At 46.5% G+C, this 72,089-nt stretch overlaps 1 protein-coding gene across 1 annotated transcript; it reads right to left on the bottom strand.

Annotated features, from left to right (window-relative positions):
* Window positions 1–51,351: 51,351 nt before the first annotated feature.
* LOC138370752 (fap1 adhesin-like) lies at window positions 51,352–53,119 on the bottom strand. Its single transcript, XM_069335350.1, has 2 exons — window positions 52,286–53,119; window positions 51,352–52,236 (listed from the first exon to the last, which is right to left on the bottom strand). The coding sequence occupies exons 1-2, from the start codon at window positions 53,117–53,119 to the stop codon at window positions 51,352–51,354; spliced, it is 1,719 nt and encodes a 572-aa protein (XP_069191451.1).
* Window positions 53,120–72,089: the final 18,970 nt, after the last annotated feature.

Here is a 72,089-nt window from a genome sequence, read left to right as displayed (position 1 = left end):
CTCTCTCTCTCTCTCTCTCTCTCTCCCTCTCTCCCTATCTCTCTCTCTCCCACCCAACTCTGCCCTTCTGACAAATCCTATCATGGCACAACTAGGAACAGGGTCAAGCATGACAGCCAGAAGCAACAGGGGAACAGGAAAAAGTTCATGCGATGAAATGAAGGAAATGTTCACCCAGTTTCTGGAGGACATCAAGAGTGAGATGCAGGAAATGATGCAGGAAATGAAGAATGAAATCTCTCTCTCTCTCTCTCACTTTATCTCTCTTTATCTCTCTCTTTCTCTCTCTTTATCTCTCTCTCTCTCCCTCCCTCTCTCCTTAACTCTCTCTTTATCTCTCTCTCTCTCTCCCTCCCTCTCTCTTTATCTCTCTCTCTCCCTCCCTCTCTCTTTATCTCTCTCTCTCTTTATCTCTCTCTCTCCGTCCCTCCCTCCCTCTCTCTCTCTATCTCTATCTCTCTCTTTATCTCTCTCTCTCTCTCTCTCCCTCTCTCCCTATCTCTCTCTCTCCCACCCAACTCTGCCCTTCTGACAAATCCTATCATGGCACAACTAGGAACAGGGTCAAGCATGACAGCCAGAAGCAACAGGGGAACAGGAAAAAGTTCATGCGACAAAATGAAGGAAATGTTCACCCAGTTTCTGGAGGACATCAAGAGTGAGATGCAGGAAATGATGCAGGAAATGAAGAATGAAATAAGCAACCTAAAAAGAGAGCTGACAGCAGCAAAGGAGGAGATTAGAGACATCAAAGAGAACAGTATCGATGCTGAAACTCAGATAACCACCCAGGGAGAAGGTGGTAATAGTACTTTGGAAGAGAATGCCACATTAAAAGCAACATTTGCAGAAATGCTAAAAAACGACAACTCTGAAGTAATGTCTGCAGTGATGGAGGTAGCCATGAAAGCAGCCACCTCACAGGAAGCGGCATGCTCCACTAGCCAGCTGCTGGAAAGGAAAAGAGCAGTGGTAGCTGTAGGTATTAACGAGCAGGAAGGCTCTAATAGGAAAGAGTGGAATGATAAGGACAAAGCGGCAGTGAATGAAATACTGAAGGCACTGGACATGGAAGGGGCTGAGCATAGCATTGAGAAGGTTTTCAGGTTAGGCTGGTACAAAAAAGACCGAGACCATGTGTTAAAGATAGTGTTTGCAAATGTGAACACAAAGGACACGATTCTAACAAAGAAAAGCCACCTGCAACATGTGGGAGAATTCAAAAAAGTATTCCTCCAGTGGGACATGACGAGGGAGGAGAGGGCCATAGCGGCAGAAGCAAGGAAGAAGCGCAGGGCGAGAGGGGGAATCCAGGAAACCACAGCTCCCACCACATCACCCCCAGAGGCGAGGGGGGAACCCACAACCAGCTACCCAGTAACACCAGCAGGGAGGGTAACCCCACCACCCTCCTCTGCATAGAAAACCCCCCTTTCCTTCCTGTCCTCCCGCCCCATTCACCCCATACCTTCCCTGTCCTTCCCCCATCACTTGACCCCCCACCCCTCATCCCAGTATCCTCTGCAACCCTGGTATCCACCTCACAAATCCTCACACCCATGGCACAGCTTCCTCCACCAGCAGAACATTCACCAAGGAGGAGATTTGAGAAGGGATAGAAGAAAGTGAGCCTCAAGGCAATGTACACTAACATAGATGGTATTACAAATAAAGCAAATGAACTTGGAGAATGGGTACTAGAGGAAAACCCAGACATAATAGCTCTCACAGAAACAAAGCTGACGAAAACAATAACAAATGCAGTGTTCCCACAGGACTATTATGTTATGAAGAAAGAGAGAGAAGGAAGAGGTGGGGGTGGTGTAGCTCTGCTGGTAAGAAAAGGCTGGGGTTTTGAGGAGTTAGTTGTTCAGGGATGTGAAGGTTTCAGTGACTACATAATAGGAACAATAACAACTGGAGGGCAAAAAATTATAGTCGTAGTCTTATATAATCCGCCACCAAATGACAGAAGACCCAGGCAGTAATATGATAGAAACAATATGGCCAACATTAACATAATAGAGAGAGCAGCTTCTGTTGCTAGCAGGAATGGATCTGGACTACTAACCATGGGAGACTTCAACCATGGGAAGATAGATTGGGAGAACAGAGACCCGCATGAAGGACCAGAAACATGGAGAGCTAAGCTGCTGGACGTGGCAACAAGAAACTTTCTAAGCCAGCACATCAAGGATCCAACAAGAATGAGAGGAGAGGATGAACCAGCAATGCTTGATCTGATATTTACCCTAAATGAGTGGGATATAAGGGAAGTCAAGATGGAAGCGCCCTTGGGAATGAGTGATCAGAGTGTATTGAACTTTGAGTACCTGGAAGAGCTAGGAATTATCCTCCCCCCCCCCCACCCGAAAAAGAACTAGGAAACAAAAGGCTTGCATACCGAAAGGGAAATAATGAGGAGATGAGAAGCTTCCTCAGGGAAATACCTTGGGATACAGACCTCAGAGCTAAGTCTGTACAAGATATGATGGACTATGTCACCCAAAAGTGTCAGGAGGCAGTAAGCAGATACATCCTGGCCCAAAAGGAAAAATCCGAAGAAGCAAAAGAAGAATCCATGGTATAATAGGGAATGTATGGAAGCAAAGAAACTGAACAAAAGGGCGTGGAGGAACTTCCGGAATAACAGAACACCAGAAAGCTGAGAGAGATACAAGAGAACCAGGAATGAGTATGTCAGGGTGAGAAGAGAAGCAGAGAAAAATTATGAAAATGATATAGCAAACAAAGCCAAGACCGAACCAAAGCTACTCCACAGTCACGTCAGAAGGAAAACAACAGTGAAAGAACAGGTAGTGAAACTTAGAACAGGCGAGGATAGGTATACAGAGAATGACAAAGAGGTGTGTGATGAACTCAACAAGAGGTTCCAAGAGGTCTTCACAACAGAACAGGGTGAGGTCACTGTGCTAGGAGAAAGGGAAGTAAACCAGGCGGCCTTGGAAGAGTTTGAAATTACGAGAGAAGAGGTCAAGAGACACCTGCTGGACCTGGATGTTGGAAAGGCTGTTGGTCCAGACGGGATCTCGCCATGGGTACTGAAAGAGTGTGCAGAGGCCCTTTGCTTGCCACTCTCCATAGTGTATAGTAGGTCACTGAAGACGGGAGACCTGCCAGAAATATGGAAGACGGCGAATGTGGTCCCAATATACAAAAAGGGCGACAGGCAAGAGGCACTGAACTACAGGCCAGTATCCTTGACTTGTATACCATGCAAGGTGATGGAGAAGATCGTGAGAAAAAACCTGGTAGCACATCTGGAGAGAAGGGACTTCGTGACAAATCGACAACATGGGTTCAGGGAGGGTAAATCTTGCCTGACTGGCTTAATAGAATTCTATGACCATGTAACACAGATTAAGCAAGAAAGAGAGGGCTGGGCAGACTGCATTTTCTTAGATTGTCGGAAAGCCTTTGACACAGTACCGCATAAGAGGCTAGTACAAAAGCTGAAGAGACAGGCAAGTGTAGCTGGTAAGGTTCTCCAGTGGATAAGGGAGTACCTAAGCAATAGGAAGCAGAGAGTTACGGTGAGGGGTGAGACCTCCGATTGGCGTGAAGTCACCAGTGGAGTCCCACTGGGCTCTGTTCTCGGTCCTATCTTGTTTCTGATATATGTAAATGATCTCCCGGAGGGTATAGATTAATTTCTCTCAATGTTTGCGGACGATGCCAAAATTATGAGAAGGATAAAGACAGAAGAGGACTGTTTGAGGCTTCAAGATGACCTAGACAAACTGCAGGAATGGTCGAACAAGTGGTTGTTAGAGTTTAACCCAACCAAATGTAATATAATGAAGATAGGTGTAGGGAGCAGGAGGCCAAATACAAGGTATCATCTGGGAGAGGAAATTCTTTCAGGAGTCAGAGAAAGAAAAAGTCTTGGGAGTTGATATCACGCCAGACCTGTCTCCTGCAGCACATATCAAGAGGATAACATCAGCGGCATATGCCAGGCTGGCCCACATACGAACGGCATTCAGAAATTTGTGTAAAAAATCATTCAGAACTTTGTATACCACATATGTCAGGCCAATCCTGGAATATGCAGCCCCAGCATGGAGTCCATATCTAGTCAAGGATAAGACTAAACTGGAAAAGGTTCAAAGATTTGCCACCAGACTAGTACCCGAGCTGAGAGGTATGAGCTACGAGGAGAGACTACGGGAATTAATCCTCACTTCGCTGGAAGACAGAAGAGTTAGGGGGGACATGATCACAACATTCAAGATTCTCAAGGGAATTGATAGGGTAGATAAAGACAGGCTATTTAACACAAGGGGCACACGCACAGGGGGACACAGGTGGAAACTGAGCGCCCAAATGAGCCACAGAGATATTAGAAAGAACTTTTTTAGTGTCAGAGTGGTTGACAAATGGAATGCATTAGGAAGTGATGTGGTGGAGGCTGACTCCATACACAGTTTCAAGTGTAGATATGATAGAGCCCAATAGGCTCAGGAATCTGTACACCTGTTAATTGACGGTTGAGAGGCGGGACCAATGAGCCAGAGCTCAGCCCCCGCAAGCACAACTAGGTGAGTACACACACACACACACACACACACACACACACACACACACACACACACACACACACACACACACACACACACACACACACACACACACACACACACAGAAGTTCAACGCGAGTAAATGCAAAGTAATGCAACTAGGCAGTGGAAACAGGAGGCCAGACACAGGGTACAGAATAGGAGATGAAGTACTTAATGAAACAGACAGAGAGAAAGATCTAGGAGTTGATATCACACCAAACCTGTCTCCTGAAGCCCACATAAAGAGAATAACGTCAGCGGCATATGCGAGGCTGGCTAACATCAGAACGGCATTCAGGAACCTGTGTAAGGAATCATTCAGAATCTTGTACACCACATATGTAAGACCAATCCTGGAGTATGCGGCCCCATTATGGAGCCCGTACCTTGTCAAGCCCAAGACGAAGCTGGAAAAAGTCCAAAGGTATGCTACTAGACTAGTCCCAGAACTAAGTGGCATGAGTTATGAGGAAAGGCTGCGGGAAATGTACCTTACGACACTGGAAGACAGAAGAGTAAGGGGGGGACATGATCACAACCTTCAAAATCCTCAGGGGAATCGACCGGGTAAACAAGGATGAACTATTCAACACTGGAGGGACGCGAACAAGGGGACACAGGTGGAAGCTGAGTACCCAAATGAGCCACAGAGACATTAGAAAGAACTTTTTCAGTGTCAGAGTAGTTAGTAAATGGAATGCACCAGGAAGTGATGTGGTGGAGATTGACTCCATACACAGTTTCAAATGTAGATATGATAGAGCCCAGTAGGCTCAGGAATCTGTACATCAGTTGATTGACAGTTGAGAGGCGGGACCAAAGAGCCAGAGCTCAACCCCCGCAAACACAACTAGGTGAGTACAACTAGGTGAGTACACACACACACACACACACACACTCAAAAAAAAAAAAAAAAACCTTGGGGTTCGAGCAATAAAATGGTGAATATCTTATAATTACCTTGTTAAAGCGTGAGTTTGACCCGCTCATTAAAGTATCTGGCAGATGCACGGGTCTATCTGGTGTGATCTTTTTTAATATACAAATGTATTTACGTAGAGGTATTAGTAATTATGAACTGAACTAATTACATGTTTTGAATTTCTGCAGAGCGTAGTGAGAAGTGAACCGGAAAGGTGGTACTCTTAAGTGTAGGAGGTACTCTCAGGTGTAGGTGGTACTTTCAGGTGTAGGTGGTACTCTTAAGTGTAGGTGGTACTCAGGTGTAGGTGGTACTCTCTAGTGTAGGTGGTACTCTCAAGTGTAGGTGGTACTCTCAAGTGTAGGTGGTACTCTCAAGTGTAGGAGGTACTCTCAAGTGTAGGAGGTACTCTCATGTGTACCTTGCCTCTTTTCCTACAATCTTCCTTCTGTTAAGAAAAGTGTCCTCGTCTCTCTCTTCCTCCGCGCTCTACGCATCAGCGACCCTCAGTTTCTTGATTCTGAAATTGCCTTTATCTACAAATCATTGTCTCGCCTTTGATACCCCTTGCATTTTATCAATTGTGTCTACTCTCAAGCTAAACGAAATTTCTTTCATCCTAAACCTGCTTCCAACACTAGTAGCACTGTACTATGCCTACCCTTCATATCTGAACTTAAAACTTTTACTAATACCTTTCGTCCTCTTGACATAATGCTCGCCTTTCGACAAACTAACACACTTCGTAGAAATCTAGTTCACACTGCTCCTCCTGCTTCTAATGCTGCTGGTGTCTACTCTATTTCCTGTTCGTCTTGTCCTCTCCAATATATCTCCAAATGCCAATGGGCCTTCTGCAGTTCTTATTCCTATTACTATCCCCTTCTCATTCGGTGGTTATAATAGGAGCTGCCTCGTATGGGCCAATGGGCCTTCTGCAGTTCTTATTCCTACAACTATCCCCTCTACTACAGCTTACCGTTCGTACCTTTTGCCTTGTTCCTCACATCTCTCTTGTCTATTTTTTTCCTATATCACCTCCCTCATTGAATACACACAGCACCGCTCCTGTGCCAGGTAAGTCCACTTCGGGCTCCCCATAGCCCGTGCTACTGGCCCCGCTCCTGTGTCAGGTAAGCTACGGTCTCACCATAGCCCGTGTTACTTGGAATTTGTTCCGAGTAGCTGAATCTATACAACACAACAACACCCTCATCACAATCGACTTGAGAATGGTCCAGGACGGACCGAAGCGTCGTCGTCCCTTCACCTTCTAGTGTGTGGTCTGGTCAAACTCTCAAGAGTAGGTGGTGCTCTCAAGTGTAGGTGGTACTCTCAAGTGTAGGTGGTACTCTCAAGTGTAGGTGGTACTCTCAAGTGTAGGTGGTACTCTCAAGTGTAGGTGGTACTCTCAAGAGTAGGTGGTGCTCTCAAGTGTAGGTGGTACTCTCAAGTGTAGGTGGTACTCTCAAGTGTAGGTGGTACTCTCAAGTGTAGATGGTACTCTCGAGTGTAGGTGGTACTCTCAAGTGTAGGTGGTACTCTCAAGTGTAGGTGGTACTCTCAAGTGTAGGTGGTACTCTCAAGTGTAGGTGGTACTCTCAAGTGTAGGTGGTACTCTCAAGAGTAGGTGGTGCTCTCAAGTGTAGGTGGTACTCTCAAGTGTAGGTGGTACTCTCAAGTGTAGGTGGTACTCTCAAGTGTAGGTGGTACTCTCAAGTGTAGGTGGTACTCTCAAGTGTAGGTGGTACTCTCAAGAGTAGGTGGTGCTCTCAAGTGTAGGTGGTACTCTCAAGTGTAGGTGGTACTCTCAAGTGTAGGTGGTACTCTCAAGTGTAGGTGGTACTCTCAAGTGTAGGTGGTACTCTCAAGTGTAGGTAGTACTCTCAAGAGTAGGTGGTGCTCTCAAGTGTAGGAGGTACTCTCAAGAGTAGGAGGTACTCTCAAGTGTAGCTGGTACTCTCAAGTGTAGATGGTACTCTCAAGTGTAGATGGTACTCTCAGGTGTAGATGGTACTCTCAGGTGTAGGAGGTACTCTCAAGTGTAGATGGTACTCTCTAGTGTAGGTGGTACTCTCAAGTGTAGGAGGTACCCTCAAGAGTAGGTGGTGCTCTCAAGTGTAGGTGGTACTCTCAAGTGTAGGTGGTACTCTCAAGTGTAGATGGTACTCTCAAGTGTAGGAGGTACTCTCAAGTGTAGCTGGTACTCTCAAGTGTAACTGGTACTCTCAAGTGTAGGAGGTACTCTCAAGTGTAGGTGGTACTCTCAAGTGTAGGAGGTACCCTCAAGAGTAGGTGGTACTCTCAAGTGTAGGTGGTACTCTCAAGTGTAGATGGTACTCTCAAGTGTGGGTGGTACTCTCAAGTGTAGCTGGTACTCTCAAGTGTAGCTGGTACTTTCAAGTGTAGGAGGTACTCTCAAGTGTAGGTGGTACTCTCAAATGTAGGTGGTACTCTCAATTGTAGGTGGTACTCTCAAGTGTAGGTGGTACTCTCAAGTGTAGGTGGTACTCTCAAGTGTAGCTGGTACTCTTAAGTGTAGCTGGTACTTTCAAGTGTAGGAGGTACTCTAAAGTGTAGGTGGTACTCTCAAGTGTAGCTGGTACTCTCAAGTGTAGCTGGTACTTTCAAGTGTAGGAGGTACTCTCAAGTGTAGGAGGTACTCTAAAGTGTAGGTGGTACTCTCAAGTGTAGCTGGTACTCTCAAGTGTAGGAGGAACTCTAAAGTGTAGGTGGTACTCTCAAGTGTAGCTGGTACTCTCAAGTGTAGCTGGTACTCTCAAGTGTAGGAGGTACTCTCAAGTGTAGGTGGTACTCTCAAGTGTAGGTGGTACTCTCAAGTGTAGGTGGTACTCTCAAGTGTAGCTGGTACTCTCAAGTGTAGCTGGTACTTTCAAGTGTAGGAGGTACTCTCAAGTGTAGCTGGTACTCTCAAGTGTAGGTGGTACTCTCAAGTGTAGGTGGTACTCTCAAGTGTAGCTGGTACTCTCAAGTGTAGCTGGTACTTTCAAGTGTAGGAGGTACTCTCAAGTGTAGGTGGTACTCTCAAGTGTAGGTGATACTCTTAGGTGTAGGTGGTACTCTAAAGTGTAGATGGTACTCTAAAGTGTAGATGGTACTCTCAAGTGTAGGTGGTACTCTCAAGTGTAGGAGGTACTCTCAAGTGTAGGTGGTACTCTCAAGTGTAGGTGGTACTCTCAAGTGTAGGTGATACTCTTAGGTGTAGGTGGTACTCTCAAGTGTAGGTGGTACTCTAAAGTGTAGATGGTACTCTAAAGTGTAGATGGTACTCTAAAGTGTAGGTGGTACTCTCAAGTGTAAGTGGTACTCTAAAGTGTAGGTGGTACTCTTATGTGTAGGTGGTACTCATAACTGAAGGAGATAGTCCCTAGTAAAGATTGATCTCCCAAACTGTTATATCATGACCACCATGCAAGACTCGTGGAATAGACTTTTCCCCACTCTATGATACGCTTGGCCTCAAGAAAATCCTAACTTTACTGGTCTAGGGATAATGAAAGTCTAGCATAAAAGCCACCAGTTTACTGGGGTGAACTGAGTCTACATCACAACAGCTATTTACAAGATATACACCAAAACAAAGTTAATAATCAAATAATAACTTTATATCCAAGGTACTTGTCACAACATCTAATTGTTAACTAGTTAACCAGGTAACAAAACTTAATTAGATTTTGTACAACAAAACTGTTGCTCAAAATGTTGTACACTTGATGTCTAGTGTACAACAAAACTGTTATATACTAGACATCAAGTGAAGTGCATCTAAGTTGTGGTCAAAGGGGATTAATGTTGGCGTTATTGAAAATCAAATTCACTAAGGATTAATAAAAATCTAAAGAGACTCAACAACACTCAAGTAACCTGTATGGGGCAACTTATCCTTAACATCAACAAAAGCAACATGTTGCTGAAAGTAAACACTTCGCCCTCAAAAAACTAAGTCCCAATTGTACTGGCAAATGGTAAAATAAAATCTCCTTCCAAAAACTAGAGCCCCAAAGGACTTGAACAAATGACTAAGTCCCCACAAAGGAAAATATGAAATACGTCCTTAACCACGAGATTAAAAATTAAAAATATATAAAAATTCACTGATAACTTAATAGATCATCCGAGACTAATGAAGTCTTACCTTACCAGACATTTAATACAACTGTTCATTACATTTTGTTTTATACAAGAGTTCCTACATTCGTGTTAAGCCACTATAGCACGCATAGCATTTCGGCAGGTCCTTAATCTTAATTTTCAAAGGAATACGACCCGCAAAATAGGTTAACAACCAGGTATTCATTCACTGCTGGGTGAACAGAGGCTACAGTTAAGAATTGGCGCCCAGTCAATCTTCCCCGGCCAAGATACGAACTCCGGCCAGAATACGCGGGGCGAGTGTGTTACCACTGCGCCAACGGCGACAATTGGCTATTGCCTCATCAAAGCACCAAACGTTCCTACTATATCCTACCACAACCCCCCCCACCCCCCAGACCATTGCGGCAGGCGGCTAGGACACCCCCAGACCATTGCGGCAGGCGGCTAGGACACCCCCAGACCATTGCGGCAGGCGGCTAGGACACCCCCAGACCATTGCGGCAGGCGGCTAGGACACCCCCCAGACCATTGCGGCAGGCGCCTAGGACACCCCAAGACCATTGCGGCAGGCGGCTAGGACACCCCCCAGACCATTGCGGCAGGCGGCTAGGACACCCCCAGACCATTGCGGCAGGCGGCTAGGACACCCCCCAGACCATTGCGGCAGGCGGCTAGGACACCCCAAGACCATTGCGGCAGGCGGCTAGGACACCCCCCAGACCATTGCGGCAGGCGGCTAGGACACCCCCCAGACCATTGCGGCAGGCGGCTAGGACACCCCCCAGACCATTGCGGCAGGCGGCTAGGACACCCCCCAGACCATTGAGGCAGGCAGCTAGGACACCCCAGACCATTGAGGCAGGCAGCTAGGACACCCCAAGACCATTGAGGCAGGCGGACACCCCCCAGACCATTGAGGCAGGCGGCTAGGACACCCCCCAGACCATTGAGGCAGGCGGCTAGGACACCCCCCAGACCATTGAGGCAGGCGGCTAGGACACCCCCCAGACCATTGAGGCAGGCGGCTAGGACACCCCCCAGACCATTGCGGCAGGCGGCTAGGACACCCCCAGACCATTGCGGCAGGCGGCTAGGACACCCCCAGACCATTGAGGCAGGCGGCTAGGACACCCCACGACCATTGAGGCAGGCGGACACCCCCCAGACCATTGAGGCAGGCGGCTAGGACACCCCCCAGACCATTGAGGCAGGCGGCTAGGACACCCCCAGACCATTGAGGCAGGCGGCTAGGACACCCCAAGACCATTGAGGCAGGCGGACACCCCCCAGACCATTGCGGCAGGCGGCTAGGACACCCCCAGACCATTGCGCCAGGCGGCTAGGACACCCCCAGACCATTGAGGCAGGCGGCTAGGACACCCCAAGACCATTGAGGTAGGCGGAAGTAGTGGAGAGTTTGCCTACGATGCAACATTTTCCTTTTTTCGGAGTTGCATCGTAGGCATAGTCATTTTTCGTTGCCCCGGTGAGATACCGTTCCCATCCGGGTACCGTTTTGAGAGTTGCATCGTAGGCATAGTCATTTTTCGTTGCCCCGGTGAGATTCCGTTCCCATCCGGGTCCCGTTTTCGGAGTTTCATCGTAGGCATAGTCATTTTTCGTTGCCCCGGTGAGATACCGTTCCCGTCCGGGTACCGTTTTCAGAGTTGCATCGTAGGCATAGTCATTTTTCGTTACCCCCGGGCTCGTTTTCAGAGTTGCATCGTAGGCATAGTCATTTTTCGTTACCCCGGTGACCCATGCACAGGTATAGCCAATGGCCAATGACGTCACCAGCTAGCCGCTCAGAGTTCCTGCACAGGCACCATCAAGGGGATTAAAAAGCTGGTCTATGAGTCGTGTGTTTTGTGATACAACAGTGTCCTGAAACCTAATGTAAAATACCATCAATCCTAGTCTATTTTAAATTTCCTATTTACTTCCAACTATCCTCCATTGCAAAAGGGGGAGCAACACAGAGCATGAACTACCATGTATCTCAGCGTTCATCCCTGTAACTGAACCAGTATTTACCCAGGTCTTTTTTCCTAAATCTAAAACCTACCCAATTTATTCCTGTTTCATGTTGATGCTTTTAATTGGTTATTAATATTCCCTTTACTATGACCATTCAGTCACACCTCTATCATGTCACCCCTATTTCTTCTTCTTCGTCTTTCTAGAGAATGTAATTTAAGCTTTAACAATCTTCCTTGAAGGATAGTTTATTTCTCATAAGGCTAAATAAAAATGAAAACCCACTATCATCCATTTGTATGAAAACAGTCCCCTGCCAGGCGTGGTGATTTCAATGCGATTTCAGTACTAATCGAATATTGCTGTATAAACTATCAGTCCCCTGCCAGGCATGGTGATTTCAATGCAATTTCAGTAGTAATCCAATATTACTGCATAAACCCATAAATATATATATATATGCGCATCTCACATTCGCTCAAAACATACCTCCCACACCTTGCTGTAGCACATAACAGATCAAAAATACTCATTCAGTAAAAGCAAGGCCTTCTGCAAAGTACCTTCTTTTGTGACGTCATCATCCCTAATGGGTGCGAGGCGCCAACGCGGTAAATGCGGAACCCAGGAGGTTCACACATAAGTGTGAACTCTTAATCAGGCTTAATACCTCAACTGTACTCTGTGCTTCATCAGAGTTGATATTCAGCTACAATAGCTCGTATTTTCGCTCATTGCTCATATTTTCTGTTATTCATAATCCCTATCAAACCCTCCTAACCTAACCTAACCTAACTTATTATATATAACAAACAAATACATGCTACAGTCCAGTTATTGTTGTTGTTTAGTGACATCGTGAAAAGCGACCTCAGGTATAGGGACAATGTATTGATGGTCATTAGCATATAGGTGTGAAGGTATTACAGTACCTTACTGGTCAACTATGTATGACGTCACCAGACAACCAATGTGACCTTTGGCGTCCTACTGGCATGAGTATTTGATGTTATTATTCAAAAATGACTTGACTATCCATCCCCACCTAACCTAATCAGAGGTTTAAGAATATACATTTTAGTCATCTGGAACTGTAATCATTCATTATGCAGTAATAATTTCAAAACTAGAATAGATGCACAAATGTCGTACCGCAATTTTTAGAAGCATCGTACGTCTGGCAGCACAGCTGGTGAGCTGACCTGGCCGCCATTCGCCAGTCAAATAGGTCAGTACATCTCTAGCTCTCCCAGCCAGCACAAGCAGTCAACATCGCTCCTGGACATTTCACCAGACCTCTGTAGTATTCAACAACAATACGCAACCATGGAAACTTGTCCTTTCTGCAATAAGCCAAAGCAGGGGAAATTGCACTTGTGCGAAGTAAAGTGCATAGAATGTCGTATTTCATATACAGCCAACTCGCGTCGTGAGTGTGTGTTATGCTGTCCCCAGTGCGTTAATATCCCTCGTGGACATTATGATGCAGTCTGCACCTCGTGCTCCAAAATCTTCTGCACCAGTCGTGAGTAATATTAATATCAGCAACACTTGCTTCGTTTATGATCAAATAATTTTATATAGAATTACACCAGCAGCATGTGATATTTTATAAAAAAAAAATATTGCCTACCAGCTTCAGTAATATTGTTCTTATTCACATATGTAATATTACTGTGATCCACAGGTCGCGACCCCGAAACCTGTCCATTTTGTATGAATCTGGATGTTGATGACGATACGGAGTCGAACACCAGATCCGATTCTGAAACCTCAGAAGCTTCAGCACCTCAAAGTGAAAGTGAGTTTATAACCATCAACAGTATTCATTATTAATTTTATTTATCTGAGATAATATTGCACTATTCCCATCATTAATCAGTCATTTAACAATATGTTATGAATTCTAACTAACATCTACAAAATAATTAATGTTTTTGTTTTTTCAGGATCATCTGTTGAACAGTTGGAAGAGGAATATTCTCGTGGAGGAGGGAATGAGGCTGGAGAACCTAGCACTAGTCAAGCTCGTACACCGCCATTAGAAGATAGCAACAATAGCAGGCCCAGTCTAGATCGTAAGTATCGTCCTCAGTGATTATTCCCATAACCTTGCGTTATTTATTTGTAAACATTCCTATATTAAATTTATATTTTGTATTATAAATCCAAAATTCTTTTGATACTAGGTGACCATCTAGAGCATGAGGACTCCCTGCATTTGGTTTGGGAAGCTGATTCTGATATGGATGCCAGCCAGCCTATCGCTAATTCTCCACCACCACCTCAGGAACAGCAGCAGCAGGTAGATGTTTTGCTTCCTCCTCAACCCCAAGTGCTTGAAGTGATAAATAATTTCAATGGGGGGTACATACGCCATTCATATAGCATCCCAGATCATGCCCAAGGAGATCCTGCCCATTATTTGACTATATATCGTGATTATTTTATCCAGCAAATAGAATCCTTATTTGATGCCGTTCATCCCAATTTCCCTCCTGCCCTCATGATATACCCCGATTTTACTTTTAATTTACAACTGCTTAATCAAGAAAATGAACCTGATTTTGAGGGAGAGTTACCTATAAGGGCCGAGCAGCGCACTGTATCTAGGCGTGAGGCTAGTGTTGTCGTAGATCAATGGATCGCTGAATTGGATAATAAGTTAGAAGAGTTCTTTGCCGAGACAGAAGGTTCTAGTCTAGGTATACAGAGCATTTCTGGTTTTTATATCAATTCTATAGCTGTTCAGCATCCCATCCGTCTAGGAGAATACGTGCCTTATCCAGATAGATTGCGTGGCAAAAATTATGTTTTCAATCCTAAAGGCGAGCAAAATATATGTTTGATCCAATGTTTAGCTGCATACATATGCCTTGCTCGGGGAATGGACTTACGCAACATTGGCAGGCGTTCCAAATCTGCCAGGTGGTGTCTTAGATTTGTCCGTTGGAGTGAGGATATTGAAATTCCCATAACGTATGACAATATTAATAAAATAGAAAGTATAAATAAATTAAGTATTTTTATCTATGTGCTTACGCGTGAAGATAATAGATACTACATTAGCTTAGCTAGAAAAGGGAGAGAACATTCTGCCCGTAAAGTACCATTGCTCATGCTAGAGGATCAGCATCTTGTGCTCATTAAAGATTTCAATCAGTATGTTCGCAACATACGCAGCCATTCATACGAGATCCCTAACAATCATATTTACTGTCATTCCTGTTTAATTCATTTGTCACCTGATGCGATGCGGGATCACGAAGAGTCATGTGAAGTTAAACAAACATTGAAATTTTACCCTGAAGGTCATAAAATCAAGTTCAAAAATTACGGTCGTGCCTATGGTCCCTCTCACACGGCATATTATGATTTCGAGTGCTTGTTGGACCCCTCCAATCCTCAAGGTATGATTGAGAAGCGTCACAAAGCCGTGGCATATGCTTTCATTATCATCAACAGGGAATTGGAGGTGGTAGATAAATTAACGTATATGGGGGATGACCCTGTGAATCATTTCATAGATACTTTGGAGAAAGCATGGAAGAGAATCAAATCTGCCATGCCTACATACAAAATATCTATGACACGTGCACATTGGCAAGCCTATAGACGTCAGACCACATGTGAAATGTGTTATAGGCCATTTAAATCGGCTATGGACAAGCACCGTCATCATGATCATGCTATTGAATTTAATAATTATCTTGCAGCCTATTGCCAAAGGTGCAACATGCTGTGTAGAAATTCTTATAAATATTTATACACATTCTCTCACAATGCTGCTTATGACCTCGGGGTAATTTTAAATGAATTGTCTAACGTCCTTAACCGTAAAATTGACATTGCCTCCAAAGATGGATTTAAGTTCATGAAAGTAGATATCGGTAAACTTCGGCACGCAATCTATCTGGATAAGGCACGTAATCTCCTAGACGGATAGGATGCTGAACTGCTATGGAATTGATATAAAATCCTGAAATGCTCTGTATACCTAGACTCGAGCCTTCTGTCTCGGCAAAGAACTCTTCTAACTTATTATCCAATTCAGCAATCCATTGATCTACGACAACACTAGCCTCACGCCTAGATACAGTGCGCTGCTCGGCCCTTATAGGTAACTCTCCCTCAAAATCAGGTTCATTTTCTTGATTAAGCCGTTGTAAATTAAAAGTAAAATCCGGGTATATCAAGAGGGCAGGAGGGAAATTGGGGTGAACGGCATCAAACAAGGATTCTATTTGTCGAATAAAATAATCACGATATATAGTCAAATAATGGGCAGGATCTCCTTGGGCATGATCTGGGATGCTATATGAATGGCGTATGTACCCCCCATTGAAATTATTTATCACTTCAAGCACTTGGGGTTGAGGAGGAAGCAAAACATCTACCTGCTGCTGCTGTTCCTGAGGTGGTGGTGGAGAATTAGCGATAGGCTGGCTGGCATCCATATCAGAATCAGCTTCCCAAGCCAAATGCAGGGAGTCCTCATGCTCTAGATGGTCACCTAGTATCAAAAGAATTTTGGATTTATAATACAAAATATAAATTTAATATAGGAATGTTTACAAATAAATAACGCAAGGTTATGGGAATAATCACTGAGGACGATACTTACGATCTAGACTGGGCCTGCTATTGTTGCTATCTTCTAATGGCGGTGTACGAGCTTGACTAGTGCTAGGTTCTCCAGCCTCATTCCCTCCTCCACGAGGATATTCCTCTTCCAACTGTTCAACAGATGATCCTGAAAAAACAAAAACATTAATTATTTTGTAGATGTTAGTTAGAATTCATAACATATTGTTAAATGACTGATTAATGATGGGAATAGTGCAATATTATCTCAGATAAATAAAATTAATAATGAATACTGATGATGGATATAAACTTACTTTCGCTTTGAGGTGATGAAGCTTCTGAGGTTTCAGAATCGAATCTGGTGTTCGACTCCGTATCGTCATCAACATCCAGATTCATACAAAATGGACAGGTTTCGGGATCGCGACCTGTGGATCACAGTAATATTACTTATGCGAATAAGAACAATATTACTGAAGCTGGTAGGCAATATTTTTTTTTTTATAAAATATCACATGCTGCTGGTGTAATTCTATATAAAATTATTTGATCATAAACGAAGCAAGTGTTGCTGATATTAATATTACTCACGACTGGTGCAGAAGATTTTGGAGCACGAGGTGCAGACTGCATCATAATGTCCACGAGGGATATTAACGCACTGGGGACAGCATAACACACACTCACGACGCGAGTTGGCTGTATATGAAATACGACATTCTATGCACTTTACTTCGCACAAGTGCAATTTCCCCTGCTTTGGCTTATTGCAGAAAGGACAAGTTTCCATGGTTGCGTATTGTTGTTGAATACTACAGAGGTCTGGTGAAATGTCCAGGAGCGATGTTGACTGCTTGTGCTGGCTGGGAGAGCTAGAGATGTACTGACCTATTTGACTGGCGAATGGCGGCCAGGTCAGCTCACCAGCTGTGCTGCCAGACGTACGATGCTTCTAAAAATTGCGGTACGACATTTGTGCATCTATTCTAGTTTAGAAATTATTACTGCATAATGAATGATTACAGTTCCAGATGACTAAAATGTATATTCTTAAACCTCTGATTTGGTTAGGTGGGGATGGATAGTCAAGTCATTTTTGAATAATAACATCAAATACTCATGCCAGTAGGACGCCAAAGGTCACATTGGTTGTCTGGTGACGTCATACATAGTTGACCAGTAAGGTACTGTAATACCTTCACACCTATATGCTAATGACCATCAATACATTGTCCCTATACCTGAGGTCGCTTTTCACGATGTCACTAAACAACAACAATAACTGGACTGTAGCATGTATTTGTTTGTTATATATAATAAGTTAGGTTAGGTTAGGTTAGGAGGGTTTGATAGGGATTATGAATAACAGAAAATATGAGCAATGAGCGAAAATACGAGCTATTGTAGCTGAATATCAACTCTGATGAAGCACAGAGTACAGTTGAGGTATTAAGCCTGATTAAGAGTTCACACTTATGTGTGAACCTCCTGGGTTCCGCATTTACCGCGTTGGCGCCTCGCACCCATTAGGGATGATGACGTCACAAAAGAAGGTACTTTGCAGAAGGCCTTGCTTTTACTGAATGAGTATTTTTGATCTGTTATGTGCTACAGCAAGGTGTGGGAGGTATGTTTTGAGCGAATGTGAGATGCGCATATATATATATATTTATGGGTTTATGCAGTAATATTGGATTACTACTGAAATTGCATTGAAATCACCATGCCTGGCAGGGGACTGATAGTTTATACAGCAATATTCGATTAGTACTGAAATCGCATTGAAATCACCACGCCTGGCAGGGGACTGTTTTCATACAAATGGATGATAGTGGGTTTTCATTTTTATTTAGCCTTATGAGAAATAAACTATCCTTCAAGGAAGATTGTTAAAGCTTAAATTACATTCTCTAGAAAGACGAAGAAGAAGAAATAGGGGTGACATGATAGAGGTGTGACTGAATGGTCATAGTAAAGGGAATATTAATAACCTATTAAAAGCATCAACATGAAACAGGAATAAATTGGGTAGGTTTTAGATTTAGGAAAAAAGACCTGGGTAAATACTGGTTCAGTTACAGGGATGAACGCTGAGATACATGGTAGTTCATGCTCTGTGTTGCTCCCCCTTTTGCAATGGAGGATAGTTGGAAGTAAATAGGAAATTTAAAATAGACTAGGATTGATGGTATTTTACATTAGGTTTCAGGACACTGTTGTATCACAAAACACACGACTCATAGACCAGCTTTTTAATCCCCTTGATGGTGCCTGTGCAGGAACGCTGAGCGGCTAGCTGGTGACGTCATTGGCCATTGGCTATACCTGTGCATGGGTCACCGGGGTAACGAAAAATGACTATGCCTACGATGCAACTCTGAAAACGAGCCCGGGGGTAACGAAAAATGACTATGCCTACGATGCAACTCCGAAAACGGGACCCGGACGGGAACGGTATCTCACCGGGGCAACGAAAAATAACTATGCCTACGATGCAACTTTCAAAACGGGACCCGGACGGGAACGGAATCTCACCGAGGCAACGAAAAATGACTATGCCTACGATGCAACTCCGAAAACGGGACCCGGATGGGAACGGAATCTCACCGGGGCAACGAAAAATGACTATGCCTACGATGCAACTCTCAAAACGGTACCCGGATGGGAACGGTATCTCACCGGGGCAACGAAAAATGACTATGCCTACGATGCAACTCCGAAAAAAGGAAAATGTTGCTTCGTAGGCATACTCTCCACTACTGGCGGACACCCCCCCAGACCATTGAGGCCGGCGGCTAGGACACCCCCAGACCATTGAGGCAGGCGGCTAGGACACCCCAAGACCATTGAGGCAGGCGGCTAGGACACCCCAAGACCATTGAGGCAGGCGGCTAGGACACCCCCAGACCATTGAGGCAGGCGGCTAGGACACCCCCAGACCATTGAAGCAGGCGGCTAAGACACCCCCAGACCATTGAGGCAGGCGGCTAGGACACCCCCAGACCATTGAAGCAGGCGGCTAAGACACCCCCAGACCATTGAGGCAGACGGCTAGGACACCCCCAGACCATTGAGGCAGACGGCTAGGACACCCCCAGACCATTAAGGCAGACGGCTAGGACACCCCCAGACCATTGAGGCAGACGGCTAGGACACCCCCAGACCATTGAGGCAGGCGGCTAGTTCCCCCTCCCCAGAGATCAAATAAAAATACCAACTTACTATGCAGACAAAGAGACACAATAACTTGGTTAAAAATATGATGACCAGGCCACACATCAGGAGATGAACAAACGACGACGTGTCGGTCCGTCCTACATCATTATCGTCTTAATAATGATCCAGAAAGGACCGAAACGTCTTCGTTCCTCCATCTCCTGATGTGTGGCCTGGTCATCACCAGCCAAATATAATGCAACATACCCTCTAAGGGTACTAAAAGTACAATTTAAATATACCTGAGAACACCATCTTAGAAAGTAGAACATACGCAGATGTTCTGAGTAAACAATAATAATAGTATACAACAGTAGTTTAATAAACATTGTCAGTCCCCCTCCCGACAAGGGTTGGTGGTCATGAAGCAAGAAACACAAACACACACACACATACATAAACTGGCCAGCTCGCACGTCATTCAGACAAGCAATTCAAAACACTCAAAACAATATATTGAAATATTAACTATAAACACAATACACCTGAAAATAGATATAACACTACAGTGATTACTCTACCGGATAAATGAGTTAATTGGTGTCATATGTACAATTAGTCAATATAGTAATGTCAGAGTATACGGTATATGCTGGGTCATAACACAAGTACAGGTGGTACTCACAGGCAAATATATAACTCACAAGCAATTGAGATACTGTCAGGTAAAGGTGGTAGTCTCAGGTAAAGGTGGTAGTCTTAGGTAACGGTGGTAGTCTTAGGTAAAGGTGGTAGTCTCAGGTAACGGTGGTAGTCTTAGGTAAAGGTGGTAGTCTTAGGTAAAGGTGGTAGTCTCAGGTAACGGTGGTAGTCTTAGGTAAAGGTGGTAGTCTTAGGTAAAGGTGGTAGTCTCAGGTAACGGTGGTAGTCTTAGGTAAAGGTGGTAGTCTTAGGTAAAGGTGGTAGTCTTAGGTAACGGTGGTAGTCTTAGGTAAAGGTGGTAGTCTCAGGTAGCGGTGGTAGTCTTAGGTAAAGGTGGTAGTCTCAGGTAACGGTGGTAGTCTTAGGTAAAGGTGGTAGTCTTAGGTAAAGGTGGTAGTCTTAGGTAAAGGTGGTAGTCTCAGGTAACGGTGGTAATCTTAGGTAAAGGTGGTAGTCTCAGGTAACGACGGTAGTCTTAGGTAAAGGTGGTAGTCTTAGGTAAAGGTGGTAGTCTTAGGTAAAGGTGGTAGTCTCAGGTAACGGTGGTAGTCTCAGGTAACGGTGGTAGTCTCAGGTAACGGTGGTAGTCTTAGGTAAAGGTGGTAGTCTCAGGTAAAGGTGGTAGTCTTAGGTAAAGGTGGTAGTCTCAGGTAACGGTGGTAGTCTTAGGTAAAGGTGGTAGTCTTAGGTAAAGGGGGTAGTCTTAGGTAACGGTGGTAGTCTTAGGTAAAGGTGGTAGTCTTAGGTAACGGTGGTAGTCTTAGGTAAAGGTGGTAGTCTTAGGTAAAGGTGGTAGTCTTAGGTAACGGTGGTAGTCTTAGGTAAAGGTGGTAGTCTTAGGTAACGGTGGTAGTCTTAGGTAAAGGTGGTACTCAAAGGTTAAGGTGGAAAAACCAGGAAAAGTCGGAACTGTTTGGTAAAGGCAATACTCTCAGATTAAGGGAGTACTCTCAGTAAAGGTGGTACTCTCGGGTAATTATGGTACTCTTAACTAAAGAAATTCTCAGTCAGAAAAATATGGTACTCTCTGGCAAAGGTTGTACACTAAAGGAAAGATAGAATTCACAAGCAAATGGGGTTCTCTCAAGCAAAGTTACCTTCAACTGAAGTTGTTACTCCCAGCTAAAGGTGGGACCCCCAACTAAAGGTGGGACTCCAAACTAAAGGTGGGACTCCAAACTAAAGGTGGGACTCCCAGCTAAAGGTGGGACTCCAAACTAAAGGTGGGACTCCAAACTAAAGGTGGGACTCTCAACTAAAGGTGGGACTCTCAACTAAAGGTGGGACTCCCAGCTAAAGGTGGGACTCCAAACTAAAGGTGGGACTCCAAACTAAAGGTGGGACTCCAAACTAAAGGTGGGACTCTCAACTAAAGGTGGGACCCCCAACTAAAGGTGGGACTCCCAGCTAAAGGTGGGACTCCAAACTAAAGGTGGGACTCCAAACTAAAGGTGGGACTCTCAACTAAAGGTGGGACTCTCAACTAAAGGTGGGACCCCCAGCTAAAGGTGGGACTCCAAACTAAAGGTGGGACTCTCAACTAAAGGTGGGACTCTCAACTAAAGGTGGGACTCTCAACTAAAGGTGGGACTCTCAACTAAAGGTGGGACTCTCAACTAAAGGTGGGACTCCCAGCTAAAGGTGGGACTCCCAGCTAAAGGTGGAACTCCCAGCTAAAGGTGGGACTCCCAGCTAAAGGTGGGACTCCCAACTATAGGTGGGACTCCCAACTATAGGTGGGACTCCCAACTAAAGGTGGGACTCCCAACTGAAGGTGGGACTCCCAACTAAAGGTGGGACTCCCAGCTAAAGGTGGGACTCCCAGCTAAAGGTGGGACTCCCAACTATCTTGAGGTTATCTTGAGATGATTTCGGGGCTTTTTAGTGTCCCCGCGGCCCGGTCCTCGACCAGGCCTCCACCCCCAGGAAGCAGCCCGTGACAGCTGACTAACTCCTAGGTACCTATTTACTGCTAGGTAACAGGGGCATTCAGGGTGAAAGAAACTCTGCCCATTTGTTTCTGCCTCGTGCGAGAATCGAACCCGCGCCACAGAATTACGAGTCCTGCGCGCTATCCACCAGGCTACGAGGCCCCTATAAAGAGAGAGTCCCACTAAAAGTGGGACTCTCAACGAAAGATGGTACGCCCATGCAAATTTGACTCTGAAGAAAAGGTGTTACCCTCAGACAGAAGTGGTACTCTCAGGTAAAGGTGACAATCTCAGGAGGAGAGGGAGACCATCTTGCACACAATAAATACAAAGTGTCATTATTTCCTATTCAAGCTCCACTGGGTTTGCTGTTGCCAGCTCGAGGCCACTGTTTCCTACACGGCAGACAACAGACGAACAAGAAGCACCCACTACACCTCTGTAAACGCCAACCCAAACTACTAACAATTGAGGAAAATTAGCTTATTGCCAGTAATAGTTATTAAATAATATGAACTTAGTCACTCGCAATACGTAACGTAAAGGGGGAATGGAAAAAGGTTAGTCAGGGAGTGACTCACAATTATGCTTCTCACTTACATATACTTCCAGTTCACAAAAGATACAGCTGGTCAGTAGTCAGTGGTCAGAGTAGACACCCCAGACAGTGTTTGGGGTGTTTGGGGGTGTTGGTGAGGCATAGTACCTCTGACCGGGAATAGTCACACATGTGGGTGGTTTAATCAGGTTTGGTCCCCCACCTGCTCTCATTTCTCCTAGTAGTGGTTTGAAGGCAGCAGTGGCCACATTCCGGTAAACCGCTTCGACTGGCCGGCAAAACCAGGTGAGGGTAGCCGAAGGTCTACCTACGGATGGGAAGACTGGACCCTGAGGACTGTGCGGAGGAAACCACCAGAATGGGTCAACGGGCTAGAAGGCGGACCCCACAAAGTGTTGTGGAGCGCAACATGTCACGTAGGTAAGACACACAGGACACTGCTGGTCGTCAACTGCAGCCTAACCTATCTCCTGCAGTCTCGACTTGTCCTGACGCTGGGCCCAGATAGGCCGGAACGAGAGAGTGAGGCTGAGAATTTGGGCAACTCTCCCTCACTTTAATCCAAATCAAGCACAATTCATGACTTCAACCCATACGGTGCAACCTCAAGTATTATGGTGATGGGCGAGTGGCGAAGCAGCAGGTGAGAATACCCTGGAAGCTGTAGTCACAGACCTGCACACAGACGGCTCAGGGCATAGGGTTTCTCTCAACTGGATCGAAGCAACAGCAAAAGGCGGCAGCCCCCTGGGTGTCTGAGCAGCCTCTTCAGAACACACTTTGCTCACCTCCATCGAGGAAGGGGCTAGTAAAGGTGCCTTAAACATAGCCTGCTTCACTTCACCCTAACTAACCAGCCGTGGCTGGCACGGATCCCCCTCAGTGGTCAAACAAATGCAAAGAAAAAAAGTGAGGGTGCTCAATCTCGGTACTTGGAACGTTCGAACTCTGCTGGATCTGCTGCTTGGAACGTTCGAACCCAAGGCAGACAGACCTGAAAGACGAACTGCACTAGTTGCAAATGAACTAATGCACTATAATGTGGACATTGCAGCACTCAGTGAAACACGCTTTGCTGACAAAGGTCAGCTTACAGAATGTTGTGATGGGTACCCTTTTTTCTGGGGTGGTTGCAGTAGCGTCGAACTGATGGCAAATCTGATGGATTTGATATCAGATCCCTCCTCGCCCAAAATCATGCCAAGCTCCCATAGGGCATCAATGATCGCCTAATGATGCTCCAGCTACCGCTTGGAAGCATGAGGAGAGCAACGCTGATCAGTGTGTATGTCCCCAACCATGACCAACCCAGATGACATATAGGAAAAGTTATATGTGGAACTCGACAACCTCATTTCAGCAGTCCCAACTTCAGAGAAGATAATTATTCTCATAGATTTTAACGCAAGTGTATGGGCAAACTACCAGACCTGGGAAGGCATCATTGGGAGAGTTGGCACCGGCTAGTGCAACAGCAACGGCTTTCTGCTCCTCACGTTGTATGCTACGTGCGACCTCATTATCCCCAAGGTACGGAGCCCGTACCTTGTCAAGCACAAGACGAAGCTGGAAAAGGTTCAGAGGTATACCACTAGACTAGTCCCAGAACTAAGAGACATGAGTTACGAGAAAAGGCTGCGGGAAATGCACCTCACGACACTGAAAGACAGAAGAGTAAGGGGAGACATGATCACTACCTACAAAATATTCAGTGGAATTGACAGGGTAGACAAGGATAAACTGTTTAATACTTGTGGTATGCGAACAAGGGGACACAGGTAGAAACTGAGTACCCAAATGAGCCACAGGGACGTTAGAAAGAACTTTTTCAGTGTCAGAGTAGTTAACAGGTGGAATGCATTAGGCAGTGATGAGGTGAAGGCTGACTCCATACACAGTTTTAAATGTAGATATGATAGAGCCCAGTAGGCTCAGGAATCTGTACACCAGTAGAGAGGCAGGACCAAAGAGCCAAAGCTCAATCCCCGCAAGCACAAATTGGTGAGTACAAATAGCTAGGTGAGTACTGTTACGCCTTCCTACCCACAACAAGACATCATCGATGTACCCATACTCAATGCATTGGCAATCTGATTGATTGTCATCACTAGGAAGAGAAACTGGCAGGACGTGACTGACTAAGGCCATGTGTGGGGCCGACTGCTTGACTGATTATCGCCTCATTGTGTCCGAGTGGAAACTTCGTATCCTGCCCATGAGAAGACCCCTTCCCCCAAGTTCCGAAGACTGTAAAGAGATTCGACGTTTCTTAAGCTGAAGAGCAGCAAAGTTGCTGAAGGATTCTTCTACGACCTAGAAGGTAGGACGCCAGACACCCCAGAATGGCCAGGACAGCATCGAGGTGAGGTGGGCAGCCTTCACTGTCTACTCTACTGCCCTTGAGCACCTCGGACCAGAATCCTGCAGAAACCAGGACTAGATGGACGAAAACAATGAGGAGATACAGGTATTGCTGTCAAAAAACATCAAATGTTTCGTTCACACCAGGATGACCCTACATCATAAGGGAAGAAAATGTCTTTGCTAGTGCCCGAAGAATGGTGTAATGGAAACTCTGTGAGATGCAGGATGCATGGTTTTGCAAGAAGGCCAATGAAATTCAAGGTTATGCAGACAGTCACGACACTAAGCGTTTCTATGATTCTCTGAAGGCTATATATGGACCACAGCTCTCTGGCTCTGCTTTCCTCCTCAGTGCAGAAAGGACTCAACTGCAGACAAGAGACAGATCTTGGACAGATGTGTTAAATACTATGAACAGGTCCTTAACGGCCCTGCCTCAATCAAGAACGAGGCCATAGCTCGCCAACCTCAAGTGGAGATCAACCAGGACCTTGATAAACCTCCCACAGAAGAAGTCAGGAAGGCCATCAGGCAGCTTTCCTGTGGCAAAGCGCCAGAATCAGATGCAATCCGTGCTGAAGTGTACACAACAGGAGACCCAGCCAAGATGCAGAAATTGACAAAGCTCTTGCAGTCCATGTGGAATGAAGACAATTCCCCGCGACAGTTAAACGACAGCAGCATAGTTCACGTCTACAAGAGGAAAGGCTTGTCTTGTTGTAGGTTACAAGAAAGGTCAGTTTTGCGATAATCACCGGGGGTATTTCACTTTTGTCCATTGCTGGGATGATCGTATCCTGCTCAACTGCCTCCTTCAATACCTTGAGCGAGGTCTCCTCTCAGAAAGTCAATGCAGCTTCCAGGTAGAACGCAGAACTGTCGATATAATATTTGCTGCACACCAGCTCCAAGAAAAATGCCAGCAGCAACATAGCGACCTCTTTATGACGTTCGTCGACCTGACCAAGGCTTTCGATACTGTCAGCAGAGATGGCTTGTGGAAGATAATGGAGAAGTTCGGCTGTCCCGGTAAATTCATTGCGATTATCCAGCAGTTCCATGATACCATGATAGCGAAAGTACTGGACGATGGAAACGAGTCAAAAGCCATCCCACTGACGAACGGTGTAAAGCAGGGCTGCGTTCTCGCACAACACTCTTCAGCATGGTATTCTCGGCCATACTCACTGATGCCTTTCGTGATTACCAGGATGGAATATGTTATGATCTCAGCCTGCAGGAGAAACGAGTCTCCCTCTTTGAGAGTTATTCATCAAGCCTGACCTGATTAGAAGGTCTAGCAAATATTGAGGTGATAACACATATGTAAAATAGTTGCTTGGATATGTATAACAATTTGAGAATATGGGCAATGAAGAAGAAAACAGATAAATGACTGGCTAGGAGATGTGGACATTTTGCTGGAGGCGTGAGGCTCGCTTCTGGAGGGGCTTTGACCTCACTTGAGTGCCAGACATCGCAGGGGAAAGCCGCGCTCCATTGAGCTCCCGTCAGAAGGGAACCCCTAGTGATATATCTCCAAGAGAAGAGAAGTGTGTAGACGTGCCAGCTGTGGAACTGAGCTGGGAACGTTGTGGTCTCAAGTCCTGGTCGAAGAGGATAGTATTAAACCGCCCAGAGGCACTATCGTGGGCCGAGGCAGCGCCCTGACCAAGCTTCGTCAGAGGGAGGAGCGCCCTCGACTAGACAATCTGTGGTAAGCAGGTCCTGACGGCGAAGGACCCTCCCAGTGTGACTCACACCCGCCAGGCGAGGTGGAGTATGGACCCGCCCAAAACGGGGGAGTTCACTCTCACAGTATGTAGAGGACAGATAGAGGTTTGAGGCAAACATATTGTGTGATTATTTTTGTTTTTGTGTTAAAGGGGAAACATTTTTATTGGAGTGTCGATGGGTTGCAGGTTTGTCTTTGGGGAAGAAGTTGCTGAGAACTTCGAGGCCAGCACAGATGAAGTAGTTGATGAGACTCCAAGGTAGTGGAGCCGAGGACCTCGAGCTGTGAGGAGAAGCAGTGAAGAGGAGTATCACGTGCTTCTGTAGAGGTGGTGAAGCACCATAGTTGCTCGAGGAAACTTCGTGGTGTAGCAGCCAAGAGAGCTGTGGAGGACCCTAGCAGAAGGGTGAAGCACCGTAGTTGCTCAAAGAAACTTCATGGTAGCAGCCTGGAGGAGCTGCAGAGGATCCTGGTAGTTAAGCCCAGAAGAACCTGAAGATATCAGGGTAGTGAACTTCCAGAGGTGGAAGGGAAGTTCTGGTGGATTACTTGTAGGGAGTTGATAGTGTTTGGTTGTCATTAGCGTGCAAGACGCAGTGAGAGGTGAGTGATTGTTTGCATTATGTCAAGGAGCGTTTTATACTGAAGTTTAGAGTTACAGTCGTAGGCTGGATTACCTACAGATGTATGTGTTCTAGGACTGATAGGGTGATCGATTGATCATTGCGGTGTATCAAGGAACATTTATGCTGATATATGTTATCGCATTCACATGCTGATTTTCATTGTACACATTTATATATATATATATATATATATATATATATATATATATATATATATATATATATATATATATATATATATATCTTGTTGATAGTGCAACAGTGTATGTAGACTTGATCAACTTGAGGAGGTTGATAGTATCAGGTGGGGAACCAGGAGATAGGATGCCACTTGATAAGCTGATGATAGAGTTCTGATGGTGTTGGAGTGCAACCTGATTGTAATATTATAGAGTATAGGATTCATTATTATTATATGTGTGTATGTATCGTGTATGTGCTTTGTCCAGTAAATGTATCCCAATTTGCTGGTGTTTGCCCTTGTCCTAGTGAGGCTTCCCAGGAGGTAGTAAAGAAGGAGAGAGAGAGAGAAAGAACCAAGAGCCACTGCTGTGGACAGGGTAGAAGGTAATACTAATAAGTCAAAAAGGGATTGAGGAGATCATATCACCTAAGGAGAGAGTGGGGAGTCACAGCGGCTCGAGTGTGTGTGTGCACGTGACAACGCAGCTAAGTATTGGAGCCGCATCCCCTAAACGTGTGACGTTGAGCCCCTCTCCAAGAGCCAGAAGCGTCCAGGGTGATCTCCTGGTAAAGTATAAACACTCTACTGAGTTGTGGGTTGGGTTGTCCGTAGAGAAGGATCAACACAACAACACCACCAACCCACAATCTATAATAAATTGGGGGCCTGTGTCCGGGAGAGTGAACTGACACACCCACACCCTGTCCAAGAGTGGATTTGTACACCCTTGCTGAAATAGATATACTGTGTGACCCCAGGTGTACATTCTCTCTCTTGGGAAGACTCACAGAACAAGATGGATAAGGTGCAAGCGTTTGTGGAGTCAGGCAAGCCTGAGGACTTAGAAGGTTACACGAGGGACCAATTGAAACAAATAGCAGAAAAATGTGGCATCAGGTTGAAAGCATCTAAAGTAGCTGGGATGAAGGATGAGATCCTGAGACAGTTGAGAGCCAGAAGTGAAGCGGCAGAGCAAGGAGCCCAAAAAGGAGCTGAAAGTGGAAAGGAGGATGATGGGCAGGACGAAGTGAGATCCCAGGGATCAAGTAGGAGCAGCAAGAGTAGCCGCAGTAGCAGGAGTAGCCGAAATAGGAGCTTGGAGAGATTCCAGTTAGAGCTCCAGATGCAGCGTGAGGACAAGGAGAGACAGTTCCAGCTGGAAAAGATGAAATTAGAACTCCAGATAAAAGAGAAAACCAGGCTGGAAGTAGAAAAAGAGAAAGCCAGACTGGAGATAGAAAAAGAGAAAGTAAGACTAGAGGTGGAGAAAGAAAAAGCCCAGGTCGAAAAAGAAAAAGCCCAGGTCGAAAAAGAAAAACCCAAGTCGAAAAAGAAAAAGAGAAAACAAAACAAATGCAGATAGAAGCGAATAGAACCTTGGCTGAGCAAAGGATTGAACATGGGTTGCCAGAGAGCACCACCCAGGTATTACACTCACCAGATGTTAGGGTTAGGGAGAAGGACATTCCCTTGTTTGTTCCCGAAGAGGCAGAGAGCTTCTTCGCGCATTTTGAAAAAGTAGCCAGTATCAAGGAGTGGCCACAGGAGGAATGGGCCCAGCTGGTCCAGTTAAGACTGACCGGTGCAGCCAGGGAGGCATACACCCAATTGTCACTGGAAGAGTGCCAGGATTATGCCACAGTAAAGAGCAGCATATTGCGCTCGTTTCAGTTAACCCCAGAAGCTTATAGGAAGCGCTTCAGAGAGATGATCAAAGTTGGAGCGTGTACGTTTGCTGAGACAGCAAGAGATCTGGAAAGACGATTCCAGAAGTGGATTGAGGCTGCTGGAATTGGATCTTACGCTGACCTAAAGCAACTGATGGTCATGGAGAAGTTCTTGGAGATGATGCACCCCGAAACAAAGTTCAAGATCCAAGAGGCAGGGATAAAGGATGTGAAAGATGCCGCAGATAGGGCGGATATGATTACAGAAGCATATAAGAGCTTGAAGGAGAACAGAGTGAGAAGCGAGGCGAGATGCAGCAATGGCAGATCCAGTGGAGTCTGGGGAGGAAGAAATTATGAAAGACCCAGAAGAGTCTGGGGTGAGAAGAATTTTGATAAATGGGCAGATAAAAGTAAGTACCCTAAAACTCAGAAGAGTGGGTCACGCACTTCGTCTGAAAGTGAGGATGGAGGAGCCAAACGAGAAACTAATCGTTATCCAGGGAATCAAGAGTCCAGTAAAGCTCCACAGAGTACGAGTAGTACGTCTGGCCTGAGGAACTCCAATACGAGTGGGCAGAGTAAGAGCTACTCTGGTACATATAGAAGAGACTTTTCCCAGGTGAGGTGTTACAATTGTAACGGATTGGGTCACGTGATGCGAGATTGTAGACAGGGCAAGAGAGTTGTGACCCTGGCCATGTGTGACCCCCCGAGGTAATTATACTAATGTGTTCCGAGATAAACCACAGAGTGCGAACTTAGTGAACTAGAGGTAAAGGCCGTTCATGAGTAAAGGTTGGATCAGTATAGGAGGCCAACCTGAAGTAGAAGTTGGTATCTTAAGAGATACCGGAGCTAATCAGAGCTTGATTACGAGAAGCCTGATTGGGAATGATCGATGATTAGCTGGCAGGAGTAAGATGAAAGTATATGGGTTGTTGTCTAAGAGTGACATGCCCGTTTGTACTGTCCAGCTAAGGTCGGAATATGTGTCGGCAGAGGTGATGTTGGGAGTATGCCCCAACATACCTGTTCCAGGAGTCCAAGTGATCCTGGGGAATGACTTGTGCGGGACAAAGGTGTTGCCGAGAGTCGTAGTGGAGACTGTGCCAGAGGAGTGCCCAGAAGGCCACGGTACGGGTGGGACACCTGAGAGTGTGAACCTGACTGACATCCGAGGAGATGCGTCAGGAGACCGCCAAGCCATTGAAAACCCTGTCTCGGTAGTGATGAAGGCAGAGGTGGCCGACAAGGAAGACGCTGGAGAAGATGAGACAGTGTCGATTAAACCGGTAGAAGATATCGATGTAGATATAGCGTAGCTGTTTGATGAAGGTCCAGCCCAGGAAAATGAAGTCTCGGTGAGGTCAAAAGTGAAGATGGCCCAGCCGAAGAAGAGTCATGTGAAGAGAGCGGACCTGAGTAGAGCCCAGCCCACCGAAATTAAGAGCGTAAGGTGAATGCAACTGTGCTGAGCAGAAGTGAGGGAGGATGTGGACAGACTGAGGACGGGAGTGGAGTGTCAAGTTGTCCACGAGCACAGAGACATATGGATAGTGGAGTTAAGTTGTTTGAGATGTCAGGAGACGACATGTTTCACAGAAAACGTGGAGAAAAGATAGTGAAGAAGAGTAATAGCCGAGAAAATGAAAGGAGAAGAGACAGTATGTGTGGAGAGATGCTTACGAGCACTCTAGGAGAGGTAAAGCGACATGTACGGTCGAGTACTGTTGGTTGTAGTACAGTGCTTGGAGAAACTTTTAGGGAACGAGGAAGAGTTGAAGGAGAAGAAATGGAGTTGTATAGAGGTGAAAAGTGTGAGAAGAGGAAGAAGATACAAGCATGGAGGAATAGAAGAAAGCCGAGGACTCGATGGAAGTCAAACAGGATGATGTCTCGGATATATGAGGAGACGAAAGGGAGGATCGTCGGTGAAGACGAGGGAGTGAAGTGTGATGACAGGAGACGGAAGTATAATGGCAGTAGATGGAAGTGTGAAGACGACAGAGGAGGTACAGACAGTAGATGTCTGACTCTGGACGTGAAGAGAAGAAGACGAGGAAATGAAGGGTGGAAACAATAAGTAGAGTTGACCGATGGAGCGCAGGCGTCCTAGGACGACAGCCTAGCCGAGAGGTGCCAGAGAGGTCAGATCGTTTGTGAGAAGATCATGTTTCTGGCGAGTTGTGAGCCGGATGTTGCAAGGAGCACGAACTAATTGTAGACTCCTAAAGGAGTATATCGGTTGAAGAACGAGACAGTGTGGTGGCGGATGTATTATCCCGAGCTTTGCCATTGGAATAACTCTCAAAAATTAGGGGAGGGGAGTGTTATGATCTCAGCCTGCAGGAGAAACGAGCCTCCCTCTTTGAGAGTTATTCATCAAGCCTGACCTGATTAGAAGGTCTAGCAAATATTGAGGTGATAACACATATGTAAAATAGTTGCTTGGATATGTATAACAATTTGAGATTATGGGCAATGAAGAAGAAAACAGATAAATGACTGGCTAGGAGATGTGGACATTTTGCTGGAGGCGTGAGGCTCGCTTCTGGAGGGGCTTTGACCTCACTTGAGTGCCAGACATCGCAGGGGAAAGCCGAGCTCCGTTGAGCTCCCGTCAGAAGGGAACCCCTAGTGATATATCTCCAAGAGAAGAGAAGTGTGTAGACGTGCCAGCTGTGGAACTGAGCTGGGAACGTTGTGGTCTCAAGTCCTGGTCGAAGAGGAGAGTATTAAACCGCCCAGAGGCATTATCGTGGGCCGTGGCAGCGCTCTGACCAAGCTTCGTCAGAGGGAGGAGCGCCCTCGACTAGACAATCTGTGGTAAGCACGATATAAGCCAGTTCATAGTGATTGCTTGTAGTTGGTCGTTTGCCCAGCGACAGTAGCAATGTTTATTGATAAGTTAGACATGTTTTGGTGAGGCAGAAAGCCTGAAATAAGAGAGTGGAGAGGGAGGAACACGGAGCGACATCCATCTCCTCTGAGCGCTGGCAGGCAACTGAGGGAGCCCGGCTCCTGAAAGCGAAGGACCCTCCCAGTGTGACTCACACCCGCCAGGCGAGGTGGAGTATGGACCCACCCAAAACGGGGGAGTCCACTCTCACAGTATGTAGAGGACAGATAGAGGTTTGAGGCAAACATATTGTGTGATTATTTTTGTTTATGTGTTAAAGGGGAAACATTTTTATTGGAGTGTCGATGGGTTGCAGGTTTGTCTTTGGGGAAGAAGTTGCTGAGAACTTCGAGGCCAGCACAGATGAAGTAGTTGATGAGACTCCAAGGTAGTGGAGCCGAGGACCTCGAGCTGTGAGGAGAAGCAGTGAAGAGGAGTGTCACGTGCTTCTGTAGAGGTGGTGAAGCACCATAGTTGCTCGAGGAAACTTCGTGGTGTAGCAGCCAGGAGAGCTGTGGAGGACCCTAGCAGAAGGGTGAAGCACCGTAGTTGCTCAAAGAAACTTCATGATAGCAGCCTGGAGGAGCTGCAGAGGATCCTGGTAGTTAAGCCCAGAAGAACCTGAAGATATCAGGGTAGTGAACTTCCAGAGGTGGAAGGGAAGTTCTGGTGGATTACTTGTAGGGAGTTGATAGTGTTTGGTTGTCATTAGCGTGTAAAACGCAGTGAGAGGTGAGTGATTGTTTGCATTATGTCAAGGAGCGTTTTATACTGAAGTTTAGAGTTACAGTCGTAGGCTGGATTACCTACAGATGTATGTGTTCTAGGACTGATAGGGTGATCGATTGATCATTGCGGTGTATCAAGGAACATTTATGCTGATATATGTTATCGCATTCACATGCTGATTTTCATTGTACACATTTATATATATATATATATATATATATATATATATATATATATATATATATATATATATATATATATATTTCTTGTTGATAGTGCAACAGTGTATGTAGACTTGATCAACTTGAGGAGGTTGATAGTATCAGGTGGGGAACCAGGAGATACGATACCACTTGATAAGCTGATGATAGAGTTCTGATGGTGTTGGAGTGCAACCTGATTGTAATATTATAGAGTATAGGATTCATTATTATTATATGTGTGTATGTATCGTGTATGTGCTTTGTCCAGTAAATGTATCCCAATTTGCTGGTGTTTGCCCTTGTCCTAGTGAGGCTTCCCAGGAGGTAGTAAAGAAGGAGAGAGAGAGAGAAAGAACCAAGAACCACTGCTGTGGACAGGGTAGAAGGTAATACTAATAAGTCAAAAGGGGATTGAGGAGATCATATCACCTAAGGAGAGAGTGGGGAGTCACAGCGGCTCGAGTGGGTGTGTGCACGTGACAACGAGGCTAAGTATTGGAGCCGCATCCCCTAAACGTGTGACGTTGAGCCCCTCTCCAAGAGCCAGAAGCGCCCAGGGTGATCTCCTGGTAAAGTATAAACACTCTACCGAGTTGTGGGTTGGGTTGTCCGTAGAGAAGGATCAACACAACAACACCAACCCACAATCTATAATAAATACCAATCAGATACAGGACTGACGGTGGGCTGCACCGGCTAAGATGATAATTATTGCGTGATATTGTGACTGGGACAAGCAAATACGTAGTCCACATTGATGAAGTTGATATTTTGATGACATTGTTTGACTCTTCAATGATCACAAAGAGCCACGAACTGGACCTGACAAGAAAGGCAGCAAGAAAATTGCAGCAGTAAGGTAATCTCATTCCTTCACGACAGCAGAAGCTAAACCTTACGTGAAGCACAAGATCGCTTCCGTCTTGAGTATGTACTGTTCTCCTGGATGGTCTTCACCCATCATTTCCAGCTTCAAGACAGGGTAGAGAACCGTCCAAGAAGGCTTAGGTTTTGTCTTGACCCATTCTTATTGGTTGGTCAGTACACCATACCCTTCAACACCAGAGAGAGATATCGGAGATCTTACTGTTATGCATATCCCCGTCTGCACCAACTTGGCAAACAGTTTGGCAACCACAACACAAGGCGCTCAGACATCAACAGCTTCATGATATTTGTGCCATTCTCAAGAATATCACTCCATTAGCGATCATTAAATTCTAGGCTAACTAGCATTTGGAACATGTTTCTCAACATGTAAATTCTCGTAAATCATCTCAACCGACCATGTGAAGGCTGTGGCGCACAGATAGCTACGATCTCCCTCTGACCTAATACAATTCTAACAACATTAAAAAAAGCTTATTTGTTACGGCTTATAAGTTATTAAGAACTGACAGTAATAATCAATCTAAAGGAAATGATGGTAAACAACACTGAACATAACCATCACCAAGTGCACTTCTTAACTATATATACACACATGTATACGACATAACACTGCAGGTGTCACTTCGCACACGACACTATAAAACTTCTACAATCTCATTTCCTGGTGAGTCCACTTCTATATCCTATCGTACACCACTCAAAGTTTACTTCCTGAGTCTGTCTTCTATGGTCCTCACGCCGGCGAGTTCACCTTTCTAAGTAAATCATGGACCAGTCCTACACAGTATCGTCACGGTGACAAAACACCTCTTCTACTCTCCAGCAACACGTTGGCAGGGGTCTCCAGCAACACACTGGCAGAGGTCTCCAGCAACACACTGGCAGGGGTCACCAGCAACACACTGGCAGGGGTCTCCAGCAACACACTGGCAGGGGTCACCAGCAACACACTGGCAGGGGTCTCCAGCAACACACTGGCAGGGGTCTCCAGCAACACACTGGCAGGGGTTTCCAGCATCACACTGGCAGGGGTCTCCATCAACACACTGGCAGGGGTCTCCAGTATCACACTGGCAGGGGTCTCCAACAACACACTGGCAGGGGTCTCCTGCAACACACTGGCAGGGGTCTCCAGCAACACACTGACACGGGTCTCCAGCAAAACACTGGCAGGGGTCTCCAGCAACACATTGACCCGGGTCTCCAGCAACACACTGGCAGGGGTCACCAGCAACACACTGGCAGGGGTCTCCAGCAACACACTGGCAGGGGTCTCCAGCAACACACTGGCAGGGGTTTCCAGCATCACACTGGCAGGGGTCTCCATCAACACACTGGCAGGGGTCTCCAGTATCACACTGACACGGGTCTCCAGCAAAACACTGGCAGGGGTCTCCAGCAACACATTGACCCGGGTCTCCAGCAACACACTGGCAGGGGTCTCCAGCAACACACTGGCAGGGGTCACAAGCAACACACTGGCAGGGGTCACAAGCAACACACTGGCAGGGGTCTCCAGCAACACACTATGGCAGGGGTCTCCAGCAACACACTATGGCAGGGGTCTCCAGCAACACACTGGCAGGGGTCACCAGCAACACACTGGTAGAGGTCTCCAGCAACACACTGGCAGAGGTCTCCAGCCACACACTGGCAGAGGTCTCCAGTAACACACTGGCAGAGGTCTCCAGCAACACACTGGCAGGGGTCACCAGCAACACACTGGCAGGGGGTCACCAGCAACACACTGGCAGGGGTCACCAGCAACACACTGGCAGGGGTCACCAGCAACACACTGGCAGGGGTCACCAGCAACACACTGGCAGGGGTCACCAGCAACACACTGACAGGGGGTCACCAGCAACACACTGGCAGGGGTCACCAGCAACACACTGGCAGGAGTCTCCAGCAACACACTGGCAGGAATCACCAGCAACACACTGGCAGGAGTCTCCAGCAACACACTGGCAGGAATCACCAGCAACACACTGGCAGGAATCACCAGCAACACACTGGCAGGAGTCTCCAGCAACACACTGGCAGGAATCACCAGCAACACACTGGCAGGAGTCTCCAGCAACACACAGGCAGGGGTCACCAGCAACACACTGGCAGGAGTCTCCAGCAACACACTGGCAGGAATCACCAGCAACACACTGGCAGGAGTCACCAGCAACACACTGGCAGGAGTCACCAGCAACACATGGGTAGGATGTCTCCAGCAACACACTGGCAGGAGTCACCAGCAACACACACTGACAGACTTCCACACAGGCTTTAATTATAAAATGCCTTAACAGACGAAAATTGATTCCATCTCGTAATTCAACTTGGCCATCCCGGAATACATCCGTCCAATCACCAATACTTCACTAAGTATTACAGACAAATCACAGCTGACACCGACTCGGCCACTTTTTCCCACTGGAACACGTCTTGAGCTCAGTTCTGCCTTGGATGAACTGATTACTGTCAACCAAGATACCACACACATAACTTATGAGGATTAAAATGTGATTAGTAAAAAGGAAACTACACAGAAGATCACAGCCTTCCACCAGGTAATGTAAAAGGGGGTCGGGTCCACTCAACAGATGGTGTTGACATCGTCACACCTCCGCTCCAAAAACAATTTGGGGTCATCTTGAGATCTTGAGGTTATCTTGAGATGATTTCGGGACTTTTTAGTGTCCCCGCGGCCCGGTCCTCGACCAGGCCTCCACCCCTAGGAAGCAGCCCGTGACAGCTGACTAACACCCAGGTACCTATTTTACTGCTAGGTAACAGGGGCATAGGGTGAAAGAAACTCTGCCCATTGTTTCTCGCCGGCGCCTGGGATCGAACCCAGGACCACAGGATCACAAGTCCCGCGTGCTGTCCGCTCGGCCGACCGGCTCCCTCGGGTGCGTTCAAAAGATGGCACCAGCATCGTAACATTTTTCCTAATGAAAAGTTTAATTTAGAAATAGGTGTATTATTCCTAGTCGATAAAGAAAGAGAGAGAGCGAGAGAAAGAGAGAGAAAGAGGAGAGAGAGAGAGAGAGAGAGAGAGAGAGAGAGAGAGAGAGAGAGAGAGAGAGAGAGAGAGAGAGAGAGAGAGAGAGAGAGAGAGAGAGAGAGAGAGAGAGAGTGAGAGAGAGAGAGAGAGAGAGAGAGAGAGAGAGAGAGAGAGAGAGAGAGAGAGAGAGAGAGAGAGAGAGAGAGAGAGAGAGAGAGAGAGAGAGAGAGAGAGAGAGAGAGAAAAAACATTTGCACATACACACAAATCATAATATACGACGCATTCTCAAGATAAGATTTATGTGTGGGTCGAACAATTTATTACCTGGAATGGCGCAAAGAGAAACAGCCCAGATGGGAGAGAATCTCCTGGTGAGAGGCAGGTGTAGGCTGGAGGAAGAGAGGGTAGATGGAGAGAAAGAGAGTGGAGGAGGAGAAGGGGGGAGGGTGATAGAGGTGCACGTCGGAGGGAGGACGAATAACTGATTGCTAGCCAGAAGGTTCGATTTCTTCTTGGACTGATTGGTGATCTGAATGCGATATTCAACTGACGGATTGACTGGGCAGGAGGCTAATCAAGTCCCTGTTCAGTGAACTGATTGCCACACGCGGGCTGGTTATGATCAACCTTATCTGGTCATAAGACCTAACTGACCAGCGAACCGATCACTAGAACTGCTCCAGTCACTCTCTCACACACTGCTTCACTGTCTCACACACTGCTTCACTGTCTCGCACACTTCTTCACGGTCTAACACTCTGCTTCACTGTCTCGCACACTGCTTCACTGTCTCGCACACTGCTTCAATGTCTAACACACTGCTTCACAGTCTAACACTCTGCTTCACTGTCTCACACACTGCTTCACTGTCTCACACACTGCTTCACTGTCTCACACACTGCTTCACTATCTCACACACTACTACACTCTCTCACACATTGCTTCACTGTCTCGCACACTGCTTCACTGTCACACACACTGCTTCACTGTCTCAGACACTGCTTCACTGTCTCGCTCACTGCTTCACTGTCTGGCACACTGCTTCACTGTCTCGCACACTGCTTCACTGTCTCACACACTGCTTCACTGTCTCACACACTGCTTCACTGTCTCGCACACTGCTTCACTGTCTCGCACATAGCTTCACAGTCTCGCACATAGATTCACTGTCTCGCACACTGCTTCACTGTCTCGCACATAGCTTCACTGTCTCACACACTGCTGCACTGTCTCGCACATAGCTTCACTGTTTCGCACATTGCTTCACTGTCTCACACACTGCTTCACTGTCTCACACACTGCTTCACTGTCTCACGCACTGCTTCACTGTCTCACACACTACTTCACTGTCTCGCACACTGCTTCACTGTCTCGCACACTGCTTCACTGTATCGCACACTGCTTCACTGTCTCACACACTGCTTCACTGTCTCGCACACTGCTTCACTGTCTCGCACATTGCTTCACTGTCTCGCCCATAGCTTCACTGTCTCACACACTGCTTCACTGTCTCGCACACGGCTTCACTGTCTCACACTCTGCTTCACTGTCTCGCACACTGCTTCACTGTCTCGCATACTGCTTCACTGTCTCACACACTGTTTCACTGTCTCACACACTGCTTCAATGTCTCACACACTGCTTCACTGTCTCGCACACTGCTTCACTGTCTCGCACACTGTTTCACTGTCTCACACACACTGCTTCACTGTCTCGCACACTGCTTCACTGTCTCGCACACTGTTTCACTGTCTCACTCATTGCCTCACTGTCTCACACACTGCTTTTGTCTCGCACACTGCTTCACTGTCTCACACAGTGCTTCACTGTCTCACACACTGCTTCACTGTCTCACACTCTGCTTCACTGTCTCGCACACTGCTTCACTGTCTCGCACATAGCTTCACTGACTCGCACACTGCTTCACTGTCTCGCACACTGTTTCACTGTCTCACACACTGCTTCACTGTCTCGCACACTGCTTCACTGTCTTGCACACTGTTTCACTGTCTCACTCACGGCCTCACTGTCTCACACACTGCTTTTATGTCTCACACACTGCTTCACTGTCTTGCACACTGCTTCACTGTCTCACACACTGCTTCACTGTCTCACACACTGCTTCACTGCCTCGCACACTGCTTCACTGTCTCACACACTGCTTCACTGTCTCACACACTGCTTCACTGTCTCGCACACTGCTTCACTGTCTCACACACTGCTTCACTGTCTCGCACACTGCTTCACTGTCTCGCACACTGCTTCACTGTCTCGCACACTGCTTCACTGTCTCGCACACTGCTTTACTTTCTCACACACTGCTTCACTGTCTCGCACACTGCTTCACTGTCTCGCACACTGCTTCACTGTCTCGCACACTGCTTCACTGTCTCGCACACTGCTTCACTGCCTCTCACACTGCTTTACTGTCTCGCACACTGCTTCACTATCTCGCACATATCTTCACTGTCTCACACACTGCTTCACTGTCTCGCACATAGCTTCACTGTCTCGCACACTGCTTCACTGTCTCACACACTGCTTCACTGTCTCACACACTGCTTCACTGTCTCGCACTCTGCTTCGCTGTCTCACACACTACTTCACTGTCTCGCACACTACTTCACTGTCTCGCACACTGCTTCACTGTCTCACACACTGCTTTACTGTGTCGCACACTGCTTCACTCTCTCGCACACTGCTTCACTGTCTCGCACACTGCTTCACTCTCTCACACTCTGCTTCACTGTCTCGCACACTGCTTCACTCTCTCGAACACTGCTTCACTGTCTCACACACTGCTTCACTGTCTCACACTCTGCTTCACTGTCTCGCTCACTGCTTCACTGTCTCGCACATAGCTTCACTGTCTCGCACACTGCTTCACTGTCTCGCACACTGCTTCACTGTCTCGCACACTGTTTCACTGTCTCACACACACTGCTTCACTGTCTCGCACACTGCTTCACTGTCTCGCACAGTTTCACTGTCTCACTCATTGCCTCACTGTCTCACACACTGCTTTTGTCTCGCACACTGCTTCACTGTTTCACAAAGTGCTTCACTGTCTCACACACTGCTTCACTGTCTCACACTCTGCTTCACTGTCTCGCACACTGCTTCACTGTCTCGCACATAGCTTCACTGACTCGCACACTGCTTCACTGTCTCGCACACTGTTTCAATGTCTCACACACTGCTTCACTGTCTCGCACAATGCTTCACTGTCTTGCACACTGTTTCTCTGTCTCACTCACTGCCTCACTGTCTCACACACTGCTTTTATGTCTCGCACACTGCTTCACTGTCTCGCACACTGCTTCACTGTCTCACACACTGCTTCACTGTCTCACACACTGCTTCACTGTCTCGCACACTGCTTCACTGTCTCACACACTGCTTCCCTGTCTCGCACACTGCTTCACTGTCTCGCACACTGCTTCACTGCCTCTCACACTGCTTTACTGTCTCACACACTATTTCACTGTCTCACACACTGCTTCACTGTCTCGCACACTGCTTCACTGCCTCGCACATAGCTTCACTGTCTCGCACATAGCTTCACTGTCTCGCACACTACTTCACTATCTCGCACATAGCTTCACTGTCTCACACACTGCTTCACTGTCACGCACATAGCTTCACTGTCTTGCACACTGCTTCACTGTCTCACACACTGCTTCACTGTCTCACACACTGCTTCACTGTCTCGCACACTGCTTCGCTGTCTCACACACTACTTCACTCTCTCGCACACTACTTCACTGTCTCGCACACTGCTTCACTGTCTCGCACACTGCTTCACTGTCTCACACACTGCTTCACTGTCTCGCACACTGCTTCACTGTCTCGCACACTGCTTCACTGTCTCGCACACTGCTTCACTGTCTCGCACATAGCTTCACTGTCTCGCACACTGCTTCACTGTCTCACACACTGCTTCACTGTCTCACACACTGCTTCACTGTCTCACACACTGCTTCACTGTCTCACACTCTGCTTCACAGTCTCGCACACTGCTTCACTGTCTCGCACATAGCTTCACTGTCTCGCACATAGCTTCACTGTCTCGCACACTGCTTCACTGTCTCGCACACGGCTTCAATGTCACACACTGCTTCACTGTCTCACACACTGCTTCACTGTCTCGCACACTTCTTCACGGTCTAACACTCTGCTTCACTGTCTCGCACACTGCTTCACTGTCTCGCACACTGCTTCAATGTCTCACACACTGCTTCACTCTCTCACACACTGCTTCACAGTCTAACACTCTGCTTCACTGTCTCACACACTGCTTCACTGTCTCACACACTGCTTCACTGTCTCACACACTGCTTCACTGTCTCATACTCTGCTTCACTGTCTCGCACACTGCTTCACTGTCTCGCACATAGCTTCACTGTCTTGCACATAGCTTCACTGTCTCGCACACTGCTTCACTGTCTCGCACACGGCTTCACTGTCTCACACTCTGCTTCACTGTCTCGCACACTGCTTCACTGTCTCGCATACTGCTTCACTGTCTCACACACTGTTTCACTGTCTCACACACTGCTTCAATGTCTCACACACTGCTTCACTGTCTCGCACACTGTTTCACTGTCTCACACACTGTTTCACTGTCTCGCACACTGCTTCACTGTCTCGCACACTGCTTCACTGTCTCACACACTGCTTCACTGTCTCGCACACTGTTTCACTGTCTCACTCACTGCCTCACTGTCTCACACACTGCTTCAATGTCTCGCACACTGCTTCACTCTCTCACACACTGCTTCACTGTCTCACACACTGCTTCACTGTCTCGCACACTGCTTCACTGTCTCACACACTGCTTCACTGTCTCACACACTGTTTCACTGTCTCGCACACTGCTTCATTGTCTTACACACTGCTTCACTGTCTCACACACTGCTTCACTGTCTCGCTCACTGCTTCACTGTCTCACACACTGCTTCACTGTCTCGCACACTGCTTCACTGTCTCGCACACTGCTTCACTGTCTCGCACACTGCTTCACTGTCTCACACACTGCTTTACTGTCTCACACACTGTTTCACTGTCTCACACACTGCTTCACTGTGTCGCACACTGCTTCACTCTCTCGCACACTGCTTCACTGTCTCGCACTCTGCTTCACTGTCTCGCACACTGCTTCACTGTCTCGCACATAGCTTCACTGTGTCGCACACTGCTTCACTCTCTCGCACACTGCTTCACTGTCTCATACACTGCTTCACTGTCTCACACTCTGCTTCACTGTCTCGCACACTGCTTCACTGTCTCGCACATAGCTTCACTGTCTCGCACACTGCTTCACTGTCTCGCACACTGTTTCACTGTCTCACACACACTGCTTCACTGTCTCGCACACTACTTCACTGTCTCGCACACTGTTTCACTGTTTCACTCATTGCCTCACTGTCTCACACACTGCTTTTGTCTCGCACACTGCTTCACTGTCTCACACAGTGCTTCACTGTCTCACACACTGCTTCACTGTCTCACACTCTGCTTCACTGTCTCGCACACTGCTTCACTGTCTCGCACATAGCTTCACTGACTCGCACACTGCTTCACTGTCTCGCACACTGTTTCACTGTTTCACACACTTCTTCACTGTCTCACACACTGCTTCACTGTCTTGCACACTGCTTCACTGTCTCACACACTGCTTCACTGTCTCACACACTGCTTCACTGTCTCGCACACTGCTTCACTGTCTCACACACTGCTTCACTGTCTCACACACTGCTTCACTGTCTCACACACTGCTTCACTGTCTCACACACTGCTTCACTGTCTCGCATACTGCTTCACTGTCTCGCACATAGCTTCACTGTCTCGCACATAGCTTCACTGTCTCTCACACTGCTTCACTATCTCGCACATAGCTTCACTGTCTCACACACTGCTTCACTGTCTCGCACATAGCTTCACTGTCTCGCACACTGCTTCACTGTCTCACACACTGCTTCACTGTCTCACACACTGCTTCACTGTCTCGCACACTGCTTCGCTGTCTCACACACTACTTCACTCTCTCGCACACTACTTCAATGTCTCACACACTGCCTCACTGTCTCGCACACTGCTTCACTGTCACACACATTGCTTCACTGTCTCGCACACTGCTTCACTGTCTCGCACACTGCTTCACTTTCTCGCACACTGCTTCACTGTCTCGCACATAGCTTCACTGTCTCGCACACTGCTTCACTGTCTCACACACTGCTTCACTGTCTCACACACTGCTTCACTGTCTCACACACTGCTTCACTGTCTCACACTCTGCTTCACAGTCTCGCACACTGCTTCACTGTCTCGCACATAGCTTCACTGTCTCGCACATAGCTTCACTGTCTCGCACACTGCTTCACTGTCTCGCACACGGCTTCACTGTCTCACACTCTGCTTCACTGTCTCGCACACCGCTTCACTGTCTCGCATACTGCTTCACTGTCTCACACACTGTTTCACTGTCTCACACACTGCTTCAATGTCTCACACACTGCTTCACTGTCTTGGACACTGTTTCACTGTCTCACACACTGTTTCACTGTCTCGCACACTGCTTCACTGTCTCGCACACTGCTTCACTGTCTCACACACTGCTTCACTGTCTCGCACACTGTTTCACTGTCTCACTCACTGCCTCACTGTCTCACACACTGCTTCAATGTCTCGCACACTGCTTCACTCTCTCACACACTGCTTCACTGTCTCACACACTGCTTCACTGTCTCGCACATAGCTTCACTGTCTCGCACACTGCTTCACTGTCTCGCACACTGTTTCACTGTCTCACACACTGCTTCACTGTCTCGCACACTGCTTCACTGTCTCGCACATATCTTCACTGTCTCGCACACTGCTTCACTGTCTCGCACACAGCTTCACTGTCTCACACTCTGCTTCACTGTCTCGCACACTGCTTCACTGTCTCACACACTGCTTCACTGTCTCGCACACTGCTTCACTGTCTTACACACTGCTTCACTGTCTCACACACTGCTTCACTGTCTCGCTCACTGCTTCACTGTCTCACACACTGCTTCACTGTCTCACACACTGCTTCACTGTCTCGCACACTGCTTCACTGTCTCGCACACTGCTTCACTGTCTCGCACACTGCTTTACTGTCTCACACACTGCTTCACTGTCTCGCACACTGCTTCACTGTCTCGCACACTGCTTCACTGTCTCGCACACTGCTTCACTGTCTCGCACACTGCTTCACTGTCTCGCACACTGCTTCGCTGTCTCACACACTACTTCACTCTCTCGCACACTACTTCACTGTCTCGCACACTGCTTCACTGTCTCGCACACTGCTTCACTGTCTCACACACTGCTTCACTGTCTCGCACACTGCTTCACTGTCTCGCACACTGCTTCACTGTCTCGCACACTGCTTCACTGTCTCGCACATAGCTTCACTGTCTCGCACACTGCTTCACTGTCTCACACACTGCTTCACAGTCCCACACACTGCTTCACTGTCTCACACACTGCTTCACTGTCTCACACTCTGCTTCACAGTCTCGCACACTGCTTCACTGTCTCGCACATAGCTTCACTGTCTCGCACATAGCTTCAATGTCTCGCACACTGCTTCACTGTCTCGCACACGGCTTCACTGTCTCACACTCTGCTTCACTGTCTCGCACACTGCTTCACTGTCTCGCATACTGCTTCACTGTCTCACACACTGTTTCACTGTCTCACACACTGCTTCAATGTCTCACACACTGCTTCACTGTCTCGCACACTGTTTCACTGTCTCACACACTGTTTCACTGTCTCGCACACTGCTTCACTGTCTCGCACACTGCTTCACTGTCTCACACACTGCTTCACTGTCTCGCACACTGTTTCACTGTCTCACTCACTGCCTCACTGTCTCACACACTGCTTCAATGTCTCGCACACTGCTTCACTCTCTCACACACTGCTTCACTGTCTCACACACTGCTTCACTGTCTCGCACATAGCTTCACTGTCTCGCACACTGCTTCACTGTCTCGCACACTGTTTCACTGTCTCACACACTGCTTCACTGTCTCGCACACTGCTTCACTGTCTCGCACATAGCTTCACTGTCTCGCACACTGCTTCACTGTCTCGCACACGGCTTCACTGTCTCACACTCTGCTTCACTGTCTCGCACACTGCTTCGCTGTCTCGCACACTGCTTCACTGTCTCACACACTGTTTCACTGTCTCACACACTGCTTCAATGTCTCACACACTGCTTCACTGTCTCGCACACTGTTTCACTGTCTCACACACTGTTTCACTGTCTCGCACACTGCTTCACTGTCTCGCACACTGCTTCACTGTCTCACACACTGCTTCACTGTCTCGCACACTGTTTCTGTGTCTCACTCACTGCCTCACTCTCTCACACACTGCTTCAATGTCTCGCACACTGCTTCACTCTCTCACACACTGCTTCACTGTCTTACACACTGCTTCACTGTCTCGCACACTGCTTCACTGTCTCACACACTGCTTCACTGTCTCGCACACTGCTTCACTGTCTCGCACACTGCTTCACTGTCTTACACACTGCTTCACTGTCTCACACACTGCTTCACTGTCTCGCTCACTGCTTCACTGTCTCACACACTGCTTCACTGTCTCACACACTGCTTCACTGTCTCGCACACTGCTTCACTGTCTCGCACACTGCTTCACTGTCTCGCACACTGCTTCACTGTCTCGCACACTGCTTTACTGTCTCACACACTGCTTCACTGTCTCGCACACTGCTTCACTGTCTCGCACACTGCTTCACTGTCTCGCACACTGCTTCACTGTCTCACACACTGCTTTACTGTCTCACACACTGTTTCACTGTCTCACACACTGCTTCACTGTGTCGCACACTGCTTCACTGTCTCGCACACTGCTTCACTGTCTCACACTCTGCCTCACTGTCTCGCACACTGCTTCACTGTCTCGCACATAGCTTCACTGTGTCGCACACTGCTTCACTCTCTCGCACACTGCTTCACTGTCTCACACACTGCTTCACTGTCTCACACTCTGCTTCACTGTCTCGCACACTGCTTCACTGTCTCGCACATAGCTTCACTGTCTCGCACACTGCTTCACTGTCTCGCACATAGCTTCACTGTCTCGCACACTGCTTCACTGTCTCGCACACTCTTTCACTGTCTCACACACACTGCTTCACTGTCTCGCACACTGCTTCACTGTCTCGCACACTGTTTCACTGTCTCACTCATTGCCTCACTGTCTCACACACTGCTTTTGTCTTGCACACTGCTTTACTGTCTCACACAGTGCTTCACTGTCTCACACACTGCTTCACTGTCTCACACTCTGCTTCACTGTCTCGCACACTGCTTCACTGTCTCGCACATAGCTTCACTGACTCGCACACTGCTTCACTGTCTCGCACACTGTTTCACTGTCTCACACACTGCTTCACTGTCTCGCACACTGCTTCACTGTCTTGCACACTGTTTCACTGTCTCACTCACTGCCTCACTGTCTCACACACTGCTTTTATGTCTCGCACACTGCTTCACTGTCTTGCACACTGCTTCACTGTCTCACACACTGCTTCACTGTCTCACACACTGCTTCACTGTCTCGCACACTGCTTCACTGTCTCACACACTGCTTCACTGTCTCACACACTGCTTCACTGTCTCGCACACTGCTTCACTGTCTCACACACTGCTTCACTGTCTCGCACACTGCTTCACTGTCTCGCACACTGCTTCACTGTCTCGCACACTGCTTCACTGTCTCGCACACTGCTTTACTTTCTCACACACTGCTTCACTGTCTCGCACACTGCTTCACTGTCTCGCACACTGCTTCACTGTCTCGCACACTGCTTCACTGTCTCGCACACTGCTTCACTGCCTCTCACACTGCTTTACTGTCTCACACACTGCTTCACTGTCTCACACTCTGCTTCACTGTCTCGCACACTGCTTCACTGTCTCGCACATAGCTTCACTGTCTCGCACACTGCTTCACTGTCTCGCACATAGCTTCACTGTCTCGCACACTGCTTCACTGTCTCGCACACTCTTTCACTGTCTCACACACACTGCTTCACTGTCTCGCACACTGCTTCACTGTCTCGCACACTGTTTCACTGTCTCACTCATTGCCTCACTGTCTCACACACTGCTTTTGTCTTGCACACTGCTTTACTGTCTCACACAGTGCTTCACTGTCTCACACACTGCTTCACTGTCTCACACTCTGCTTCACTGTCTCGCACACTGCTTCACTGTCTCGCACATAGCTTCACTGACTCGCACACTGCTTCACTGTCTCGCACACTGTTTCACTGTCTCACACACTGCTTCACTGTCTCGCACACTGCTTCACTGTCTTGCACACTGTTTCACTGTCTCACTCACTGCCTCACTGTCTCACACACTGCTTTTATGTCTCGCACACTGCTACACTGTCTTGCACACTGCTTCACTGTCTCACACACTGCTTCACTGTCTCACACACTGCTTCACTGTCTCGCACACTGCTTCACTGTCTCACACACTGCTTCACTGTCTCACACACTGCTTCACTGTCTCGCACACTGCTTCACTGTCTCACACACTGCTTCACTGTCTCGCACACTGCTTCACTGTCTCGCACACTGCTTCACTGTCTCGCACACTGCTTCACTGTCTCGCACACTGCTTTACTTTCTCACACACTGCTTCACTGTCTCGCACACTGCTTCACTGTCTCGCACACTGCTTCACTGTCTCGCACACTGCTTCACTGTCTCGCACACTGCTTCACTGCCTCTCACACTGCTTTACTGTCTCACACACTGCTTCACTGTCTCACACTCTGCTTCACTGTCTCGCACACTGCTTCACTGTCTCGCACATAGCTTCACTGTCTCGCACACTGCTTCACTGTCTCGCACATAGCTTCACTGTCTCGCACACTGCTTCACTGTCTCGCACACTCTTTCACTGTCTCACACACACAGCTTCACTGTCTCGCACACTGCTTCACTGTCTCGCACACTGTTTCACTGTCTCACTCATTGCCTCACTGTCTCACACACTGCTTTTGTCTTGCACACTGCTTTACTGTCTCACACAGTGCTTCACTGTCTCACACACTGCTTCACTGTCTCACACTCTGCTTCACTGTCTCGCACACTGCTTCACTGTCTCGCACATAGCTTCACTGACTCGCACACTGCTTCACTGTCTCGCACACTGTTTCACTGTCTCACACACTGCTTCACTGTCTCGCACACTGCTTCACTGTCTTGCACACTGTTTCACTGTCTCACTCACTGCCTCACTGTCTCACACACTGCTTTTATGTCTCGCACACTGCTACACTGTCTTGCACACTGCTTCACTGTCTCACACACTGCTTCACTGTCTCACACACTGCTTCACTGTCTCGCACACTGCTTCACTGTCTCACACACTGCTTCACTGTCTCACACACTGCTTCACTGTCTCGCACACTGCTTCACTGTCTCACACACTGCTTCACTGTCTCGCACACTGCTTCACTGTCTCGCACACTGCTTCACTGTCTCGCACACTGCTTCACTGTCTCGCACACTGCTTTACTTTCTCACACACTGCTTCACTGTCTCGCACACTGCTTCACTGTCTCGCACACTGCTTCACTGTCTCGCACACTGCTTCACTGTCTCGCACACTGCTTCACTGTCTCGCACACTGCTTCACTGCCTCTCACACTGCTTTACTGTCTCACACACTATTTCACTGTCTCACACACTGCTTCACTGTCTCGCACACTGCTTCACTGTCTCGCACATAGCTTCACTGTCTCGCACATAGCTTCACTCTCTCGCACACTGCTTCACTATCTCGCACATAGCTTCACTGTCTCACACACTGCTTCACTGTCTCGCACATAGCTTCACTGTCTCGCACACTGCTTCACTGTCTCACACACTGCTTCACTGTCTCACACATTGCTTCACTGTCTCGCACACTGCTTCGCTGTCTCACACACTACTTCACTGACTCACACACTACTTCACTGTCTCGCACACTGCTTCACTGTCTCGCACACTGCTTCACTGTCTCACACACTGCTTCACTGTCTCGCACACTGCTTCACTGTCTCGCACACTGCTTCACTGTCTCGCACACTGCTTCACTGTCTCGCACATTGCTTCACTGTCTCGCACATAGCTTCACTGTCTCACACACTGCTTCACTGTCTCGCACATAGCTTCACTGTCTCGCACACTGCTTCACTGTCTCACACACTGCTTCACTGTCTCACACACTGCTTCACTGTCTCACACACTGCGTCACTGTCTCACACTCTGCTTCACTGTCTCGCACACTGCTTCACTGTCTCGCACATAGCTTCACTGTCTCACACACTGCTTCACTGTCTCACACACTGCTTCACTGTCTCACACACTGCTTCACTGTCTCGCACATAGCTTCACTGTCTCGCACACTGCTTCACTGTCTCACACACTGCTTCACTGTCTCACACACTGCTTCACTGTCTCACACACTGCTTCACTGTCTCACACTCTGCTTCACTGTCTCGCACACTGCTTCACTGTCTCCCACATAGCTTCACTGTCTCGCACATAGCTTCACTGTCTCGCACACTGCTTCACTGTCTCGCACACAGCTTCACTGTCTCACACTCTGCTTCACTGTCTCGCACACTGCTTCACTGTCTCGCATACTGCTTCACTGTCTCACACACTGTTTCACTGTCTCACACACTGCTTCAATGTCTCACACACTGCATCACTGTCTCGCACACTGTTTCACTGTCTCACACACTGTTTCACTGTCTCACTCACTGCCTCACTGTCTCACACACTGCTTCAATGTCTCGCACACTGCTTCACTCTCTCACACACTGCTTCACTGTCTCACACACTGCTTCACTGTCTCGCACATAGCTTCACTGTCTCGCACACTGCTTCACTGTCTCGCACACTGTTTCACTGTCTCACACACTGCTTCACTGTCTCGCACACTGCTTCACTGTCTCGCACATAGCTTCACTGTCTCGCACACTGCTTCACTGTCTCGCACACGGCTTCACTGTCTCACACTCTGCTTCACTGTCCCGCACACTGCTTCACTGTCTCGCACACTGCTTCACTGTCTCACACACTGTTTCACTGTCTCACACACTGTTTCACTGTCTCACACACTGCTTCAATGTCTCACACACTGCTTCACTGTCTCGCACACTGTTTCACTGTTTCACACACTGTTTCACTGTCTCGCACACTGCTTCACTGTCTCGCACACTGCTTCACTGTCTCACACACTGCTTCACTGTCTCGCACACTGTTTCACTGTCTCACTCACTGCCTCACTCTCTCACACACTGCTTCAATGTCTCGCACACTGCTTCACTCTTTTACACACTGCTTCACTGTCTCACACACTGCTTCACTGTCTCACACACTGCTTCACTGTCTCACACACTGCTTCACTGTCTCACACACTGCTTCACTGTCTCGCACACTGCTTCACTGTCTTACACACTGCTTCACTGTCTCACACACTGCTTCACTGTCTCGCTCACTGCTTCACTGTCTCACACACTGCTTCACTGTCTCACACACTGCTTCACTGTCTCGCACACTGCTTCACTGTCTCGCACACTGCTTCACTGTCTCGCACAGTGCTTTACTGTCTCACACACTGCTTCACTGTCTCGCACACTGCTTCACTGTCTCGCACACTGCTTCACTGTCTCGCACACTGCTTCACTGTCTCGCACACTGCTTCACTGTCTCACACACTGCTTTACTGTCTCACACACTGTTTCACTGTCTCACACACTGCTTCACTGTGTCGCACACTGCTTCACTCTCTCGCACACTGCTTCACTGTCTCGCACACTGCTTCACTGTCTCACACACACTGATTCACTGTCTCATGCAGTCTTAACCACTGCCTCAACCACTGCCTCAACCACTGCCTCAACCACTACCTCAACCACTGCCTCAACCACTGCCTCAACCACTGCCTTAACTACTGCCTCAATTACTGCCTCAACCGCTACCTCAACCACTGCCTCAACCACTGCCTCAACCACTGCCTCAACCGCTACCTCAACCACTGCCTCAACCACTGCCTCCACCACTTCTCAACCACTGCCTCAACCACTGCCTCAACCACTGCCTCAACCAATGCCTCCACCACTTCTCAACCACTGCCTCAACCCTTGCCTCAACCACTGCCTCAACCACTGCCTCAACCACTGCCTCAACCACTGCCTCAAACACTGCCTCAAACACTGCCTCAGCTACTGCCTGAACCACTTCCTCAACCACTGCCTCAACCACTGCCTCAACCACTGCCTCAACCACTGCCTCAACCACTGTCTCCCACCACTGCCTCAACCACTTCCTCAACCACTGTCTCCCACCACTGCCTCAACCACTGCCTCAACCACTTCCTCTGCCACTGCCTCAACCACTGCCTCAACCACTGTCTCCCACCACTGCCTCAACCACTTCCTCAACCACTGTCTCCCACCACTGCCTCAACCACTGCCTCAACCACTTCCTCTGCCACTGCCTCAACCACTGCCTCAGCCACTGCCTCAACCACTGCCTCAACCACTGCCTCAACCACTGCCTCAGCCACTGCCTCAAGCACTGCCTCAACCACTGCCTCCACCACTGCCTCAACCACTGCCTCAACTACTGCCTCAATTACTGCCTCAACTACTGCCTCAACTACTGCCTCAACCACTGCCTCAACCACTGCCTCAACTACTGCCTCAACCACTGCCTTAACTACTGCCTCAATTACTGCCTCAACCACTGCCTCAACTACTGCCTCAACCACTGCCTTAACCACTGACTTAAATACTGCCTCAACTACTGCCTCAATTACTGCCTCAACCACTGCCTCAACCACTGCCTCAACCACTGCCTCAGCCACTGCCTCAGCCACTGCCTCAACCACTGCCTCAGCCACTGCCTCAACCACTGCCTCAGCCACTGCCTCAGCCACTGCCTCAGTCACTGCCTCAGCCACTGCCTCAACCACTGCCTCAACCACTGCCTCAACCACTGCCTCAACCACTGCCTCAACCACTGCCTCAACCACTGCCTCAACCACTGCCTCAGCCACTGCCTCAACCACTGCCTTAACCACTGCCTTAACTACTGCCTCAATTACTGCCTCAACCACTGCCTCAACCACTGCCTCAACCACTGCTTCAACCACTGCCTCAAACACTGCCTCCACCACTGCCTCAACCACTGCCTCAACCACTGCTTCAACCACTGCCTCAACCACTGCCTCCACCACTGCCTCAACCACTGCCTCAACCACTGCTTCAACCACTGTCTCAACCACTGCCTCAACCACTGCCTCAACCACTGTCTCCCACCACTGCCTCAACCACTTCCTCAACCACTGCCTTAACTACTGCCTCAATTACTGCCTCAACCACTGCCTCAACCACTGCCTCAACCACTGCCTCAACCACTGCCTCAACCACTGCTTCAACCACTGCCTCAACCACTGCCTCCACCACTGCCTCAACCACTGCCTCAACTACTGCCTCAATTACTGCCTCAACCACTGCCTCAACCACTGCCTCAACCACTGCCTCAACCACTGCCTCAACCACTGCCTCAACCACTGCCTTAACCACTGCCTCAACTACTGCCTCAATTACTGCCTCAACCACTGCCTCAACCACTGCCTCAACCACTGCCTCAGCCACTGCCTCAACCACTGTCTCAGCCACTGCCTCAACCACTGCCTCAGCCACTGCCTCAGCCACTGCCTCAACCACTGCCTTAACCACTGCCTCAACTACTGCCTCAACTACTGCCTCAATTACTGCCTCAACCACTGCCTCAACCACTGCCTCAACCACTGCCTCAGCCACTGCCTCAGCCACTGCCTCAACCACTGCCTTAACCACTGCCTCAACTACTGCCTCAATTACTGCCTCAACCACTGCCTCAACCACTGCCTCAACCACTGCCTCAACCACTGCCTCAGCCACTGCCTCAACCACTGCCTCAGCCACTGCCTCAGCCACTGCCTCAACCACTGCCTTAACCTTTGCCTCAACTACTGCCTCAATTACTGCCTCAACCACTGCCTCAACCACTGCCTCAACCACTGCCTCAGCCACTGCCTCAACCACTGCCTCAGCCACTGCCTCAACCACTGCCTCAGTCACTGCCTCAGCCACTGCCTCAACCACTGCCAAAGTCATCGACTGGATGCCAACTATCAAACAGCTCTCTTCGTCTTGCATAGTGTAGGTCCGTCCATATCCTGACATCAATCAGTCGCGCAGCGGGAAGCTGAGGCAGACAATCTCAGGACCTCTCTCTCTCTCTCTCTCTCTCTCTCTCTCTCTCTCTCTCTCTCTCTCTCTCTCTCTCTCTCTCTCTCTCTCTCTCTCTCTCTCTCTCTCTCTCTCACAGTATGCAGAGTGAAGGACGCTGCGTGACGGATATCTAGGTTAATGCTTCCAGAGGCTTGATGGATGGATAGATGCCGCTGGAGGACGGGCCAGTCAGGTCCCGGTGGAGGACGGGGCAGACAGGTGCAGGTGGAGGACGGGGCAGACGGGTGCCAGTGGAGGACGGGGCAGAGAGGTGCTGGTGGAGGACGGGACAGACAGGTGCCGGTGTGGGACTGGGCAGACAGGTGCTGGTGGGGGACGGGGGCAGACAGATCCAATAATGTTAACGCTTAAATGTTGCCTGAAATACCATTTTGCGTCTCCATTTTATTTTACAGAAACACGACATATTAAATGATTAATATTATAATGACATATCTAATTATATAATTATAGTCCACGGGGACAATACGGAACCCAGGCCATATAGTCCATTTTGCCTGGGTTCGTATCCTGGCCGGTGAGGATTGACTAGGCGCCAATCCTTAACTGTTCACCCAGCAATGAATAAGTACCTGGTTGTTAAGGACCTAATTATATTTATATTAAGCACCTGCCCGAAACGCTATGCAAGCTAGGCTTAACAGGAGTGTAAGAACTCTTGTATATATTTGGATAAAAATATGTTGAGAACTAATTAACAATTTAAACTAAATGGTTATATCCAACCAATGGTTATACCAGCAGGTAAGACACCAAACAGGCGTCGACGAGTCATCAGCCACCATCATCTACTATTTACCAACAGTTAATAACGAAACTAGAGACTCGTCAACGTCGATGTAGACGCCAAACTGACAGTCGTGTCTATCAGCAGAAGGCGCAGAAACCGCATTATTCATAAAGACACAGAAATCACATTAACGTGATATATATCAACGAGGAAATCCACTAGGACTGTAGGTGGGCGCGAACCTACGACCCCGGCATTGCCAGTCTCGTTCTCTACCACTAGACCATCACTAGAAACAAGTCGGTTGTGTCTAAAGTTGGGACGTGAGGTGTAGACCACTCTGCCCTTCTTCTAGAGTGCTTGTGGGTCATACGTGCACCCATCCTCCGAATTGACAGTATGTTATAATACTAAGTGTATTAAGTACATTTCATTACTGTCATACATAGTACATAATTGCATTTATGGGGCTGTTACATTTCAACCCGTTCTCGCACTTTCTTACAGTCAATATTGACAATTAAATACGTGCATATGTGACATACTGAACATACTAGTTTACCTTGAAAAGCTTCATAGAAAACACCGACCTTACCTAACCTTCTTAGTATGTTAAGATAAGCATCTTATTGCTTCGTAATTACAATTATTACTTAACCTATTATAGGTATAGGTTAAGTAATAATTGTAATTACGAAGCAATAAGATGCTTATCTTAACATACTAAGAAGGTTAGGTAAGGTCGGTGTTTTCTATGAAGCTTTTCAAGGTAAACTAGTATGTTAAGTATGTCACATATGCACGTATTTAATAAGTCAATATTGACTATACGAAAGTGCGAGAACGGGTTGTATATTTACCTCCCCATTAAATTCATCTTGTTTTCTGTTAAGCCACTTAGAACTTTAGGATGAAGTTTTAAAGTTCAGTTTGCTATACACAAGTTTTATATATCAGGAATTTCTTTTTCAGTGTTATTAAACAATAGAGATTTTATACAAAATTTGAAAATATCCTGAGTTATTTTGCAGTTTATTTAAATATTTTACTTTTGTTTTATAAAACTGTAATAGCAATATAGCTGCAAACAAGCCTGAATGGTCCCCAGGACTATATACAACTGAAAACTCACACCCCAGAAGTGACTCGAACCCATACTCCCACAACTGGTATGTACAGGGACGCCTTAATCCGCTTGACCATCACGACCGGACATAAGGAAGTGATAGCCGAGGCTATATGAACCACTTCCCCGCCGGCACTCGGATGGTAATCTTGGGCATAGCATTTTATCAAATCACCTCATTATTTGGGGCACACGTGAGGAACACAAATGCAAACAAGCCTGAATGGTCCCCAGGACTATATACAACTGAAAACTCACACCCCAGAAGTGACTCGAACCCATACTCCCACAACTGGTATGTACAGGGACGCCTTAATCCGCTTGACCATCACGACCGGACATAAGGAAGTGATAGCCGAGGCTATATGAACCACTTCCCCGCCGGCACTCGGATGGTAATCTTGGGCATAGCATTTTATCAAATCACCTCATTCTTTGGGGCACACGTGAGGAACACAAATGCAAACAAGCCTGAATGGTCCCCAGGACTATATACAACTGAAAACTCTTAGCAATATAGCTATAAGTTAAGTAGTGATTTTAATTAAGAAGTAATAAAATGCTTATTTTTAAAAAACTAAGACGGTTAGGTTAGGTCGTGGTTTTCTATTCAGCTTTTCAGGTAAACTCAAATATTCACAATATATTTGACTACGATTTAATACTAAGTGTATATAAGTACAATTCCTGACTGTCATACATAGTACATAATTGCACTTATGGGGCTGTTACATTTACCTCCCCATTTTTGGAGAACTGGCGGCGTACGAACAAACTTTGGCCTCCAGACTTCCTCTGATTTCAGTAGAAATCCGGTAGTATGACTGTCACAAGTCATGGTGGTCTAGTGGTAGAGTTTGCGGCTTGGCAATGCCAGGGTCGTAGGTTCGCGCTCACCTATAGTCCTAGTAGATTTTCTCACCCCATTATTCATCTTTGGTGTTATGTTGAGAACCCTTAAGAGGCAAACAAACCCAACTCAACCCACCAGCCCTGAACGAAAACGACGATTATAACCTTCAGAGAGGCCATACTTCAGTGTCCCACAGTCCTCGAGATGACTGTCAGGTAACACCATCCCTATCAAAGTCCGAACCCAACCCCCCTAACCCCATCACTCAGCCGAACCCTAAACCCGCACCTAACGCAATCCAACCCACAACACCCTTACCATCAAGCACCGAGCCCCACACACTCTTACACCCTAATCTTGCACCCTTCCCTGAACTCACCTACAAGCATACACAATTGAGGATCTAGGCTTTGTGAAAGCTGCAGAACCAGACAAAGTATCCCCGGGGTTACTAAAAAACTAGGTTGAAACGCTCATCAAACCTTTTTCAGTGGTCTAAAATGCTTCACTGAAAAGCATAGTAACTCATCTTAGTAGCTAAGGTTGTAGATCTAAACTACTTAGATATAAGTAGCTTAGAGCAGACAGCTGAAAGGCAGGTTATATTATAACAATCTATTTGAAAGGTGAAACACAGGTGGCACTTAGTTCAAGGCCCCTTATTATTAACATGTGCTCCCAGCACCGTTTTAAATACGTATATCTAATAAATAATATTATAACAAGTAGAATATTCTAATAAGTGGAACACAGTTCCACACATGGGTCTCCGACACGGACATGAGGAGTAAGCTGGAGGGCACCAACGGAGAGAGAGGAGAATGGAGAGCACCAACGGAGAGAGGAGAATGGAGGGCACCAACGGAGAAAGGAGAATGGAGAGCACCAACGGAGAGAGAGGAGAATGGAGGACACCAACGGAGAGAGAGGAGAATGGAGGACACCAACGGAGAGAGAGGAGAATGGAGGACACCAACGGAGAGAGAGGAGAATGGAGGGCACCAACGGAGAGAGAGGAGAATGGAGGGCACCAACGGAGAGAGGAGAATGGAGAGCACCAACGGAGAGAGAGGAGAATGGAGGGCACCAACGGAGAGAGGAGAATGGAGAGCACCAACGACTGGAGTACCAGAGGGATCAGTTCCAGGACCCATACACTTCTTGATGAAGGCCAAACACTTAACTCAAGAAGAAGAAGCACTTTGCAACTGGAGGTACCACAGACAGACAACATGTCAGGGTTCGATGACGATAACATACTAATGTGACTGAACTGATCACTCATACTCCTGTTTAAATAGTAGTTTTTGTAACGTTGTTCATCAGAGTACAAACATTGATGTACCAAGCAATTAGATAGTAGAACTTTGTACTATATCAGGGTTGCAAGATAGGGTAGAGTAGTAATGCAGTCTTTGGTGATGTTTTATAAGAGAGAGTCCAGGTTTCCTACAGGTTTCATATGTGTGTCATCATACTATTCACTTAATAGAGTTGGAAACAATGAAGTTCAAACAAATTTAAATATTCAGCCTAGGCCTATTATAGGACACATATGTACTATATTAGGCCTCAGATAGAGAGTATTAGGCCTAGGAAGAGTAGGTTAATTTAGTTTGTTTTTGCAACATAAGTGGAAAATCGTTTTTTTTTCCAAATTCAATAGTACCGATTTCTACTTTCTATTTGCGTTGTTCGTCGGTATATGTACTATGGTCCTCATCCTTCCTATAAGTACTACCAACACAGGAGGATGAACTGGATATGTATAGAAAAGAATTTTCGAATGTTCCTGGAGGGCCTATCTTCTTGAGATAGTTATCTTAAGATGATTTCGGGGCTTAGCATCCCCGTGGCCCGGTCCTCGGACAGGCCTCCTTTATGTTACACAACCCAAGGAAGCAGCCCGTAGCAACTGTCTAACTACCAGGTACCTATTTACTGCTAGTTGAACAGGCGCATCAGGGTGAGGGAAACTCTGCTCATCTGTTTTCGCCTCCACCGGGGATCAAACCCGGAACCTCAGGACTACGAATCCCGAGCACTGTCCAATCAGCTGTCAGTGCCTTGTTTGTCTATGTAAAGAAGCAATTCTTCATAGTAAGGGGAATGAGCTGGAAGCTGAAGAAAAGGAGTTTAACTCCATACAGAGTTTCAAGAGTTGGTCTCATAAGACACAAGAAGATCGCTAACCCTTTCCATAAACTACCGCCGACTGACAAGAGATACTCGGGAAATCCTGATTGCAATGCAGGCACATATTGGTGAAAGCACACATACGACCACACACCCGACAACATCTGGTTCAAAATAATATCTCCACAAGCCTAATTGAGATAATTGCGGCATCAAATAAGCTTGGCTGCCTCGACACACACTCGGGACAGGCTTCGAACCCCGCCCTAGAGGCTGAAGCACAAGTGAGAATAGTGACGCTAATTTACCGTTACTAAAGGAAATTACTTTCGCTCCGGCACCGTTACGCCTAAAAATTCGTACCAAATTATAGTCGTCCAAAAGTGGAAGCAGGAACGAAATAATACATTATTTCAATGAAACATTTGCAGAGATTATTTTCCATTGGCTCGTGGAACACCAGCGACGTGTAGAGACCATTAGAGAACAAGTGAAGAGTAAGCCAGAGTACAATTATAGACCAGAGGCTCATATTAGACTGTGGGTAATTGGGTCAGTCATAAACTAATCTATATCTATAAATGTGCTTCTCTTCGAGGATGGAAGCCAGACGATCGAATCCAGCCATGCACCTGGATTCCTGTGAGGGACGTGCCTAACATGGACAGGTCGGGTTTGGCACAAGTGAAACGAGTGCCACTGGACACAATACCAATGATAACCCCCATAACAATTCTCGGATTACCATTAACTGAACTTAAGATTATGTTTTCCTTTATGTTTCTCATAACATAATATACAGCACATTAGGAACTGAAACTCACAATTTATTTTAATTCTACTATACTAGCCCTGAAAAAGCCTGTATTGTGTGTTCATGACGTCATCATCACCTGGTGTGACGTCATCATCACCTGACGTCATCATCACCTGGTGTGACGTCATCATCACCTGGTGTGACGTCATCATCACCTGACGTCATCATCACCTGGTGTCATCATCACCTGACGTCATCATCACCTGGTGTTCGCCCTCGTTACACTCTCCCGTAAATTTACATTTGAGATGTGCCAGGACAGCCTCACACCGCTAGTACGAGAGCACTCTGACTACCATGGTCTTGTGCTGCAGGTGCTGGACCAGACGCAGCCAGACAGACAGACAGACAGACAGACAGACAGACAGACAGACAGACAGACAGACAGACAGACAGACAGACAGACAGACAGACAGACAGACAGACACAGCCAGACAGACAGACAGACACACACACACACACACACACACACACACACACACACACACACACACACACACACACACACACACACACACACACACACACACACACACACATGGGGGCCTCGTAGCCTGGTGGATAGCGCGCAGGACTCGTAATTCTGTGGCGCGGGTTCGATTCCCGCACGAGGCAGAAACAAATGGGCAAAGTTTCTTTCACCCTAAGTGCCCCTTTTTACCTAGCAGTAAAAAGGTACCTGGGAGTTAGTCAGCTGTCACGGGCTGCTAGTAAACACAACTAGTAAACACACAGACACACACACACAGACAGACAGACAGACAGACAGACAGACAGACAGACAGACAGACAGACAGACAGGCAGACTGATAGACAGACAGACAGATAGACAGACAGACAGACAGACAGACAGACAGACAGACAGACAGACACAGACAGACAGACAGACACAGACACACACACACACAGACAAACAGAGACAAACACACACATACATAGAGATAGATGCAAAGAAAGAACTGATAGAGAGAGAAGCAGATTGTCAGAGACCCACACCTCCACACACAGGAGGAGGTGGTGTAGCTCTGCTGGTAAGAAAAGGCTGGAGTTTAGAGGAGATGGTTATTCAGGGCTGCTAAGATTTCAGTGACTACAGATTCCAGGTACCACAGCAACTGGAGGACAAAAAATTATTGTCGTAGATATATATAGCCCACCACCAAATGACAGAAGATCCAGACTGGAATATGATAGAAACAACATGGCCACCATTAACATAATAGAGAGAGCAGCTTCTGTTGCCAGCAGGAATTAATCTGGACTCCTAATCGTGGGAGACTTCAACTATGGGAAGATAGATTAGGAGAACAGAGACCAACATGGAGGATCAGACACATGAAGAGCTAAGATGCTGGACGTGGCAACAAGAAACTTGCTAAGCCAACACATCAAAAAATCGACAAGAATGAGAGGGGAATAGGAACCAGCAATGCTTGATCTGATATTTACCCTAAATGAGTTGGATATGAGGGAAGTTAAGTTGGAGGCACCCTTGGTGTGATCACAGTGTATTGATCTTTGAGTACCTGGTAGAGCTAAGATTTACCTCCGCCAAAAAAGAACTAGGAAACAAAAGGCTGACGTACTGAATGGGAAATTATGAGGAGATGAGAAGTTTCCTAAGGGATATACCATGGGACACAGAAATCGGAGCTCCGTCTGTACAAGATATGATGGACTATGTCACCCAAAAGTGTCAATAGGCAGTAAACAGGTTTATCCCGGCCCAAAGGAAAAATTCGAGAAGTAAAAGAAGAATTAACAGAATTATATAAGAATTAGAAGTAAAAGAAGGTTTAACAGGGCATGTATGGAAGCAAAGGAGCTGAACCGAAGGGCGTAGAGTAACTTCCGAAATAACAGATCATCAGAAAGCAAAGAGAGATACCAGAGAACCAGGAATGAGTATGTTAGTGTGAAAAGAGAAGCAAATAAAAATTATGAAAATTATATAGCAATCAAAGCCAAGACCGAACCAAAGCTACTCCACAGTCACATCAGGAGGAAAACAACCGTGTAAGAACAGGTGATCCTTAAACCAGACGGCCTTGGTAGGGTTGGAAATTACAAAAGATGAGGTCAAGAAACACCTATTGCACCTGGATGTGAGAAAAGCTGTTGGTCCAGACGGAATCTCTCCATGGGTATTGAAAGAGTGTGCAAAGGCACTTTGCTTACCACTCTCTGGAGTCTATAGTAGGTCACTGGAAATGGGGGACCTACCAGAAATATGGAAGACAGCTAATGTAGTACCAATATACAAAAAAGGGTGACAGACAAGAGGCACTGAATTACAGGCCAGTGTCCTTAACTTGAATACCATGCAAGGTGAAGGAGAAGATCGCGCGAAAAAACCTGGTAAAACATCTGGAGAGAAGGGACTTCATGACAACTCATCAACATGGGTTCAGGGAGGATAAATCTTGCCTGACTGGCTTAATAGAATTCTACGACCAGGAGACAAAGATTAAGCAAGAAAGAGCAGGCTGAGCGAACTGCATTTTCTTGGACTGTCGGAAAGCCTTTGACACAGTACCCCATATAATGGCATGTGCATAAGCTGGGGAAACATACAGGAGTGACTGGTAAGGTGCTAAAGTGGATAAGGGAACACCTAAGCAATAGGAAGCAGAGAGTTACAGTGAGGGGTGAGACCTCAGATTGCCGTGAAGTCACCAGTGGAGTCCCACAGGGCTCTGTACTCGGTCCTATCCTGTTTCTGATACACGTAAAAGATCTCCCGGAGGGTATAGACTCATTCCTCTCAATGTTTGCTGACGATGCCAAAAGTATGAGAAGGATTAAGACAGAGGAGGACAGCTTGAGGCTTCAAGAAGACCTGGACAAACTGAAGGAATGGTCGAACAAATGGTTGTTAGAGTTTAACCCAAGCAAATGTAATGTAATGAAGATAGGTGTAGAGAGCGGGAGGCCAGATACAAGGTATCATTTGAGAGATGAAATTCTTCAAGAGTCAGAGCGAGAGAAAGACTTTGGGTTGATATCACGCCAGACCTGTCCCCTGAAGCTCCTATCAAGAGGATAACATCAGTGGCATATGTCAGGTTGGCCAATATAAGAATGTCCTTCAGAAACTTGTGTAAGGAATCATTCCGAACTTTGTATACCACATGTTATACCTGGACAATGTAGCTCCAGCATGGAGTCCATATCTAGTCAAGCATCAGACTTAACCGGAAAAGGTTCATTGGTTTGCCACGAGACTAGTACCCGAAGGGGTATGAGCTATGAGGAGAGACTACGGGAATTAATCCTCACGTCACTGTAAGACAGAAGAGTTAGGGGGGACATGATTACCACATACAAGATTCTCAAAGGAATTGATAGGGTAGATAAAGACAGTCTATTTACCACAAGGGGCACACGCACTAGGCGACACAGGTGGAAATTAAGTGCCCAGAGATATTAGAAAGAACTTGTTTAGTGTGAGAATGGCTGACAAATGGTATACATTAGGAAGTGATGTGGTAGAGGCTGACTCCATACACAGTTTCAAGTGTAGACACGAAAGAGCCCAATAGGCTCAGGAACCTGTACACCAGTTGATTTACACTTGAGAGGCGGTACCAAAGAGCCAGAGCTCCACCTCCGCAAGCACAACTAGGTGAGTACTCACCTAGTTGAGTACTAGGAGAACGGAGTACAACATAGACATGTAGCCACACGTGCACCTCCACATGTAGCCACACGTGCACCTCAACATGTAGTCACACGTGCACCTCAACATGTAGCCACACGTGCACCTCCACATGTAGTCACACGTGCACCTCAACATGTAGTCACACGTGCACCTCAACATGTAGCCACACGTGCACCTCAACATGTAGCCACACGTGCACCTCCACATGTAGCCACACGTGCACCTCAACATGTAGTCACACGTGCACCTCAACACGTAGCCACACGTGCACCTCAACACGTAGCCACACGTGCCCCTCAACATGTAGCCACACGTGCACCTCAACACGTAGCCACACGTGCACCTCCACATGTAGCCACACGTGCCCCTCAACATGTAGCCACACGTGCCCCTCAACATGTAGCCACACGTGCACCTCAACATGTAGCCACACGTGCACCTCAACATGTAGCCACACGTGCACCTCAACATGTAGCCACACGTGCACCTCAACATGTAGCCACACGTGCACCTCAACATGTAGCCACACGTGCACCTCAACATGTAGCCACACGTGCGCCTCAACATGTAGCCACACGTGCCCCTCAACATGTAGCCACACGTGCCCCTCAACATGTAGCCACACGTGCACCTCAACATGTAGCCACACGTGCACCTCAACATGTAGCCACACGTGCACCTCAACATGTAGCCACACGTGCGCCTCAACATGTACCTACAGAAGATTCTGAAACTGCATAAACTCCTTAGCGAGACGCCTCTTGAAATACCCTCTGAGCAGCAGCATTTGGGCTTCTCCTGTCGAATGTAAGGCGTGACCTATGGAGATCACAAGCGTACTGAACCAATTCACTGGGGCCTTGATGAGAGTTCGAACCTTTGTGCTGGATTTTTCCAGACGTGCTCTAGTCAACTGTACCACAATATGGTAAAATAATTGCAACCTTCAGTTCTACTCTTCACCCCACCCCTTCCCTACTTCCAACGAGGATCCCGTGGCTTCGAATAAAGTCTACTTGGGGTTTTATACAATTCTCCCCATACACTCTGTCACCCAAATAGTTTTACCTCAGATATATCACATTATTGTGATCTCTGTGTGTATGGGCGTACTAAGATTCGACTTAGAGCAGCAGGTCCTTCAGAGATCACGTGCTGCTGGTGAGGCCAGAACAGTGAGGGGCCTCGCCAACAGCTCACATAGGACGGGCAGTCCCACGCAGGAACTGCTACCATCACCCAAGGAGCAGCTGGCAAAGACATCGACAAACAGAAGACAACTATAAGGGAAGTACATGATAGATTATGTACCCAAACAGTTACCAGAACCAGTCACTCCATCAGTCTAGAGAACACTGCAGTAATTGTAACCACTGAGAACACTTCGACAGTGAATGCCACATTGAAAGAAAAGAAGAGACGAGCAAGGCGCTTTAAAAATCTCGTTGTTGAACAAAGCCCAATGTTTCGAACCTCCCAATCCTCACAGGTAGATCTGCATAACACTTAATCTAATCCAGGATTCGCTCCAATAGAAAACAGGTGTACCCAATCGCTCACCGGTTATGCTTATATAAATCCTTCCGCTCCTTTAAACAACAATCTAAACGCAGGATAACCAACAATGGTAATATAGTGATATCAAAGAGTACTAGTCAAATAAACAGCCTTTCTGTCTCTTATCTCGACTAACATGAGAGAGTTGACGATGAATCACAATAACGTGACTGAAGATATGGACAGAAACGTCGTTTCTTCATCTCGTGTTGTGTGGGTTGGTCTTCACATCAAAGAGTTCTGAACACACTGGGAAACCTTTTACGTTTGCATGATACCTTGTAAAGCTGTTACGGCGGCAGCTGTCGAAACCCTCTTTGGTGATTCAGTCCTAAGTATCTCTCGAGGAATCAAAGGACATTGATTGTCACTACATTGTACAGTAGTGACAAACAAGTCTAAGACCTGAAAGACATCTTATTATGAAAGAGGACATAAACACCTCACACTAAGCTACAGGTAGAAGTTGTTATGTTCGGCCATTTAGAGGAGACCTTCCAGCAATAGTGAAGGCTCTAAAGAGCACGACAGTGACAGAGTATTATATCTGGCAGAGCATCAACGTAAGCTACTACATCAACACCAACATAAAGTTTTTATCCACGCCGGTGACGTGAACAACACCAGATTCAAGCGAGTATTTAATCTATCCTTAAAACATCTTTGAGATGACGAATTATGTAAATTTCTCTACCCATCTGTCAGGATCATCACAAGACCCTGTGATCACAGACCTGGCAGCAGGTGTAGTTACTGGTCTATCAGTGATCTGTGTTGGTTCCTTAGGCCATCAAGTAGTACACGCCAACGCCGTCATCAAGACTATCGAAGACCGTGCAGCATCGCACGTCGCCTGGCTCCCAACAAAATAAAAATTAGTATGTTAACATATTAGATGTTTACTACGCTAACTGAACAATTTTCATACCAAGTAAAATTTCAGAATCCATATATATCCACAAAAGAGTCTGCAAAAGTAAACTAGATAAACAACCTCGGTATGAAAATGAAAGCAGAACTTTGAGCTGATTAGAATTGGAGAGCCTGGAATCACTATAAAAGAAATCCAACCTGCCAATATAAGATCCTTTATAACAGTTTGAAAAATCGCACGATAAATGCACCACTGGGCTATTGATAGGTTGCACGACAACGTAGAAGGAACCAGAATCACGATGTTGGTGGACCGGCAGTAAAGGTTAGTGGCGCTTAACACAAGAGCAACAAGAACTAGCATCTGAAAACTGTACACCAGCACATAGCACACCTGACCCATGTTGTCTAGAACGACAAATTTATCGGCTCTTATCTTGCATGCAAGATGCATGTTAAGGAGCCAGACCGCTCTCGTGCAGTGTTGCCTCTCCTTGCTACGTCTTCTCAATCTCTAAAATCAAGAGAGATAAGATACAAATATTCCTCCTCGACACTGATGGCAGCAAGATCCTTGGACCAGATGTGTGTGCGTTTGCACATGTGGTTCGCAAGAGATGTGTCAAACTCTAAACAACACACACGGTACTCCAACCATGGAGCGCTTCCCAATAAAAACCCATCCACTTGGGCTGGACGGAAGAGCGACGGTCTTGCTTCATGCAGGTCGGCGTTCAATCCCTGACCATCCAAATGGTTGGGCAACATTCCTTCCCTGCGTCCTATCCCAAATCCTTATCCTGACCCTCTTCCAAGTGCTAAATAGTCGTAATGGCTTGGCGCTTTCCCCTGATAATCCCCTTCCCCACCAAAAGTAGTGATTCCTGCCTATAAAGTAATATATATATATATATATATATATATATATATATATATATATATATATATATATATATATATATATATTATTAAATATGACCGAAAAAGTAAGATTAATAATTCTAACACGAATTTTCTCAATCTTTCGTACATTACGCTTCACTGTTGGAGGTAAATCAAAAATCACTTCTCCAAAATTCATTTTTATTTCTAGTCTGACGCGACACGGGCGCGTTTCGTAAAACTTATTACATTTTCAAAGACTTCACAAATATACAACTGATTAGAACTTGCGTTTCTCTGATTTTATATCTACATTTGAGTGAGGTGGGAAGGGTGATGTGGCATTAACACAAGACAGAACAATAGGGGATATTAATAGGGTATTAAAAGTATCAACACAAGACAGAACAGAAACAATGGGTATTGAATAGAAGTGTTTGTAGAAAGCCTATTGGTCCATATTTCTTGATGCTTCTATATTGGAGCGGAGTCTTGAGGTGGGTAGAATATAGTTGTGCAATAATTGGCTGTTGATTGCTGGTGTTGACTTCTTGATGTGTAGTGCCTCGCAAACGTCAAGTCGCCTGCTATCGCTGTATCTATCGATGATTTCTGTGTTGTTTACTAGGATTTCTCTGGCGATGGTTTGGTTATGGGAAGAGATTATATGTTCCTTAATGGAGCCCTGTTGCTTATGCATCGTTAAACGCCTAGAAAGAGATGTTGTTGTCTTGCCTATATACTGGGTTTTTTGGAGCTTACAGTCCCCAAGTGGGCATTTGAAGGCATAGACGACGTTAGTCTCTTTTAAAGCGTTCTGTTTTGTGTCTGGAGAGTTTCTCATGAGTAGGCTGGCCGTTTTTCTGGTTTTATAGTAAATCGTCAGTTGTATCCTCTGATTTTTGTCTGTAGGGATAACGTTTCTATTAACAATATCTTTCAGGACCCTTTCCTCCGTTTTATGAGCTGTGGAAAAGAAGTTCCTGTAAAATAGTCTAATAGGGGGTATAGGTGTTGTGTTAGTTGTCTCTTCGGAGGTTGCATGGCTTTTCACTTTCCTTCTTATGATGTCTTCGATGAAACCATTGGGGAAGCCGTTATTGACTAGGACCTGCCTTACCCTACAGAGTTCTTCGTCGACTTGCTTCCATTCTGAGCTGTGGCTGAGAGCACGGTCGACGTATGCGTTAACAACACTCCTCTTGTACCTGTCAGGGCAGTCGCTGTTGGCATTTAGGCACATTCCTATGTTTGTTTCCTTAGTGTAGACTGCAGTGTGGAAACCTCCGCCCTTTTCCATGACTGTTACATCTAGAAAAGGCAGCTTCCCATCCTTTTCCGTCTCGTAAGTGAAACGCAGCACGGAACTCTGCTCAAATGCCTCCTTCAGCTCCTGCAGATGTCTGACATCAGGTACCTGTGTAAAAATGTCGTCAACATACCTGCAGTATATGGCCGGTTTCAAGTTCATGTCGACTAAGACTTTTTGCTCGATGGTACCCATGTAGAAGTTTGCAAACAGGACACCTAGGGGAGAACCCATGGCGACCCCATCTACTTGCTTATACATGTGCCCATCCGGACTCAAGAAGGGTGCCTCTTTAGTACAAGCTTGGAGTAGTTTCCTCAGAATATTTTCTGGCATGTCAAGAGGAGTACAGGCTGGATCACGATACACTCTGTCGGCTATCATTCCGATTGTCTCGTCCACAGGTACGTTGGTAAACAGCGATTCTACGTCCAACGAGGCTCTTATCCCTGTGGCCCGTGCGCCCCGCAGTAAGTCCACAAATTCCTTTGGAGACTTCAGGCTGAAGGCGCAAGGAACATTAGGAGTCAGCAGGCCGTTGAGTCGCTTCGCCAGTCTGTACGTGGGTGTGGGTATCTGGCTAATGATTGGCCGAAGTGGGTTTCCAGGCTTGTGCGTCTTGACATTTCCATACGCATATCCAGGTTTATATTCCCCAATGATCTTTGGCAGGTGGAGTCCGGATTTCTTGGCGTTCACAGTTTCGATCAGTTTGTTGACCTTTGCTTTTAATTCGGCTGTAGTGTCCTTCGTTACCCTTTGGAACTTAGTTTGGTCAGAGAGTATGATGTTCATTTTCGCCAGATATTCGTCTTTTTTAAGAATGACATATGTTGGCGACTTGTCACCTCTCCTGACAACTATCTCCTTGTTCTCACGAAGGCTTTTAGCTGCCGCTTTAAGCTCGGGGGACAGTATGGTGCTTCTGTAGTTGCCTCGATTCTTTCCTCCTGCAATAAGTTCTGCTTGTAAGGTATCTTTGGTAGTGACCTTCTTTTGTGTCTCGAGGTCGAATATGTCGTCCAACAGAATTTCCAACTCTACTTCCCGGGCCATTTCACTCGGTCTGGACATAACATGACAGTTTATGCCCAGATTTAGGAGAGTGACTTGGTCCTCAGTGAGGTTAATTCCTGCAAGGTTCACTACTGCGGGGCGCACGGGCCACAGGGATAAGAGCCTCGTTGGACGTAGAATCCCTGTTTACCAACGTACCTGTGGACGAGACAATTGGAATGATAGCCGACAGAGTGTATCGTGATCCAGCCTGTACTCCTCTTGACATGCCAGAAAGTATTCTGAGGAAACTACTCCAAGCTTGTACTAAAGAGGCACCCTTCTTGAGTCCGGATGGGCACATGTATAAGCAAGTAGATGGGGTCGCCATGGGTTCTCCCCTAGGTGTCCTGTTTGCAAACTTCTACATGGGTACCATCGAGCAAAAAGTCTTAGTCGACATGAACTTGAAACCGGCCATATACTGCAGGTATGTTGACGACATTTTTACACAGGTACCTGATGTCAGACATCTGCAGGAGCTGAAGGAGGCATTTGAGCAGAGTTCCGTGCTGCGTTTCACTTACGAGACGGAAAAGGATGGGAAGCTGCCTTTTCTAGATGTAACAGTCATGGAAAAGGGCGGAGGTTTCCACACTGCAGTCTACACTAAGGAAACAAACATAGGAATGTGCCTAAATGCCAACAGCGACTGCCCTGACAGGTACAAGAGGAGTGTTGTTAACGCATACGTCGACCGTGCTCTCAGCCACAGCTCAGAATGGAAGCAAGTCGACGAAGAACTCTGTAGGGTAAGGCAGGTCCTAGTCAATAACGGCTTCTCCAATGGTTTCATCGAAGACATCATAAGAAGGAAAGTGAAAAGCCATGCAACCTCCGAAGAGACAACTAACACAACACCTATACCCCCTATTAGACTATTTTACAGGAACTTCTTTTCCACAGCTCATAAAACGGAGGAAAGGGTCCTGAAAGATATTGTTAATAGAAACGTTATCCCTACAGACAAAAATCAGAGGATACAACTGACGATTTACTATAAAACCAGAAAAACGGCCAGCCTACTCATGAGAAACTCTCCAGACACAAAACAGAACGCTTTAAAAGAGACTAATGTCGTCTATGCCTTCAAATGCCCACTTGGGGACTGTAAGCTCCAAAAAACCCAGTATATAGGCAAGACAACAACATCTCTTTCTAGGCGTTTAACGATGCATAAGCAACAGGGCTCCATTAAGGAACATATAATCTCTTCCCATAACCAAACCATCGCCAGAGAAATCCTAGTAAACAACACAGAAATCATCGATAGATACAGCGATAGCAGGCGGCTTGACGTTTGCGAGGCACTACACATCAAGAAGTCAACACCAGCAATCAACAGCCAATTATTGCACAACTATATTCTACCCACCTCAAGACTCCGCTCCAATATAGAAGCATCAAGAAATATGGACCAATAGGCTTTCTACAAACACTTCTATTCAATACCCATTGTTTCTGTTCTGTCTTGTGTTGATACTTTTAATACCCTATTAATATCCCCTATTGTTCTGTCTTGTGTTAATGCCACATCACCCTTCCCACCTCACTCAAATGTAGATATAAAATCAGAGAAACGCAAGTTCTAATCAGTTGTGTATTTGTGAAGTCTTTGAAAATGTAATAAGTTTTACGAAACGCGCCCGTGTCGCGTCAGACTAGAAATAAAAATGAATTTTGGAGAAGTGATTTTTGATTTACCTCCAACAGTGAAGCGTAATGTACGAAAGATTGAGAAAATTCGTGTTAGAATTATTAATCTTACTTTTTCGGTCATATTTAATAATATATGTCTACAGTAAAGACTGCTACCAAAATATACTAATATATATATATATATATATATATATATATATATATATATATATATATATATATATATATATATATATATATATATATATATATATATATATATATATATATATATATATATATATATTAAATATGACCGAAAAAGTAAGATTAATAATTCTAACACGAATTTTCTCAATCTTTCGTACATTACGCTTCACTGTTGGAGGTTAATCAAAAATCAGTTCTCCAAAATTCATTTTTATTTCTAGTCTGACGCGACACGGGCGCGTTTCGTAAAACTTATTATATTTTCAAAGACTTTAGTTCACAAATACACAACTGAATAGAACTTACGTATCTCCGATTTTATATCTACATTTGAGTGAGGTGGAAGGGGTGATGTGGCATTAACACAAGACAGAACAAAGTGTGGTATTAATAGGGTATTAATTTCATCAACACAAGACAGAACAAGAGTATTAATAGGGTATTAATTTCATCAACACAAGACAGAACACGAAACAATGGATATTGAATAGTATGGATAATAGAATAGTATAAACAATGTGGTATTAATAGAGTATTAATTTCATCAACATTGATTTCATTGTTGATGAAATTAATACCCTATTAATACCACATTTTGTTCTGTCTTGTGTTAATGCCACATCACCCCATCCACCTCACTCAAATGTAGATATAAAATCGGAGATACGTAAGTTCTATTCAGTTGTGTATTTGTGAACTAAAGTCTTTGAAAATGTAATAAGTTTTACGAAACGCGCCCGTGTCGCGTCAGACTAGAAATAAAAATGAATTTTGGAGAATTGATTTTTGATTTACCTCCAACAGTGAAGCGTAATGTACGAAAGATTGAGAAAATTCGTGTTAGAATTATTAATCTTACTTTTTCGGTCATATTTAATAATATATGTCTACAGGAAAGACTGCTACCAAAATATACTAATATATATATATATATATATATATATATATATATATATATATATATATATATATATATATATATATATAATATATATATATATATATATATATATATATATAATATATATATATATATATATATATATATATATATATATATATATATATATATATATATATATTTATATACTATATCTATATCTATTATTAGTTAATATAACTATATTAAGCTAATTTAGTACTGATATGTGCTATACTAAGCCCAGTAATATTTAAGTTAGTTTTAGCTTCTATATTTTTTCGGACTATAAAGTACCAAATTCTACTATCTAATTGCCCATTTCGTCAATATTTGTACTATGGTGCACATAGTTACAAAAACTATCTAAACAGAAGGATGTGTGACAATATAATACAGTCACAAATCAAGTGAAAACATAAGTTATTCCTCACGACCCCATAATCTTGCAGCCAGACCCCACAATGCGCAGGAGACGTGGCTGCTCTTTGTGGCTCACAATGTCCGCAAAACGCATACCCTACACTTAACTTTTCTGCATTTTACTCACTAAAAGACATGACACATGGAATAAAAATGACACTACGCGACTATTAAACAAAAGTTTCTAATGCTCAGCCATAGAATTTCCAGTTTCGTCGCATACAAAATAAGCAAAAATATAGAACTTATTTTGGCAACCAATAGTGAAGTCGCCTCAGTAATTCAAACATCTTGTTTGAATTCCCTAGATCATATCCATGAACAGCTAATGCCACGAAAGGTAAGGTAATGTAATTATCAGGAGATAGAGCTAAGCCAGTATGACAAGACAGCACTTGGAGGAGACATGGGAACAAGTGAATGATATATGAGGAAGAAGGGAAGGAACGGTGCTCCAGACGGGAGACATCTCCCGTCACCCAGGGTGCAGTCGCACCTCCACAGATCTCCAGTATCATCTATTGATACTGGAAATGGCTCAAAAGGGCCACCACTTATGGGCTATTCATGCCCAAGCCACCTTTTGGGTGGCTTAATCTTCTCTCTCTCTCTCTCTCTCCTCTTCACGACGAGAGACATCTCCCGCCACGCAGGGTGCAGTCGCACCTCCACAGATCTCCAGTA

This window comes from Procambarus clarkii, chromosome 33 (assembly GCF_040958095.1).
Source record: "Procambarus clarkii isolate CNS0578487 chromosome 33, FALCON_Pclarkii_2.0, whole genome shotgun sequence".
Taxonomy (NCBI): domain Eukaryota; kingdom Metazoa; phylum Arthropoda; class Malacostraca; order Decapoda; family Cambaridae; genus Procambarus; species Procambarus clarkii.
Note: the sequence above shows the minus strand (reverse complement) of the source record. Positions and strands in the feature narration are given on the sequence as shown.

Excerpts from the sequence above, each read along its gene's own strand:
- LOC138370752 (XM_069335350.1), bottom strand. The coding sequence starts at position 53,119 with ATGCAAGACGAAGAGAGCTGTTTGATAGTTGGCATCCAGTCGATGACT. Across the intron at positions 52,237-52,285 it reads TTGAGGCAGTGGTTGAGGCA|TGGTGGGAGACAGTGGTTGA; the intron begins GTAATTGAGGCA and ends TGGTTGAGGCAG.